This window comes from Peromyscus eremicus, chromosome 1 (genome assembly GCF_949786415.1).
Source record: "Peromyscus eremicus chromosome 1, PerEre_H2_v1, whole genome shotgun sequence".
Lineage (NCBI taxonomy): Eukaryota > Metazoa > Chordata > Mammalia > Rodentia > Cricetidae > Peromyscus > Peromyscus eremicus.
Genome location: NC_081416.1, coordinates 52617412 through 52689500, shown reverse-complemented (window position 1 = coordinate 52689500; position 72089 = coordinate 52617412). Strand labels below are relative to the sequence as shown.

The following is a 72089-nucleotide window of genomic DNA, read 5'->3' as shown; positions in this document are numbered from 1 at the left end:
GAGTTTTCCATTTCCTCTTTAAGGGAATTTTTATTTCCTCTTTAAGGGAATTTTTTATTTCTTCTTTAAGGGCCTCTATCATCTTCTTAAAGTCATTTTTAGGATTGATTTCTTCTGTTTCTTCTGTCTTGGTATGTTCAGGTCTTGCAGGTATAGAATCACTAGGTTCTGATGTTGCCATATAGGTTATATAGGTTTTTATGTTGTTGCCTGTATTTTTGCACTGGCATCTACTCATCTCTTCCTCTGCTCATTGCAGGTGGTGTCTGTGTCTGAAAGTGCCTCTCTTGTTCTAATTTTTAGTCTTGGTTCACTAGGAGTTCTTGGTTAAATTGGTGCTGTTGGGCTGTTTCTTTGGGAGCGGCTGATCTCAGTCAGTGAAGTATAGACTTATGATTCTGGTGATCTGGTTCGGTGGCTGGGCGGCACCTTCTTCTGTGTTCTCAGGTCACGATTTGCTCATTCATCAACTCCTCAGCTGATCTTGTTTCCTCAGACTTCAAACTGTAGGGATCTGAATCCTCTCCCGGATGGATTTCAGCTGAGCAGGGTAGTCTCACCAACACCTCCAAGTTGTTGGGTTTCGCAGGATCAGCAGCTGGGCCCTGGGTTGGCCTGAGACAGAGTGTTCAGATCTGTTCTGGTTCCATCCCACGGAGATAGCTTCTTCCCCGGGTGTTGGGATTAAAGGCGTCCCTGTTCCAAGCTCTTGATTAAGAGCTTGTTTTCACTAACTCTTCAGCGGGTAATAGCTCAGTTTCTGGTCTTTATTGTAACTGTGTTTTGGCCGCCGCCCGCCTGGCCTGTGCCACCGGGCTGACCTGCCTCTGCCTGCCGCTGCTGAACCTGCCTGCCTCTGCTGGCCACCGCAGCTGATGCACCTGTCTCAAGAATATACCTTTTTCTCAGCACCTCATGGAACCTTCTCTAAAATTGGGCCACATACTCAGTCATAAAGCAAATATCAATAGATACAAGAAAATTGGGATAACCCCTTATATCTCATCAGACCACCATGAGCTAAAGTTAGAGTTCAACAACAACACAAACTACAAAAAGCCTACAAACTCATGGAAACTGAACAACTCTCAAATGAACCACCTCTGGGTCAAGGAAGAAATAAAGAAATTAAAGATTTCATAGAATTCAATGAAAATGAATCCACAATATACCCAAACTTATGGGACACTATAAAAGTAGTACTAAGAGGAAAGTTCACAGCACTAAATGCCTACATAAAGAATTTGGAGAAAGACTTAACAGCACACCTGAAAGCTCTAAATAAAAACAAGCAAACCCACCCAGGAGGAGTAGATGGCAGGAAATAATCAAACAGAGGGCTGAAATCAATAAAATAGAAATGAAGAGAACAATACAAAGAATCAATAAAATAAAGAGTTGTTTCTTTGAGAAAATCAACAAGATAGACAAACCCTTATCCAAACTAACTAAAAGGCAGAGAGAGAATATCCAAATTAACAAAATCAGAAATGGGGACACAACAACAGACACTGAGGAAATACAGAGAATCATTAGGTCATATTTTAAAAACCTGTACTCCACAAAATTGGAAAATCTAAAAGAAATGGACAACTTTCTTGATAGGTACTTTATACCAAAATTAAATCAAGACCAGACAAACAATTTAAACAGATCTATAAACCCTAAGGAAATAGAAACAGTCATTAAAAGACTCTCCGAGCCCCCAAAAAACCCCCAAACTCAAGGCCAGATGGTTTCAGTGCAGAATTCTACCAGAATTTCAAAGAAGAGCTAATACCAATACTCTTCAAATTGTTCTGCACGTTAGAAACAAGGAATATTGCCAAATTCTTTTTATGAAGCTACAGTTACCCTGATACCCAAACCACACAAAGATGCAACAAAGAAAGAATTACAAACCAATCTCCCTCATGAACATTGATGCAAAAATACTCAATAAAATACTGGCAAACTTACTTAAAGAACACATAAAAAAATAATCCACCATGATCATGTAGGCTTCATCCTAGAGAAGCAGGGATGGTTCAACATATGAAAATCTGTCAATGTAGTACACCTTATAAACAAACTGAAAGAAAAAAAAAACCCACATGATCATCTCATTAGATACTGAAAAAGCCTTTAAGCAAATCCAACACTCTTTCATAATAAATGTTCTGTAGAGATCAGGGATACAAGGAGCATACTGAAACACAGTAAAGGCAATATACAGCAAGCCAACAGCTAACATCAAATTAAATGGAGAGAAACTCAAAGTGATTCTACTAAAGTCAGAAACAAGACAAGGCTGTCCACTCTCTCCATGTCTCTTCAAAACAGTACTTGAGGTTCTAGCTAGAGCTAGAATGCTCCTTAATGGAAAAATGGGTAAAGAAAATGTGGTACATTTACACAATGGATTATTACTCAGTGGAAAAAAAATGACATCATCAAATTTGCAGGCAAATGGATGGAACTAGAAAAAAATTATATGTCTTTCTGACTGAGACCCAGAAAGACAAAGATGGTATGTACTAACTCATAAGTGAACACTAGATGTAAAGCAAAGGATAACCAGACTACAATCCTCAGCCCCAGAGAAGCTAGGTAACAAAGAGGATCCTAAGAGTGATGCATGGATCTCTCTGGGAAGAGGAAATAGATGAGATGTCCTGGGTAAACTGGGAGTGGGGGAAGTAGAGGGGAGGGGATGGGGGATGGGAACATGAGTGATCAGGATGGTCGAGTTGGGGGTGAGACAGAGGTGGAGAGTAATAAAAGAAATATCTTGATAGAGGGGGCCATTAAGGGGTTAGGGAGCAACCCGGTGCCAGTGAAACTCCCAGGAAATTATAAGGATGACCCCAGATAAGACTCCTAGCAATAGTGGAGAGGTTGCCTGAATTGGCTTTCCCCTGTAATTAGATTGGTGACTACTCTAATTGTCATCATAAATTGTTCATCTAGTAATTGATGAAAGCAGATGCAAAAATTCACAGCTAAGCACTGGGACAAGCTCTGGGAGTACAGTTGAAGAGAGGGTGGAGAGATTATATGAGCAAGGGGGCATCAAGATCACAATGAGAAAACCCACAGAGACAGCTGACCTGGGCTTGTGTAAGCTCAGTGACTCTGGCCAGACAGCTAGGGAGTCTTCATGGGACCAACCTAGGCCCTCTGCATCTGGGTGACAGTCATGTAGCTTGGTCTTTTGTGGGACCCCTAGCAGTGGGACTAGGACCTGTCCCTGATGCATGAGCTGGCTCTCTGGAACCTATTTCTTATGGTGGGATGCCTTGTTCAGTCTTAATACAGGGGGAAGGAGCTTGGTCCTGCTGCAACTTTATATGCCATGCTTTGTGGATTCCCAAGGGAGACCTTATCCCATCTGAATGGAGAGGGAGGAGGAGTGGATGGGGGTGGGTAGAAGGAGGTGGTGGTAGAAAGCTGGAGGAGAAGAGGGAGGGTAAACTGTGATTGGTATGTAAAATAAGGAAAAAATAAAAAAGAAGATTTAAAGGCAAAAAAAGAACTTGTTATTAAAACATCTTAAATGCCATATTCTGTAGATCTCTGAACTGTTTGAAGACTATCTGTCTACTTAAAATATATCTGTTTGACCTTGAAAACATACCTAATAGGACTACAAGTTTAATTGTAATAGGTGACTAACTACTAACCTGCATTTCTTTATTATCCTAAATAGTTTATAATAATAGCTTTCAATGACTAGCAGTTTGAATTACATTGGTAAATGAAATGTATAGGTACAATACCTTGAACAAGATTAGAAGTGTATGTACAGTATGTTCTAACAAAAATAATCATAAATTTGTATCATTATACAAAGATCCATATCAATGTAAAAAATTTAAAACAAATAGTTGACTTTTAAAAATAGATTCAATAATCTACCCTTTTATCCTATTCTATCGATATCCTCCTTTTCCCTTTTCAGAGTAGATTCAATAATCTACTCTTTATCCTATCATTTCTATATCCCCCTTTGTAGATGTAACCAACTGTCTTATTAAATAAGAAACACAGAGCCGATTCAGAGAAGAAAGCCAAGAGGTCAGAACTAAGAGCCTTACCCTTCCTGCTTCAGCAATCCTGCTTCAGCCAAGAGAGCTCTTCGAAAAAAGGGGCCTACTTCCTGTGTGTATGCCTTTTTATAGTCTAGCTGTTCTGCCTTCTCATTGGTTGTAAACCTAAACATGTTACTGCCTTGTCATTGCCTGTATGTACCGCCCTCCAGGTCCTTAAAGGCGTGCGCCACCACCACCATGCACTTGCTATGGCTCTAAAAACTCTGACCCCCAGGCAACTTTATTTATTAACATACAATTAAAATCACATTTCAGTACAAGTAAAATACCACCACATTTCCCCTTTTCTATTTTAATAAAAAGGAAAAAAAAGAAAAAGGTTATAACTAACAAAAGAAAAACTATATACAAAAGTACAATAACTATATACAATATATACAAATAATAAATGTCTAAACAATGTCTAGTCCATTTGTATTTGACAAATTCAGAGATAATAATTTCATTATCCTATTTTGTTAAGTCCAAAATGTATCTAATTCACTTTCTATCCTAATTAATCTTCAACTATAACTAACTAACCTTCAACTATAACTAACTAATCTTCAACTCCCTCAAAGACCCAAGAAGGAAATAATATTAGCTAACAAAAATAAAAACAGAAAGTGCATGCAAGCAACTTCCAAAAAATTTGTGAGTTGACAGAAACAGCCAGCTGCCTGGACAGTCACCTGAGGTTTCTCCGCAATGCTGGGGCATCATCTTCAGCCTATAGGCTTAGCATATCTGACAGACTCATTTGTGAAGTAGGATGTACACAAGGTCAACAGTTCAACCTCACATTGGGTGAGAGCAGTCCATGCACCAGAAACACCTGAATTCCACTAGTGTCATGTCATGATTCAGGATTTTAAATTCTGGAAAATGTTGATGGTTTTTTAATTCAGCTCTCCATTCTTCTTGACTGTGTACATATGGCTTCATCTCAGCATCCCGTTCTTCTCCACATCTCTCTATCAAATGCCAGTCTACTATTGAGAGGCATGAGCTTAGTTACTCTTCAAGAATAACTGTTTCAGCTGCTGTTCCATAGCACATCAGAAGCCATCGGCCCACTGCCTGTTCAGCTGCCTTCGAAGAAAAGGGCACTGTACCTTTTCCGAGTTGCAAAGGCCACGTCAGGGATGGTGCCATATTGTCCTGGCCTCAGAAGATGCCTTTTGATAAAGCCATAACCACGCTTGTTTAGGCAAGAATCAGTAGTCCTTTGTTTCATGTTCTGTCTGTCCATTTTGTCATCAGTTGATTCGAGGATACTTTGTTGTCCAGTGGCTAACTTTTGCCACAATGAAAGCTAACTCCATATGCAGTTTCTTCAATGCCCATATTTTCTCTGAAGTAGATTGGTACTGCCAGGAGCCGACATGTCTCATAGTCATAACAAAAAAGAAAAATTTTCTAAGTTATTAAAACATTTTAAATGCCATATTCTGTAGATCTCTGAAGGGTTTGAAGATGACCTATCTAAAATATATCTGCTCAATTTTTAAAACATATCTAATATGACTACAAGTTCTATTGTAATGTCTAACTACTAACTATCATTTCTTTATATCCTAATAGTTGGTAATAATAACATTCAAGGATCAGAAAATTGCATTGTTAAATGAACGATGTAAGTACAATTAGAAATATACATATAGCATTTTCTAACAATATCAATTTCAATATATATAATTTGTATACAATATAAAACAATCCAATCCAATGTAAAGTGTTTAAAACTAGTAATTGTCTTTTTCTTCTTCTTTCTTTCTCTCTTTTTTTTAAATAAGAACCTTAAATCTAATCTGCTTAGTCTTTTTCCTAACCCTTGACAACAACTTGTAACCAACCCCCCTAAACAATGAAAATTATCCCAGACCCAAAACCCATAAAAAGACCAAAAAACCACCCACCCCACACCACCTCTTTGGGAATGTGGGCGTCATATTCTTAAAATTGCTTCCTGCTGGATATGGGCGAAGTTATCTTTATCCTGAAAGAAAAATTTTAGGTTAATTGTCAAATTCTAGGAAAGGTAACTATATCCTTCATTATCCATTCTGTGTATAATGCCAAAGTTCAGGGTTTATCTCAAGTCCTTATTCAAGTAGTCTTTGAGACTGGATCATCTCAGCTAGTCATCTCAAAATTGCTCTGAGCACCTTGTAGTTCAAAGCTGATCTGTAGATGATGTTTGTCAGCTTAGTGATGTTATTATTGTCCACGTGGAATTGTTGTTGTTGTGAGGCCCCAACTTCTTCCTGGAGACTCAGTTGATGTTAGGCCTGGCCGTGAATTCCTGCAGAAAACTGATAAGAGACTCGAACACAAAGACATATATATGCAGCTAATTGAAGCCTTTTTTCTAGAATTAATTAGTACTCTATATGACCATTCATATCTTAACAAAGTTTAAAATGTATATATATATATTAATCTTGTAAGTTTTGATATAAAATTTATACTTTAAGAAAAGTTTAAAGAATCAGAATAGAATCAAAGAGTTGAGATTAGTAATAGAATAGTCCGTTAATTAATTTGGCTTTTCTCCTGTCTCATAGCAGAAGATGGCTCTTTTATTCTGGCATGATACAGGGAGTTTGCATTTTCCTTTTAACAACATGCTTGAGTTTAAAGAAGGAGAGAGCCATTCTCCAACTCCAAAGTCAGCTTTAAATTTTAATTGGACTGGGACTATTAGAAGACCAATAGTGTTAAATCTTTAGAGAAAAGCAGAAACAAACATTTAGGAAGACATAAAATTTTTTAGATAATATATACCCATACGCCATTTCACTCTGCTTCCTGGGATAGATGATTTGTCCCTTTTCTTCAGTTGTCTTATTTGTCCAGTGTCCTTCAGATTCCTTAACCTTCATTCTCCTAAAAGACAAAAACAAAAACCTTTCCCCAAGACTAATTTTGGGGATGTTCCTTTTTGGCAAGTTATTATCTGATTAAATGAAAAGACATGTGTTACTGGTATAAGTTAGTTTAAATTGGATGTTCATGTTGGTTGATGAGCTATCACCTCCTCTAATTAAGAGGTTTCTCTTGTTCAAATCGAACCTTTATCAATTTTGATGGTACCCACAACTTATCTTCTCCTGTAGAAACAAAAGCAAAACCTCGTCCCCAATGTAACACATACCCTGGTTTCCATTCTGAGGTCAGCACATCCTTAAAGTATATAAGCTGATTTAATTCTGTAGTTTTTTCTATTATCCAATGTCTCTCTGCAGCTGTTGTTCCTTTCTCATTGGCATTAAGAAAATTCAAAGTTAATAGAGCATTATGCAGTCTATTTCTGGGGGTTTTTGTTACCCCTTTCTGTTTATTTAGCATATCCTTTAGAGTTCTGTTTGATCTTTCTATAACTGCTTGACCTGTAGGATTATGTGGTATGCCTGTAATATGCTTTATATTGTAATAAGCAAAAAACTGTTTCATTTTAACAGAGACATATGACGGAGCATTGTCAGTTTTGATTTGTGCAGGTATACCCATGATGGCCATAACTTCTAGCAAATGAGTGATTACAGAATCAGCTTTTTCAGAACTCAAAGCAGTTGCCCATTGAAATCCTGAATAAGTATCGATAGTGTGGTGTACATATTTCAGTTTTCCAAATTCTGCAAAGTGAAACACGTCCATCTGCCAGATTTCATACCTTTGAGTACCCTTTGGGTTATATCCTGCTGGTAATGGCGTTTGATTGTAGAAGGAACAAGTAGGACATTTCTTTACTATTTCTTTGGCTTGTTGCCAGGTTATGGAAAAATCCTTTTTTAAACCTTTACTATTGACATGATGTTTTTTATGACATTCTGAGGCCTCCAGCACATTTCCTATTAATAACTTATCAATCTCATCATTGCCTTGTGCTAGAGGGCCTGGCAGACCAGTATGGGATCGAATGTGAGTTATATATAAAGGATGACTCCTTTTCCTGATTGTATCTTGTAATTGAATAAATAGTGAAGTTAATTCTGAAGCATCAGGGATAAATTCTGCAGTCTCAATATGTAATACTACTCTTTCAGCATACTGAGAGTCAGTTACTATGTTGAGAGGTTCTGAAAAATCCATTAATACCAACAGAATAGCATATAATTCTGATTTTTGAACTGAATTATAAGGACTTTGAACCACTTTACTTAAATTTTCTGATTTGTAACCTGCCTTTCCTTGTTTGTTGGCATCTGTATAAAATGTATGAACTCCAGATATGGGCTTTTCCCGTACAATTCGAGGCAAGATCCAATCAGCTCTCTTTATAAGATCAATTCTGTCACTTTTGGGATATTTGCTGTTAATTTCTCCCAAAAAATTACTGCAAGCTCTTTGCCAAGGTTCACTTTCTGTCCATAATTTTTCAATGTCCTCCTTAGTTAAAGGTATGACAATTTCTGCTGGGTCTATTCCTGCTAATTGACGAAGTCTCAATTTTCCTTTCCAAATCAAGTCAGAGATTTTTTTCCACATAAGTTTTTAATTTTTTATTTGGTTTATTTGGTAAAAATATCCATTATAATATAATATCTTCCCTCTGCATTAATATTCCTGTAGGAGAATGCCTAGAAGGTAAAATAACCAAAATGCAATCCAGCTTTGGATCAATACGATCCATGTGCTCTTCATGTACTTTCTTTTCTACCAAGGCCAATTCTTTCTCAGCTTCAGATGATAAATCTCTTGGACTATTTAAGTCCTTGTCACCTTCTAAGGTTTTGAACAAATTATGCAGTTCATCATTTTTTACCCCAACAATAGTTCATAGATGAGAAATATTTCCAAATAATCTTTGAAAGTCATTAAGAGTCTATAGTCTATCTCTCCTAATTTGCACCTTTTGGGGTCTAATTTTTTGTAGCTCTATTTTATATCCTAAATAATTAATAGAATCTCCTCTTTGTATCTTTTCAGGAGCAATTTGTAATCCCCAGCAAGGCAAAATTTTCTTTACGTCTTCAAACATTCTTTCTAAAGTATCTGCATTTGAGTCAGCTAGTAAAATATCATCCACATAATGATAAATTATAGATTTAGGAAATTTTTTACGTATCACTTCCAATGGCTGTTGTACAAAATATTGGCACAGAGTTGGGCTATTCAACATTCCCTGTGGGAGGACCCTCCATTGAAATCTTTTATACTGGTTGCGAATTATTATAAGTAGGCACTGTGAAAGCAAATCTTTCTCTGTCTTTTTCTTGTAACGGTATTGAAAAGAAACAGTCTTTTAAATCAATAACTATGAGAGGCCATCCTTTTGGTAACAGAGTAGGCAGAGGAATTCCAGATTGTAGAGAGCCCATTGGCTGAATTACTTTGTTAATTGCTCTAAGGTCTGTTACCATTCTCCATTTACCAGATTTCTTTTTAATAACAAATACAGGAGAATTCCAAGGGCTGGTTGATTCCTCAATATGCTGAGCATTTAACTGTTCTTCTACCAGCTCTTCTAAAGCCTGGAGTTTCTCTGTTGTTAAAGGCCATTGCTGGACCCATACAGGCTTGTTTGTTAACCATTTTAAAGGTAGAGCTGTTGGTGTCTTTGGAAGATCATCAGTTGTTGTGCCCTGTTCTTGTATAATATGGATGGCTGGTGACCACTCAGAATAATGCCTTCTAATATTTCTCTCAGAAACATGTGCTAATTTATGATTTGTTTCTGAGATTGGAGGGATGTTAATCTGAGTATTCCATTTTTGCAACAAGTCTTGACCCCACAAGTTCATAGCTATGTTAGCTACATATGGTTTCAATTTTCCTCTCTGTCCTTTTGGACCTATACACTCGAGCCATCTTGCACTCTGTTTCACCTGAGATAATGTCCCAATTCCTAACAGTTGAATGTTTACCTCCTGAAGAGGCCAAGTTGGATGCCAAAATTCTGGTGCAATTATGGTAATGTCCACACCTGTGTCTACCAGACCAGACAACAAAACACCATTTATTTTTATCGATAATTTTGGTCTTTGTTCATTAATAGAAGTTTGCCAAAAAATTTTCTTTATATTTGCTCCTGAATTTTCTATTCTCTCTGTTTCATCATCCTGACCAGCATGACTTATTCCAATAGGCATTTGGTTATTTAATTGCTCTGGGTAGGGGTTTCCTCTACGACTGCAGGAAAGGTTTGAACTGGATTTGCTATTGGGGCCTGCATGAGGCCCCTCTGGGAGTTTCCCGAAGACTGAGGCAAAGGATTACCCTGTCTGTCCCTTGTTGATCTACATTGGTTGGTCCAGTGTTTTCCCTTACCACACCTTCTGCATACTCCAGAAGGAAGGGGCATTCTGTTGCCATTGTTCCTTGAAGAAACATTGTTTCTAGGAATGACCTGTTTACAGTCCCTTTTCAAATGTCCTTGTTTTCCACATCCAAAACATCTAACATTCCTCAACCTTTTGAAATTGCTTCTCCTACCCACATATCATCTTGGTCATGAGCCTCAATATTAACAGTATCTCTAATCCAATCTTCCAAGGGTGCAGATCTTGCCTTTAATGGCCTGATCATTCTTTTGCATGCTGCATTCGCATTCTCAAAGGCCAAAGATTCAATTATTATCTTACTAGCTTCTGAATCCGGGACCATTCTCTTTACTGCTGAAGCCAGTCTTCGTAAAAAATCTGTGAAAGATTCTTTTGGGCCTTGTACAACCTTGGTAAATGACTCAGTTTTTTTTCCTGGTTCCTCAACTCTGTCCCATGCATTCAAGGCTGCTGTTCGACATAAAATTAGGGTTTGGACATCATATAAACATTGTGTTTGTGCTGAAGCATATTGACCTTCTCCAATAAGCTGATCCTGGCAGACTTGTATTCCTTTATCCCTCCACTGTTTTTCTATGTTTTTAGCTTCATCCTTGAACCAAGTTAGCCACTGAAGCCTTTGACTGGGTTCAAGAACAGCTTGTGCCAGCTCCCGCCAGTCCTGTGGTACAATCCTATTATATGTTGACCAAGAGTTTAACATTTGCTTTACATATGGGGAATGCATGCCATAAGATACTATTGCCTCCTTAAACATTCATAAATCTAACATTTCAATTGGAGCCCAAATATTTTGTGTAGTCATTTGATCAGGCAACTGCTGTACGGTTACTGGACAAACTAAGGGTGACTGTGTGAAAACAGGCTTTCTTTCTGTAACCCTATGATCCAATCTTGAAGCAACTTCACTGTTAGTTTCTTCTGTCTGAGTTTTTACAGGTTTAACAGGTTTTTCTAAAGCTGTCACCCTGGCACTTAAATTGACTATCTCTTTAAATAGTAAAATGAGGATAAACATAGTAATAAAATGCATAATTCGATCAACATTAATCTTCTCATATAGCTGTTCCATTGTCAGACTGTCTAAAATTGCAAACAAAGCCCAATTTTCTTCCAATGTACACAGAAAACCCATTTTTTTTTAATGTGGAAAAAAAATTTTCTTTTAAATAGTTTCCTTTAAAATATCTGATATGTTAAGTGACTTACCAAGTCCTGGTAGAACAGTACCAATCCGAGGGAATTTCAAAACAGCCACCTAGTGTCCGAGGTGTGAGTCCAGAGAGAGAGAGAGAGAGAGCACACAAGAACCATAGACATAAGTTCTGCCTAAGAGCTTGAATCCAGCCACGTGTTCCTGCTTGAGCTTAGTCAAGCCTTGGCTCTGACTACCTTAAGCTCCAACCACGTGTGTGCGTTGGCTTTACAGGCAGGGGCCCTGTTCGGCAGGGCAGGCCTGAGTTGTTTGTAGCACTGGCTTTAAGCAAGTAGCTCAAGGTTGGTCCGGCCTGAGGCCAAGCCAACCTGGGCCCGGGCTAGGGAGCCGGCTGCCCTGGCGGGAACCCGGACCTGCCGCCAAGCCAAGTTAAATGGTTTTTAATGGATTCTTGTCACGTTGGGCGCCAAATATAGATGTAACCAACTGTCTTATTAAATAAGAAACACAGAGCCGATTCAGAGAAGAAAGCCAAGAGGTCAGAACTAAGAGCCTTACCCTTCCTGCTTCAGCAATCCTGCTTCAGCCAAGAGAGCTCTTCGAAAAAAGGGGCCTACTTCCTGTGTGTATGCCTTTTTATAGTCTAGCTGTTCTGCCTTCTCATTGGTTGTAAACCTAAACACGTTACTGCCTTGTCATTGCCTGTATGTACTGCCCTCCAAGTCCTTAAAGGCATGCGCCACCACCACCATGCACTTGCTATGGCTCTAAAAACTCTGACCCCCAGGCAACTTTATTTATTAACATACAATTAAAATCACATTTCAGTACAAGTAAAATACCACCACACCCCTTTTTCTCTTTTTCTTTTTTTTCAAAACAAGAACCCTGAATTTAATCTCATTTGTTCAGCTTTTTATTTTAACCATTACCAATAACAACTTGTAACCAACTATTCTAAACAATGACAAATATCCATAACCCATTGAATGATCAAAAACTACCCACTCCACCTCTTGGGAATGTGGGCATTGTATTCTTAAAAATTACTTGTTGCTGTCTGGGGGCAACAGCATCTTTAGGGGATCCTGAAAAGAAAAATTTGGGTTAATTGTCATGTCCTGGGAGAGGTAGCTGTATCATTTGTTGTCCAGTCTATTCATAATGGGAAAGTGCAGGGCTTGTCTCAAGTGCTGGCTAGAGTAATCTATAAGGCTGTATCGTCTCAGCTAGCCACCTCAAAATTGTCCTTAGCAGTTTGTAGTCTGAAGCCAATCTTAGATGTTGTTTGTCAGCTTAGTGGTGTTATCATAGTCCATGTGGAATCATCATTGTGGGACCCAATCATCCTTTTGGAAACTTCAAAGATTGCTGTTAGGCATAGTCATGACTCACTGCAGAAAATGGGTAGAAGACTCAAACCCAAAATCATGTACAGGAAGCTAGATGAAGCTTTTTTTTTTTATAGAATAAGTTAGTGCTCTATACGACCATTAATACCGTGACAAAAAGTTTATATATATATATATATATATATATATAAAACTTATAAATTTTGAGATAATATTATATTAATACCTTAAGAAAAGCTTTAAAGAGTCAAAGTAAAATCAAAGGATCATGAGATTAGTAACAAAAGAATAGTCTCTTAATTTTGATTTTTCTTCTGTCCCATATCAGGTGGCTGTTCTGACATGAGACAGAGATTTTGGATTTTACTTTAACAAGGATGCCTGGGTTTAGAGAAGGAGAGAGCCATACTCCAACTCCAAAGCCAGCTTTAATTTTCAATTGAACTGGGACTACAAAAAGATTATTTGCTTTATGCATCTGTAGAAAACAGCAGAAACAAACATTTAGGAAGATTTATGAAATTTATTCTGTTGGAGATGTGATATATCAATAGGCCAATTTACTCTTTTTCTTGGGACTTTAAAAAAATTCTGGATGATTTGTTATTTTTCTTCACATCTCATTTGTCCAGTGGTCTTCAGATTCCTTAACTGGTTGCCTTCATTCTCCAGAAAAGACAAAAACAAAACCCTGCCCCAACCCTAACTTTGGGGAGGTTCCCTTTTAGCAAGTTATATCTGATCAAATGAAAAGCATTTATTAGTGGTATAAGTTAGTTTAAATTGAATGGCCATGGTGTTTGATGAACTATCATCTCTTTTAAGAGGTCTCTCTTGTTTAAATTGAACCTTTATCAATTTTGTTGGTATCCATAGCTTTTCTTCTTCTGTGGAAACAAAAACAAAACCTTTTCTCCAATGTAACATGTATTCTGGTTTCCATTCTGAGGTCAACATATCTTTAAAGTATACAGGCTGATTTAATTCCATAATTTTTTCTATTATCCAATGTCTCTCCACAGCTGTTGTTGCTTTCTCATTAGCATTTAGAAAATTCAAAGTTAATAAAGCATTATGCAATCTATTTCTGGGGGTCTTTATTATCCCTTTCTTTTTTTTAGCATATCTTTTAGAGCTCAATTTGATCTTTCTATAACTGCTTGTCCTATTGGATTATGTGATATACCTGTAATGTGCTTTATATTGTAATAAGCAAAAAACTTTCATTTTACTAGAGACATATTCTGGAGCATTGTCAGTCTTAATTTGTACATGATGGCCATAACTTCTAGCAAATGTGTGATTATAGAATCAGCCTTTTCAGAACTCAAAGCAGTTCCCAATTGAAATCCTAAATAGGTATCAATGGTGTGGTGTACATATTTTAATTTTTCAAATTCTACAAAATGAAACACATTGATTTGCCAGATTTCATTCCTTTGAGCTCCCTTTGTGTTACTTCCTGCAGGTAGTGGAGTTTGGTTTTATAAAGAACAAGTAGGACATTCCCTTATAATTTCCATGGCTTGTGATGGATAAATCCCTTTCAAACCCTTGCTACTGGCATGATTTTTTTTAATGAAACTCTGAGGCTTCTAGCACATTTTCTATCAATAGTTGATCAATTTCTTCATTATCTTGTGCTAGAGGGCCTGTCAGACCTGTATGGGATTGGATGTGTGTTATATATAAGGGATGACTCCTATTCCCGATTATTTCTTGTAACTGAATAAATAACGAAGTTAATTCTGACTCATCAGGAATAAATTAAGCAGTTTCAATGTATAAAACAACTCTTTCTGCATACTAAGAGTCAGTAATTATGTTAAAAGGTTCTGTAAAAATCCATTAATACCATCAGAATAGCATATAATTCTGACTTTTGTACAGAATCATAAGGACTTTGAGTCACTTTACTTAAATTTCCTGATTTATAATCTGCCTTTCCTGATTTGTTTGCATCAGTATAGAAGTAGGGGCTCTAGAAATTGGTGTTCCCTGTACAATATGAGGAAGAATCCAATTAGTTCTCTATAAATTTAATTCTCTTGCTTTTGAGATATTTGTTATTAATCTCTCCTAAAAAATTACTGCAAGCTCTTTGCCAAGGGTTACTTCCTGCCCATAATTTGTCAATTTCATCATTAGTAAAAGGTACTATAATTTCTGCTGGGTCTATTTCTGCTAATTGACAAAGTCTCAATTTTCCTTTTAGAATCAACTCAGAGGGCTGGAGAGATGGCTCAGCCGTTAAAGGCTAGGCTCACAACCAAAAATATAAGAATCAACTCAGAGACCTTTTCTACATAAGTTTTAATTTTTCACTCTGTTTATGTCATGAAAAGACACATTCTAAGATAATATCTTCCCTCTGCACTAAAATTCCTGTAGGAGAACACATAGAGAATAACCAGAATGCAATCAGGCTCTGGATCCAAATGATCCACATGTGCATCCTGTAATTTTTTTCCCACCAAAGTTAATTTTTTCTCAGCTTTAGCTGATAATTCTCTTGGACTGCTTAAGTCCTTGTCACTATTTAAGGTTTTGAACAAATTACTCAGTTCATCACTTTTTTTTTTAACCCCAATAGTGGGCTGTAGATTGGAAATGTCTCCTAGCAATCTTTGAAAGTCAGTTAGAGTCTTCAAACAATCTCTCCTAATTTGTACCTTTGGTTTCTAATTTTTTTGTAGACCTATTTTATATCCTAAATAATTAATAGAATTTCCTCTTTGTATTTTTTCAGAAGCATTTTGTAATCCCCAGCAAGGCAAAACTTTCTTTACTTCTTCAGACATGTTTTCTAAGGTATCTAACTTTGGATCAGCTAATAAGATATCATCCATATAACGGTAGATTATAGATTGTGGAAATTTTGCACAAATTATCTCCAATGGTTTTTACACAAAATATTGGCACAGGGTAGGGCTATTTAACATTCCTTGTGGGAGGACCTTCCATTGATATCTCTTGACTGGCTGGGAATTGTTATAAATAGGTACTGTGAAGTCAAATTTTTCTCTATCTTTTTCTTGTAGAGGTATGGTAAAGAAACAGTCTGTTAAGTCAATAACTAAAATGGGCCATTCTTTGGGTAACAGAGAGGGCAAGGGCATCCCATTCTGTAGGGAGCCCATAGGCTGAATTACTTTATTTATGGCTCTCAGATCAGTCAGCATTCTCTAATTACCAGACTTCTTTCTAATAATAAGTACAGGGGAATTCCAAGGGCTGGTAGATTCTTCAATGTTTTGAGCATTTAACTGCTCTTTAACCAGCTATTCTAATGCTTGTAGTTCTTCTTTTGTCAAAGGCCATTGTCCAACCCAGACAGGTGTATCAGTTAGTCATTTTAAAGGTAGGGCTGTTGGTATTTCTGAGAGTTTGACAGCAGTTGTGTTCTGTTTATGTACAGCCTGAATGGTTGGTGGCTACTTTTTATAGTATCTTATAATTTTATTTCTAGAAACATGAACTGGTCTGTAGTCCATTTCTGAGATTGTAGGAATTTTAATCTGGGTATTCCACTGCTGTAACAGATCTTGGCCCCAAAGATTCACTGCTACATTTCCACATATGGCTTCAACCTTCCTCTCTGTCCTTCTGGCCCTATGCATTCAACCCATCTCTAACTTTGTTTTTACCTGAGATAGGGTTCCAATCCCTAGAAATTGGATATTTACCCTTTGAAGAGTCCAATTCAGATGCCATGATTTTGATGTAATTATAGTCACATCTGCACCTGTGTCTATCAGGCCCTCCAGAACAACACCATTAATTTGTACTCTAAGCTTTAGTCTTTGTTCATTTATGGAAGTCTGCCAAAATATCCATTTTATGGTGTTTTTTGGCATTTTGATCCATCTATCAGAGCTGTTTTATCATCCACTGCAGTATAATTTTTTACATTATATATTGGGTTATTTAATTGTCCTGGAGAAGAATTTCCTCCACAGTGGCTGGAGATGTTTGGACCATGTTAGATTTGGGGGCCTGTGAGAGGCCCCCCAAGGTATTTTTCACTGGTAAAGGGTTGTCATGTATATCTATTGTTGATATAAATTCATTGGTCCAATATCAGCCTTTGCTGCATCTTCTGCATAATCCAGAAGGTCAGGGTCTCCCATTTGGGTTATTTCTAGGAGTATTACTTCTAGGAACACCCTGTGTACAGTTTTTTCTCATATGACCTGGTGTACCACAGTTAAAAATTTGATACCACGAGGCCTCCTTCCTCCTCTGGAAATTGCCTCTCCTATCCAAGCCTTATTACCATAGTTAAGAGACTCAACACCATTTGTATATTGAATCCATTCCTCTAAAGGTGCTGACCTGACCTTTAAAGGTGTAAGTATTCTTTTCCATTCTGTATCAGCATTATCAAAAGCCAAAGATTGAGTTAATACTTGTCTTAATTGTGGGTCTGACACTGCTTTGTTTACAGCTGTGGTCAGCCTTTGTATAAAATCAGTAAAAGGCTCTTATGGTCCTTGGAAAATTTTTGTATATAGCTCAGTTTCTTTTCCTGGTTCTGGAATTTTTCCCCAAGCATTTAAAGCTGATGTATGACATAGGGATATTGTATGCTCATCAAAAGTAGCTTGTACATTTCTATCAGCAAAACATCCATACCTATAATTTGATCTTGGGAGATCTCAAAACCTCTGACCTTACCCTGCTGTTCCAGGCTTCTAGCTTTCTCTCTCAACCAGCTTTTCCATTGTAACTGCTGGCTATATTCTAGAACAGCTGAGATTAACTGATTCTGGTCATCTGATATGATTTTATTTGTGGAAGACCACATATTTAACATCTGTTTTACATATGTTGAGTGTATACCATAGGTGACCACTGCTTCCTTAATGGTTTTTAAATCTCTCATATGAATAGGTTGTAAAATATTTTCCACATGTGGCTCAGGATATGTATCATGTGCTGGCCTCTCATGGATGGTGACAGGATAAGCTATTGTATAAGAGCCACCTGGTGAAGTTATGACTTGTATAGCCTTGTCCTTCTGGTTATTAGTTTCTTTGACATACTTACTGAGAGATTCTTCCAGAGCTTGTAATTGAGCAACTACAGTTTGTTGCAGCATTTGAACCTCCTCTGTTGTAAAGGTCTAGAGATTTCATGGACTCATGCAACTTTTTATATTCTTCTGAAACATATGATCCATAGATCTTATTTTATCAATTATTAATAATATTTCCTCCTTATAAATTATCTCAATAATGTTAACAGTTCTCTGGAAACTTACTGTTTTATCTATTAAGTATTCATATTTATTTTCAATATGTAGCATGAATCTTAAAAGGTCTTATTAATAGAAACAAACCTGGAGCCAGGTATTGGGGTGAATGCTGAAAGATCAGAGAAGCAGAATAAGCCACAGCTACCTCACCTTGCCAATTCCTTAGCTGATCCTGTTTCCTCAGACTGGAAGCCTCTGAGTCCTCATCCAGAATGAATCTCAGCTGAACTATTGCTCAAAATCCTAAAAGCTTAACCAGCCTAGTTCCTGGTTTTCACGCCTTATATACCTTTCTGCTTTCTGCCACTACTTCCTGGGATTAAAAGCGTGAGTCACCATGCCTGGTTATTTCCAGTGTGGCTTTGAACTCACAGAGATCCGGATAGATCTCTGCCTCCAGAAGGCTAGGATTAAAGATGTTAGTGCCACCATTTTCTGGCCTCTATGTCTGTCTAGTGGCTGTTCTGTTCTCTGACCCCAGATAAATTTATTAGGGTGCATGATATATTAGGGAACACAATATCACCACATTCCCCCTTTTTTGTCTAAAATTAAAAAAGCTTATTAATTAATATAAGAAAAACTATAACCAATAAGTATATATAATATATACAGTTAAGAATTACATTAACAATGTCTAGTCCATTAACATTTGACAGATTCAGACCAAAAAACTCCATTATATATATTAACATTGTCCAGTCCAGTAACATTTGATAAATTCAGACAAAAATTTTTATTACTTATCCTATTTAAAGCAAGTAGTTCCTTTTTAAAAGTAGATTCAATAATTGACCTTTTTATCTTATACAATAATCTACCTTTTGTCATTTTTATATCTTCTCCTTTTTCTTTTTAGAGTAGATTCAATGATCTACCCATTTATCCTATTATTTTTTCATCTTTTTTCTGAATAGATTTAATGATCTATATATCATATCTATATTTTCTTTTTTCTCAAACAAAAACTCTGAGTCTTATCTCCTTGGTCAGCTTTTTTCCTGACCATTAACAATTAACAACTTGTAACCAACCATCATAAATAATGACAATATCCTTAACTCATTAAACAACCAAAACCCACCACCCCACCTCTTGGGAATGTAGGCATTGTTTTCTTAAAATTACTTCCTGCTTTCTAGGGGCAAAGACATCTTTAGGGAATCCTGAAAAGAAAATTTTTGGGTTAATTGTCAAGTTCTGGGAGAGGTAGCTGTATCATTTGTTGTCTAGTCTCTGCATAATGGGAAAATGTAGAGCTTGTCTCAAGTCCTTGCTGTGGGATGTTCTGTATGGCAAATGTGTTGCTGATTGGTCAATAAAACACTGATTGGCTGTTGGCTAGGCAGGAAGTATAGGTGGGACAAGGAGGAGAATAAAGCTGGGAAGTGGAAGGCTGAGTCAGAGAGACACTGCCAGCTGCCAAGATGACAAACAGCATGTGAAGATGCCGGTAAGCCACAAGCCATGTGGCAAGGTGTAGATTAATGGAAATAGATTAATTTAAGCTGTAAGAACAGTTAACAAGAAGCCTGCCATGGCCATACAATTTGTAATCAATATAAGTCTCTGTGTTTACTTGATCGGGTCTGAGCACCTGTGGGACTGGCAGGTGAGAGAGATTTGTCCTGACTGTGGGCCAGGCAGGAAAACTTTAGCTACAAGTCCTTGCTTGAGTTATCTGTGAATCTGGGTCATCTCAGCTAGCCATCTCGAAACTGTCCTGAGCAGTTTGTAGTCCAAAGTCGATCTTTCTGTGGTGTTAATGGCTTTACCATAGTCCACATGGAATCATCATTGTGGGATCCCATCACCTTGTGAAGATTTCAAAGTCACTATTAGGTGTGGTCATGGTTCCCTAAAGACTTTTTTTTGTGCCTCCTGTGTGGTTTGGAGCAATCACAGTCTGATAACAGTGAATATTATGTACATCCCAGTAAGGTCATATATGTCCTATAGAAATTCATTAATCATACAAGCAAAAAAATTTAAATTCCTGGATGTAATATTTTTGCCATTTTTTGAGAAGTATTCAAAATTTGTAAATTTTGAATTGTAATTCAAAAATTTAATTTAATTACAATTCAATAAATTGTAAATATTATTACTTTTCTATTTTATTAATCAGCTTAAAGTGTAAAATTATCAAGTAATTTACCTCAGGTAAAATCCTCAAAAGATTATCCTTTTATTCTTTTGTGTCCAGATGTAATTGACCAGGTTGAGTGAATGGCTGGTTTGTTCAATGATTTTTGGATGCAGTATTCTTGCTTGGCCAGTGGATGTCCCAGGTGTAGCACCAAAACAGGTCTAGTGTGAGCTGACTCAGCTCTCTGAATGTGCTCTGAATGAAACACTGACCCAGTGAGTGCTGGGCAGAGCTACCAGGATCACAACAGATGAGGCAATACACCGAACAATTAGAAGCACTGCCTGGGACACCTGTAGACACTCTGGGGGACAGGCTGTGCGCATGTGCTCCACTGAGGCTGTGCACAAAATGGCAGCAGTGGCACACAAAATGGTGGTGGCAGCGGGAGTTTCAAAAGATGGAGTTAGCAGCAGCTACACAGAGCAGTTTTAAAAGCAAAGGAATAGACTGCTGGTAGTCTCTAACCAGGTGTGTGTGTGTGGGTCTGTCCTGATCTGGCCACTACAAGCATGGAACTAGAAAGGTACCTAGTGTGGGCACCTTTCTCTGGTGCTCTATCTGCCCAAGAATGCACATGCTCCTGGTAGTGGTTACAAGAACCACTGCCTTGTGAATTGCCTGGCCAGAAAGTGACTGACTCACAGGCCACTTGAGCTGCCTGGTCTACAGGCTCCCTGTAGGGCTGCTATATGCAGCTGGTCACTTGAGCAGGAGTCATTCCTGGGGAGTTTGGTCTGTACACGCTCTGCTGGGCAGAGAAACGCCAGTAGCTACCCATGTTTGTTAGTGTTTGGTCACACAGGTAGCTCCAGTAGGGATGGGTGGGGCTCAGATCCACATGTTTGGGACTGGGTGGCTCAGCGGTGCTAGTGAGGCTGACCTGCAGCGAGCACACAAGCCTCTGAGCTAACCTGCCACTGCTGCCTCAGAGGCTTCGGGCAGGAGCTACAGAGAGTATGGGGTCTTTTTGTCATGTGGGTGTCACGATTTATGACCAATCCATGTGAGTCCATTAAGCAGGTAATAGAATTTATTAAGAGATAAACTGAGGAAATACACTCATGATTAAGGAATGGAGTAGACAGATGAAGTTGTCCTCTGATCTGCTGGGGGGGGGGCGAATCCACCTTGCAAGCAGGAGCAGGGAGAAGAGGCATGTGACCCTTCTCCAACTCCTTATAAAAAGTCACATACAAAGGCAGGAAACACTGCCTCTTTGGGCCGTATAGCCCAAGGTCATGGGCAGAGCAAATACCACTACACTGGCCCTTACCTGAGGGGTGGTCCCAGCATCCCAGACTAAAAAGCTCAGCTACCACCCAGGCCCACTCCTGGGCCTTGAATTGGGACACCCTAGCATCTACCCCATCTATGACCTGCTGGAGCATGTGAAGGGACTGGTCCTGCAGAACCATAGTCACAGGATTTCAATGACTTGGGGCAACAGAAGGATATCCAAGATGAGTTTTGGTGAGGGTTCAGTGATGATGGTATGCCAGAGGCCAGAGGCCTTGAACTAGACCAATGACTCATTGCAATGAACATTTGTGGATAGGGCTGATTGGACAAAAGGGTATACTGTGTGTCTCAGTTAGGGTTTCTATTGCTGTGAGATACCACGACCAAAGCAATTCTTATAAAGGATTACATTTAATTTGGGGAGAGCTTACATTTTCAGAGGTTTAGTCCATTATCATCATGGTGTGACATGGTGGCATGCAGGCAGACATGATGCTGGAGTAGCTGCTCCATCCTGATATGCAGGCAACAGGAAGTGGACTGAGACACTGGGAAGTATCTTGAGCATATATGAGACCTCAAAGCCTGCCTCCACAGTGACATAGTTCCTCCCATCAAGACCACACCTACTCCAACAAGGCCATACCTCCTAATAGTGCCACTCCCTTTGGGGGCCATTTTTCTTTCAAACCACCACACTGCGTGACACACCATAGCTCCCAATGCTACCAGGATGAATGAAGAGGTGTTGGAGAGGTGGGAAGATGGAGGAGTGAGGTATTTTTTGTTTATTTTTAATTAACTTTTTTTGGGTTTCCTTTATGCAGGGATGCTGCAAGGTGAGTGGCAGATATGGAGGGACTGTGAGGTGAGCAGGATTGGGGTGCATAATGTGAAATTCCCAAAGAATCAATAAATAATTATGTTATTAAAATTTTTCTCCCAAGGGTTTAGGCAAGACGATGGGGGTTTGCTCTCAAAGGAAAAACTGTACACTTTTTGTGAGATTGACTGGCTCTCCTTAAACATGATGGCCATTTACCAGATCTTTAGACCCAGCTATTTCAAAGTCAGTCTGGGTAAAGGTCTCAGGGAACACAGTGCACACTGATCAGTTCCCTTATATTGATCAATTGTTGAAACTTGTTCAAATCTCATCACCTAGGCTTAAGATTTGTACTATTAGGGATTATTCTACTGTTTGGGTTTCTAAAGAACTCCCTGTCACTCATCTCTTGCCATCTTTCCTGCCACCTTCAGAAGCCTAGGACCATCTGACAAGTTCTCTTACCCTTCCCTAAAACCATGTTCACATCTCTCATCCTCATGCCAACCTCCTTTTCCTCCTCTCTCTCCAATCCCAGACTCCTCCATCCTTTCCCACCCTACTCTATCTACTTCTGTCCTTTACCTCTATCCCTACTCTCCCCACTTCCTGTCCTGGATCTATACCACTTATTTTCTCCTCCTCTCCCACTGTAACCATGACAATCCCATCTGTTGGAGACATCTCATTTCCTTACCCCATCCACACTTCCTTGGCTGCTCTTGGTCTTGTTTGAATGCCTACAATGTTCTGGACTCAGAGTCAGTCCTGGACCCTGTCTTTCTGCTGTCTCCTGGAAGAGGGGCAGGCATAGACTTAGGGGAAGGATGCTACCATTTTCAAGTCTGTATCACATTTTCTACTTTAGAGCTATATGACTGGAAATCATTCCCCCCTTTTTCTGACAAATTCAAAGCCATAACTGTTCTCCTGGCATCTGTCCTCTGCATCCATGGCCTGACCTGAGATGATTGCCAGTAACTCCTTCTGCCTCTGTTTAGTTAAAGAGAAAAGAAACATATTGGGGAAGAGACAATGAAGGCCTTTATTGCTTTAGCCACTGATACAGATGCTGTTGGTGTTTGAAAGAAAATGGTCCCAAAAGGGAGTAGCACTATTAGGAAGTGTGGCCTTTGTTGGAGGAAGTGTGTCACTGTGGAGGTGGGCTTAGAGATCTTTTTTTCCAAGCTTTACTCAGTGTGACAGTCAGTCGACCTCCTATTGCCTGTAATATGTAGCACTCTCAGCTCTAGCACCAGGTCTGCCTGCATACTGTCATGCTTCCCATCATGATGATAATGATTTGAACCCCTGAATCTGTAAGCAAGCCATCCCAATTAAATATTTTCTTTATAAGAGTTGCTGAGGTCATGGTGTCTCTTCACAGCAGTAAAAACCCTAACCAAGACAGAGGTTGGTACCAGGAACTGGGGTATTGCTGTAATAGACCTGGCCATTCTTTTGTTTGGAGTAATATGGGCTTTGGTACATTGGGTTGGGAAAGCAGTGGAATGCTTTAAGCACTGCTTAATGGGCCATACTAGTAGGAGCATGGAAGAGGATGGTGCTGATAATGATTTGAAATGTTGGGAGCTGACTCAAGAGGTTTCATAGAAGGATTTTAGTATGTTTTCTGGAAATCATTCTTGTAACAGTTTGGTGAAGAATGTGATTGCTTTTTGCCTTTGTCTGAAGAGTCTGCCTGAGGCTAAAGTGAGTTTTGGATTAATTCCATTGGCAGAAGAAATCTCAAAACAGCCTAGTATAGACTCTGTCCTGTGGATATTAGCGGCAACTCTAATGAAGATATATAATGAAAAGGAGCAAGAAAAAAATACTTGAGAAAAAGGGCACCAGAAAGTTGAATGGAGCTAAATCTTGTGTTCAAGAAGATAAATTGATTAAGACATGGGATAAAGGGAGTGGTGACCTCAGGGCATGACCCCACCAAACTAAATTTCCAACTGGTGAAAAGGAACTGAAGAAAAACTTAGAGATGTGTGTGGTGGGGCACACCTTTAATACCAGATCTGCGAAAGGCAGAGGCTGGCAGATCTCTGAGTTTGAGGCCAGCCTGGTGTACAGAACAAGTTTCAGGATAGCCGAGCTTCAACAGTGAAAGACAGGAAGCTGGTGAAGACTTAATTGAATGCAGGGGTCATGGTCCAGCCTGAGTAAGCAGCAGAACTTGGCAGCTTCAACTACATGGTTCTGGCTTTAGAGTTAAGGATAGAAGAAAAGAGTTATGGAATAAAGCCATTAAGTCCAGGCCTGTGTCAAGTGTGTCCCTGACTGGAGGCCTAGTAGAGAGGCCATTGTGTGAAGCTGTGAAGTTGAAGCCTGGATTACCTTGGAGAACCCAAGAAGTTAGAGCTGCCAGAGTCCTGAGATGCCTTCCCAGCAGAGCTGCCAACAGGGAGTGAAAGCAGCCCAAGAGAAAGAAGTGTGTTGCAGTCAACAAAGCTGAATGGAATTGGAGATGTGGAGAGTATTTTGACATCAGACATAGACATGTAGATTTTGGCGTTTGCCTAGCTGATTTTCAGTCTTGCTTTGGTCTAGCATTTCCATTGTGCTCCCTTCCCTGTGTTTTTGACCAGTAATGTATATCCTGTGCCATTGTATGTTGGAAGCATGTAATCTGCTTTTTGATTTTGAATTTTACAGATGATTACAGTTAAGAGATTGCCATGAGTCTCATTTGGACTTTGAAATGAGTTTGAGACTGTTATAGACTGTAGGGACTTTTGAAGTTGGACTGAATGCATTTTTGCATTATGATATGGATATAAGCCTTTGGGGTCCAGGGAGTGGATTGTATGGTTTGAAAGAAAATGACCCCCAAAGGGATTGGCACTATTAGGAAGTGTGGCCTTGTTGGAGGAAGTGTGTCACTGTGGAGGTGGGCTTTGAGGTCTTTTTCTCAAGCTTCATTCAATGTGACAGTCAGTCAACCTCCTGTTGCCTGCAAGATGTAGCACTCTCAGCTCCAGCACTGTGTCTGCCTGTACATGACTATGCTCCGCATCATGATGATAATGAACTGAACCTCTGAAACCCTAAGCAAGCATCCTAAATAAATGTTTTCTTTATACATTTGCCATGGTCATGACATCTCTTCATAGCAATAAAAACATGAACTAAGACAGAGGCTGAAAAGCCACTCAATTTTGAGACAGTTTTGCTAACCAAGTATTCTTATCAGGACCCCAGTACATATGCTTGTTTTCAGGCCCTGGATACTTTTCACTGGTACCATAGGACTGGAATTCAGGGTGCAGCTCAAAACCCACTAATTTGTTTAAGACCACAGAGATTCTCTAGGGTTCAGAGGACTCTCCTGGGCAATCTCTTAAGCCATTCCAAGAAGCTTCCTGAATGTATAGCTCTTTCAACCTACTGGCTCCAGAAAAAGCTAGGGTATTAAATTTGATTTTTATCACTCAATTACCTTTGGACATTCACACAAATCTCTAATGGGGCTAGTTACAAATAAAAAGTAGCCAGTATTCCCACCAAGATCCAGCTATACCACTCTTGGGCATATACCCAAGGAATGCTCAACCACACCACAAGAGCACTTGTTCAGCTATGTTCATATCAGCATTGTTTGTAATAGCCAGAACATGGAAACAACCTAGATGCCCTTCAACTGAAGAATGGATAAACAAAATGTGGTACATATACACAATGGAATACTACTCAGCAGAGAAAAACAATGACATCATGAGGTTTGCAGACAAATGGATGGATCTAGAAAAAATCATCCTGAGTGAGGTATCCCAGACTCAGAAAGACAAACATGGTATGTACTCACTCATAACAGGATACTAGATGTGGAACAAGGATGACTGGACTGCTACTCACATCACCAGGCAGGCTACCTGGAAAACAGGACCCCAAGAAAGACACAGGGATCGCCCAATGACAGAGAAATGGAATGAGATCTACATGAACAGCCTGGACATGAGTGGGGGTAGTGAAGGGCGAGGGTCGAGGGAAAGAGAGCTTGGGTGAGTGGGAGATCCCAGCTGGATCAACAACAGAGAGGGAGAACAAGGAATAGGAGGCCATGGTAAATGAAGACCACATGAGAATAGGAAGAAATAAAGTGCTAGAGAGGCCCACAGAAATCCACAAAGATACCCCCACAACAGACTGCTGGCAATGGTCGAGAGACAGTCCGAACTGACCTACTCTGGTGATGGGATGGCCAAACACCCTAATTGTCATGCTAGAAACCTCATCCAACTACTGAGGGATCTGGATGCAGCGATCCATGACTAGGCCCCAGGTGGATCTCTGGGAGTCCAATTAATGAGAATGAGGAGGGTTTATATGAGCGAGAATTGTTGAGACCAAGGTCGGATAAAGCACAGAGACAAATAGCCAAACAAACGGAAACACATGAAATATGAACCAATGGCTGAGGGGTCACCAACTGGATCAGGCCCTCTGAATGGGTGAGACAGTTGATTGGCTTGATCTGTTTGGGAGGCATCCAGGCAGTGGCACCGGGCCCTGTGCTCACTGCATGAGTCGGCTGTTTGAAACCTGGGGCCTATGCAGGGTCCCTTGGCTCGGCCTGGGAGGAGGGGACTGGACCTACCTGGACTGAGTCCACCAGGTTGATCTCAGTCTGTGGGGAAGGCTTTGCCCTGGAGGAGATTGGAATGGGGGGCGGGCTGGGGGGAAGGTGAGGGGGGAAGGGGGGAGAACAAGGGAATCTGTGGCTGATATGTAGAACTGAATTGTATTGCAAAATAAAAATTAAAAAAAAAATAAAGTAGCCAGTAGAGGGAGTCATGAGTACCATTAAACATACCTGGAACAGAAACAGGAGACTTACTCCTTTGTGGTGGTCTCAAATTGCCTTTCCCCCCTTCTGGGCAGAAGTCTTCTACAAAAATTAGGCACCACCATCACCTTTACTCCTCAGAAAGCTAAATTTTCTTTGCATCTGCTTACCAGCTTAGGTTAACTGCATCTCTGTCTGTACAATATGTCTTAGTTCTTCCAAATTCCATAGCAGAAACAAATCCAGACCCAGGGGCCCTGATTCAGGACTTGCAACAATTTCTTAGTGTATTGGCTAAGGAAAATCTTCTGGGCTTGGTAACACACCACCCCATAGCTGAGGTAAGTTTCTTGGCTACAGATAAACAGGTAAGGGTCTAACAATATCCTATGAACCAAAAGGCTAGACTTGGAATTGCTTCCCATATTGAGAGGCTGCTTAGAAGCTAACATCTTTACCCTAAGCCAGTTGGCTTGGAATACACCTTTCTTGCCTGTCCATAAACTAGAGACCTCAGATTACCTTCTAGTCCCAGATCGCTGGGAGATAAATAAGTGGGTGATATAATTTACCCCCTATTCCAAACCTGTACACTTTTCTCAGTCTCCTCCCACCAGATCTATATGGTCCTAGACTTTAAGCACCCTTTCTTTCTTACTCCCTTGCTTCCAGTAAGCTAGCCTATATTTGTCATTGAATGGACTGATCCAATGTCCAATGATACTAATCATCTACCTTGGACACACTCTCCCAAGGGTTCCTAAATTCCCCCATGCTCTTTGGGGAAGCACCACAAAAAGATTTAAGAGGATTCAGGATTTCCCATCCTGACTCAACTCTGCCCTGGTAAAAGTATGAACTTTTACTGGCAGCAATCGACACAGCCACCTGCTCGAAAGATACTAAGGACTTACTCCAGTTGCTGCAGATATTGGGATATGGTGTCTCCATGAAAAGACTCATTTCTGTTAGACAGAGTCTCCTATCTGGGATACAAGCTAGGTCAAGATAGGAGAACTGGCAGGAGAACTCTCAGTGCTGCTCAGAAGGAAACCATTTTTTGGATTCCCACTCTCCAATACAAGAAGCAGGTATGTGAATTTCTGGATCAGAGAGGCTTCAGGATATTGCGCACTCTGCACTCCTGGGCTTGTTGAAATAGCTACTTTATTCTGCCTCTACATGAGACCAGCCTTTGAAATGGATTGAAAGCGAGGAACAAGCTTTTCAAGAACTAAAGTAGTCTCTATCCTCAGCCCCAACTTTGGCCCCACCAGATGTCATTAAATCATTGTACATTTTTATTCTCAGTGACTGCAAAGGGTGTTTTAACTCAGACCCTGGGACTTTGACAGAGACCCATAACATATCTGTCTACGTGTCTGGATCCAGTGGCCTCCAGTTGATCATCCTGTTTGCATGTCATAGATTCAACTACTCTACTAGTAAGGGAAGCTGAAATGTTCACCTTAGACTAGAATCTCACTCTAATGGGTCCCCATGCTGTGGGATGTTCTGTATGGCAAATGTGTTGCTAATTAGTCAATAAATAAAACACTGATTGGCCATTGGCTAGGCAGGAAGTGTAGGCGGGACAAGGAGGAGAATAAAGCTGGGAAGTGGAAGGCTGAGTCAGAGAGACACTGCCAGTCGCCACGATGAGAAACAGCATGTGAAGATGCTGTAAGCCACGAGCCATGTGGCAAGGTATAGATTAATGGAAATGAATTAATTTAAGCTGTAAGAACAGTTAGCAAGAAGCCTGCCACAGCCATACAGTTTGTAACCAGTATAAGTCTCTGTGTTTACTTGGTCGGGTCTGAGTGGCTGTGGGACTGGCAGGTGAGAGAGATTTGTCCTGACTGTGGGCCAGGCAGGAAAACTTAAGCTACAAATGGCGTCCAACGTGGTGGCAAGAGTTTCCACCTAAAAACTGAGAAAAAAGATTCTAAAACGGAGCTAAAAACAGCTTCCTAATTGTCTCTCTCAAATGAGCAGCAGCTGCCGGTTTGAGCTACTTATGGGTTCCTAGTGTACACGCTCGACCTGCCGTATGGCGGGAATGAGGCCTCTGCAAGTGGCACATTAAACTGCATGGTGGATTTAGACTTTGCTAGCATAGAACAAAAAAGTTTCTGGACTACACGCTGCTTGAATAAAAGCATAGACCCATGATAGCTCCCAGAGCTGGCTGTAAACGTACCACGCCATGTTGGGAAGCTGAGGTGGGTGGAGCCAGCAGCTACAGCTGCTGCAGTTTAAAGCAATAAGTTCACAATAAGAAAGATTCAGATGTAATAGTTTAAAATGTGTGTAAAATATACGTAGGCTTGAAAGAGATAAAAAGGTGATATATACAGTTACAGAAACAAATACATAGTTTTAAAAAATAAAGCCTTTAAAGAGACAGTAAAATTAATATAAAAAATAATCCACATGAAGATGAGTATTACACAGAGAATCTGGATTGTGTTGTCTTTGGGATTTTTAACTGCAGAAAAACATTTGATTGTAAAAGCTGTTGAGTTATGCCAAAATGTATATTTTAAAGATACCTTGACTTCAAAATTTGGATATAAGGATATGTTGCTTTGGAAAGGAGACTCTGCTTTTGTTCCCACAGAAAGCCAAAGGCTATGGATTTGTTCCAGATTAAGATACATCAGGTTTGACCAGCCAAGACCCCCTGAAAGGTCTCCGATGACACCATGGCCCAGATGATCCAACATCCGGAATGGTTTCAAGGCAACTGGCTCAGACGATACAGCCTCACGGACTATTCCATAATCCTAAAATTTTCATTGTGTCCCCATAAGATACAGCGCCCCCCTCCAGCAGGAAGTAGTAAGAGAAGCTACGCCCAAATTCCCAAATTATATGTAATTTTACTTTGTTAAGGTTAAAACCTTCCTTTTTGAAAAAAAAGGGGGGGAAGTGCTGTGGGATTTTCTGTATGGCAAATGTGTTGCTAATTAGTCAATAAATAAAACTCTGATTGGCCATTGGCTAGGCAGGAAGTGTAGGCAGGACAAGGAGGAGAATAAAGCTGGGAAGTGGAAGGCTGAGTCAGAGAGACACTGCCAGCCGCCACGATGAGAAACAGCATGTGAAGATGCTGGTAAGCCACAAGCCATGTGGCAACGTATAGATTAATGGAAATGAATTAATTTAAGCTGTAAGAACAGTTAGCAAGAAGCCTGCCACGGCCATACAGTTTGTAAGCAATATAAGTCTTTGTGTTTACTTGGTCGGGTCTGAGTGGTTGTGGGACTGGCAGGTGAGAGAGATTTGTCCTGACTATGGGCCAGGCAGGAAAACTCCAGCTACATCCCCATACTGTTGAAACTCTCTTATGAGGGGCCAATGACTGGAATGTCCACATCACTGAATATTAGAGTCTTTTACTTGAGCAGCCTGATTCTAATTTTACTGCTGTACAGAATCTCAACCCTCTGACGTTGATGCCTGATGACAACTCTGATGTCCCTCTCTATGACTGTGAGGACTTGCTGGACATTTCTCAGGCCAGTTGCCTGGATCTCTGGAACACTTCCTTGTGTGAGTTAGAGACTGATCATTTTATCCATGGAATCAGTCTGGTCATCAATAGATTCAGGAGAGCAGGGTCAGCAGTAACTACCTAATGGATCACCAAATGGGCACTAGCCTTGCCACAGGGCACTCAGCCCTAAAGGCTGCACTGATTGCTCTCTCTCAAGCTCTACACTGGGGAAAGGACAAATGAATAAACACACAGACAGCATGTATGTCTTTGCTACTCTTTATGTCCACATCATGATTTATAAGGAAAGAGGCTCATTAATTGTTGAACGATATCCACAGCACTTCCCCTTTTCTTTTCTTTTCTTTTCTTTTCTTTTCTTTTTTTTTTAAAAGGAAGGTTTTAACTTTTACACCTCTCCAAAGCCAGCTTGGTATATTTGGGAATTTGGGCATAGCTTCTCTGACTACTTCCTGCTGAAGGGGGGTGCTGTATCTTATGGGGACACAGAGAAAATTTTAGGATTATGGAGTAGTCCATGAGGGTGTATTGTCTGAGCCAGTTGTCTTGAAATGGTTCTGGATGTTGGATCATCTGGGCCTTGGTGTCATTGGAGACCTTTCAGGGAGTCTTGGCTGGTTAAACCTGATGTATCTTAATCTAGAACAAATCCATAGCCTCTGGCTTTCTGTGGAAACAAAAGCAGAGACTCTTTTCCAAAGCAATATATCCTTATATCCAAATTTTGAAGTCAAGGTATCTTTAAAATATACATATTGGTTTAACTCAACATCTTTTACGATCAAATGTTTTTCTGCAGTTAAAAATCCCAAAGACAACACAATCCAGATTCTCTGTGTAATACTCATCTTTATGTGGCTTATTTTTTATATTAATTTTACTGTCTCTTTAAAGACTTTTTTAAAACTATGTATTTTTTTATATAACTGTATATATCACCTTTTTTGTCTCTTTCAAGCCTATGTATCTTTTATACACATTGTAAACTATTACATCTGAATCTGTCTTATTGTGAATCTATTGCTTTAAACTGCAGCATTTGTAAGCTGGCTCCGCCCACCTTAGCTTCCTAACATGGCAGTAGTATGTTTTCTACCAGCTCTGGGAGCTATCGTGGGTCTATGCTTTTATCCAAGCAGCATGTAGCCCAGAAACCTCTTTTTTTGTTTTGTACTAGCAAAGGCTAAATCCACCATGCAGCTTAATGTGCCACTTGCAGAGGCCTCGTTCCCACCATTCAGCAGGTCGAGCACGCACGCTAGGAACTCACCAGTAGCTCAAACCGGCAGCTGCCGCTCATTTGAGAGAGACAATTAGGAAGCTGTTTTTAGCTTCATTTTAGAATCTTTTCTCAGGTTTTAAGTGGAAACTCTTGCCAACTCGTTGGGCGCCATTTGTAGCTCGAGTTTTCATGCCTTGCCCACAGTCAGGACAAATCTTTGTCACCCGCCAGTCCCACAGCCGCTCAGACCCAACCAAGTAAACACAGAGACTTATATTGCTTACAAACTGTATGGCCGTGGCAGACTTCTTGCTAACAGTTCTTATAGCTTAAATTAATCCATTTCTATAAATCTATACCTTGCCATGTGGCTCGTGGCTTACCAGCATCTTCACATGCTGTTTGTCATGGTGGCGGCTGGCAGTGACTCCTTCACTCTGCCTTCCACTTCCCAGAATTCTCCTCTCCTTGTCCCGCCTACTTCCTCCCTGGCCACTGGCCAATCAGTGTTTTATTTATACAGAACGATATCCACAGCAAGGCAACATAACCATGGCAACTCTAACAAGGAAAACATTTAATTGTGGTGTCTCAATTTCAGTTTCAGAGGATCAGTCTATTAGCATCATGGCAGGAAGCATGGCGGCATGCAGGCAATCCTGGTCCTGGAGGCATAGCTGATAGTCCTACATCTTGCAGACAACCAGAAGTTGACTGTGACACTGGCAGTATCCTGAACATAGGAAACCTCAAATCCCACCCCACTGTGGCACACTTCCTCCCTAGGGCCATCCCCACTCCAACAAAGTCATACCTCCTAAAAGTGCCACAGCCTACGAGATGATGGTGGCCAATTCCATTCAAACTACCACAGTTCCCACAGTCTATAACAGTCTCAAACTGATTCAGAAGTATAAAGTTCAAAGTCTATTCTGAGATTGCTACAATTTCTTAACTGTAATCCCATGTAAAATCAAAATAAAAAAAAATGATCACATACTTTTAACTTATAATGGAAAAGGATATACATTACCATTCCAAAATGGAGGGAAGACAGTATAGTGAGGAAATACTTGAACAAAGCAAGACAGAAAACCAGTTGGGCAACCTCTATGTTCTGTATCTCTATGTCTGATTTCAAAATGTTCTTCAGTTCTCCAACTCCTTTCATCTTGTGGACTGCAACATACTTCTTTCTCTTGGACTGGCTCCAGTTCCCATTAGCAGCTCTCCTCAGCAGGTATCCCACAACTCTGGCATCTCTAACATCTTGAGTTCTCCAAGGCAACCCAGGATTCAACTCTACAGCTTCATGTAATGGCCTCTCTAGTCCTCCAATCAGAGACACCCCTTACACATGCCTGGCCTCACCAGTTTTCCTTAATCTGAGGGGCAAATTCTATAACCTGTTTCTTTTATCCTTAACTCTAAAGCCTAAACCATGTGGCCAAAGCTGCCAAGTTCTGCTTCTTACTGTGGCTGGAACATGCCCCTCTTGTTCAATTACATCTTTACTAGCATTCTGTCCTTCACTGCCTAAGAGTGGCAGTCCTGAACCTGGATCTCTAGACCAGGCTGGCCTCAAACTCGGAGACCTACTGGCCTCTGCCTTCCCAGTGCTGGTATTAAAGACATGCACAACCTCACCTGGCTCTAAGCTTTTCTTTAATTCCTTTTCATAAGTTGGAAATCTGCTGGGTGGGATCTTGGCCTGAGGTCACCATTTCCTTTATTTTACTTCTTAATCCATTTATCTCCTTGAACACAGGATTTAGCTCTATTCCAGTTCCTGAGCCTCTTTTCTTAACATGTAAATTTTATTTTTTCATTTGCTCAGCTTGCTACTTTTCATTATATGTCTTTGTTAGAGTTACCACTAATAATCCCACAACAAAGTCTATGCTAGGCTGTTTTGAGATTTCTTCTGCCAACAGAATTAATAAAAAAAATCTTCACTTTAGCTTCAGGCAGACTCTTCAGACTAAGGGCAAAAAGCAGCCACATTCTTCACCAAACTATTATAAGAATGATTTCTAGGGAACATAGTCAAATTTCTATCCTCTGAAACATTTTGAGCCAGACCCCTGACAGTTTAAATCATTCTCAGTAGTACTGTCTTCCACACTCCTAGTAGTATGGGCCATTGTGCAGTCCTTAAAGCGTTTCACTGCTTTCCTAACCCAAAGTACCAGAGTCTAAATTCCTCCAAACTAAAGAATGGCCAGGCCGGTTGTTTGGCTCAAACTGTTTGGAGGGGGGCACCAAGACAGGGATCTGTCCCTGGTCTACGGGCAGGCTTCTGGAATCCGGTGCCTGTGGTGTGACACCTTGCACAGTCTTGGTGCAGTGGGAAGGGGCTTGGACCTGCTAGGCTCAATGTGCTGGGCTCTGATGACTCCCCATGGGAGAGCTCGATTTGGGGGATGTGGGGTTGCAGATGGCTTGAGAAAGAGGGCTGGAGGGTGGGAGGAGGGAGGAGGGGGGATCTGTGGATAGTATGTGGAGTGAGTAGAAAATTTCTTAATAAAGAAAAATGGAAAAAAAAAGAATGGTCAGGCCTATCAGAGCAATACCCCAGTCCTTGGTATCAACTTCCGTCATAATTAGGGTTTTTATTGCTGTGAATAGACACCATGACCATGACAATTCTTATAAAGGAAAACATTTAATTGGGTGACTCACTTAAAATTCAGAGATTTAGTACATTATCATCATGGTGGGACTTGGTGCTGGAGAAGGAGCTGAGAGTCCTACATGTTTCAGGCATCAGGAAGTGGTCTGTGACACTGGGAGGAGCTAGAGCATATTGAAGACCTCAAAATATGCCTCTACAGTGACCCACTTCTTCCAACAATATATCATGTACTCCAACAAAGCCACACCTCCTGACAGTGCCACTCCTTTTGGGGCCATTTTTTTTCAAACTACCACAGGGGTGTATTTGGAGGCAGAAGCTTACTGGGCCACACCTTTGAAAGAAGTGTTTGGTTCTTGGCTTCATTCCACTTTTATATTCTTGTCATTTTCCTCTTTCTCTTCTTTTCTTCTTCTTTATTATCCTGCTATCCCTCCTCATGCTCCTTTCCTCACATACCTTACTGGCCACTGGAAATAAGCAGGTTTCCTCCAGAAATCCTTCTGTTGTTGTGCACTACTTCACACAGGCCCTTAAATACTGCAGCCAAATGGCCAGGACTAGAAACCAATGAAAGTGTCAGTCATGACAAATCTGTCTGAGGTAGTACATCAGAGCTAAGGGAAGATGGCCAGCCCTATACTATCCAGAAACTTGGCAATTATCTCTGGCTATAAAAATACTCTGTCAGAATTTTGTTTATATATTGTTACTTTCTTCACAATTCTTTCTTTTCAATTTTTTATTGATTCTTTATGAATTTCACATCTTGCACCCCAATCCCACTCAACTCCCCATCCCTCCGTATCTGCCTTCCACTCTTGCATCTCCCAAAAAACAGACAGACAGACAAACAAAGAAAAACCTCTCTGGAGGCTGCAGTGTGTCTCAGTGTGTCACATAATACACCATTTGCCCAAGTTGTTTTACTTGCAAATGTTCATTGCAATGAGTCATTGGACTGGTTTGAGGCCTCTGGCTTCTACTACACTATCAATATTGTATTCTTATGAGGATTCCTCTCAGATATCCTGTTGTTGCCCTGTGTCATGGAGATCCTGGGCTGGTCCCTTCGCGTGCTCCAGCAGTTCTTAGATGGGGGAAATACTGGATTGGGCCAGCTTAATGCCCTGAATCTGGGCCTGGGTGGTCACTGAGTTGGTCAGTCCATCTGTACTCCTGCACCCATGCACCAGGGCCAGTTCTCCCACTTTGCCCAGGTGAGGAGTGTGATCACTCATGCCTGTGGTTGCTGTCAAGAGGTGGGCCCAGCTCTCCCATGCTATTAGTGCTCTCTCTCTCTCACCTACATAATCAGAGCCAGATCTCCAGCATTGCCCAGTGAGGGGCAGGACCAGCTCACCTGAATGCCACAGCCAGCAAGAGGAAGGGCAATATCTTCCACTCTTACACCATCAGGCTGGTTCTCCCATGCCCATGCCACCATGGCCAGCTGTACTGTGCTGCCCAGGTAAGGTGTGGGGCTTGTTGTATGGTATTTTGTTTGTGTTATGACAAAGCTTGCCTGGAGATCAGAGGTTTGAGCTAGCCACTAGTTAACCATAGAACCAGGTAGTGGTCATACATGCCTTTAATCCCAGCACATGAGGCTCAGTCCTTTAATCCCAGCACATTGGGAGGTGGAGACAGGAACATAAGGTGGGTGAAGACAGGATCTCGGCCCCATTTGGTCAGAGGATCTGAGGAGGTGAGAAGTTTCTGGTGGCTGCTCCTTTGCTTCTCTGATCTTTCAGGTTATTACCCTGATTTTTGACTCATGGTTTTTATTGATAAGACAAAATATATTCATGCTTCAGGGGCTTGCTCTCTGGCATGCTACAGCTAGCAAATGAAGTGGCCAGCTCACTGGCCCTCATGTCTTCAAGGTCAGCTTTCCCACACTGCCCAGGCGAGGGCTGAGACCAGCTCTCTGAAGTTCACACCCTCAGAGCTGGCTCACTGGTACCTATGCCACCAAGTCCAGTTCTACAGTGCTGCCCAGGTGAGGAGTGGGGTCTGATCTCCTGAGTGCTGCATCTGGCAAGGGGTGGGGGCAGCTCCCCCACTCTAAGGATCAGTTCTCCCACCTGTCATTGGTGGCATCTCTTCCAAGCTCCAGTCACCACAGGGCCTACAAGGGCTGGGGCTAGCTCTCCCAAGTTCATGCCATCAGGATCAGCTCTTCCAAACAGCCCAGGCAAGGCGTGAGGCCAGCTTTCCTGAGTACTGCAGCTGGTGAGCGGTTGAACCAGATCTCCCGTATCCAGTGAAGGGTGGAGTCTGATAAGCATGGCTTCAGGTGGCAGCAGAGACCATGGACTAGTGCATGTCCATTCAGCCTTTGGTGGTAACACATTCCATGGACGTCAACACGGACTCCAGCTGAAGTAGAACTATGGACCCATGGCCCTCAGTTGCACCCCAGGCCCAGATATCCTCATGGCAGCCCAGACCACAGTCATCCAAATGACCCTTGGTTGCAACCCAGGCCTCAGTTATCAACATAGACTCCAGCAACTGTAGAGCTACAGACCCAAACATGGCCCTCGGTAGCTGCTGGTTCTGGATGTAACTATGGCTTCAGGTGGCAGCACAGACCATGGAGTACTGTGTGACCTTTGGTGGTAACTCAGGCCATGGACATCAACACAGACTCAGGCTACAGTAAGTTCTTGGAACCAGACATGTCCCTCAGCAGTAGCCTGGACCAGGACATCACCATGACCACAGGAGGTAGCACAGGTCAATTGGCCCCCGGTGACAGTAGGGCTCCCAGACATCTGAATGGCATCAAGCAACAGTCCAGACCACAGATATCTGAGTGGTTCTCAGTGGCAACATGGGCCATGGACATCCACACAGACCCCAGCTGTGACAGGGCCATGGACCCAGACATGGTCTTTGTTGACAGCCCTGGCCCAGACATCCCCATGGCCTCAGGTGGCAGCACAGGCCACTCAGTCATTATGGTCCCAGTAACAGCAGGGCCCCAGGACATCAACATGGCTTCAAGAGGCAGCAAAGGCTCCTCATATCTGTCTGTTCCTCACAATCTTTGAACCTCCACCTCTATCCACAGCACATGAACTGCTGTACTTCTCTTTCTCTCCCATCTCTACCACATACTCTGTCTTTCCCATGTCTCCATCACACATTTGTTCATTGTAGTGGCATCTGCTGCCCCAATCTGTGGGACGAGGGCAGGCACTTGTGTGTGTGTCATCTCCACATTTCTTCCTGTGAATAATTATAGGTGTTTTATGTATAATAATTTAGTAAAATGGTATAAAATACAATCTGTATTTGCATCAGCATTTATTGAAACATTTGCTAATAGCTAGCAATGTTCCTGGAACAGCACATTCTGAGTGACTTTTTTCTTTATCCTGCTATTTGACCAGAGGTCAATTCTCAGACTTCCTTAAAACGGTGTCACTTTGATGATGGCACATTCCTCATTTGTATGCCTTGAACCTTTCCACCTAGAACACACACAACAAATACCATCAACGTGTAAACGAACCTGAAAGGACACAGAGAATAAAGGCATATCCTGAATTCATAAGAACAACCTTATCCTTTACCCATCACCTTTTGTAAAGTCTAAGATTCCTACCAAAGGATTTAAGTAAATCTAGGGAAATAAAAACCAACTCCTCCCTAGTAACCCTAACAGTCAGCTTTGATACTTACTACCTTGGTGGTCATAGCATTCTCCAAGGAGGTTTGAAGGAAAAATAGCACAGGAAATACACCCACATTTAAAAATCCTGCACATTCTTTTTGTTTGATCTCATTATTGACCTTGTCATTCTTTCTGTTGTGAACTTTTCATACTTAATGAAACCAAGATGATCTGAATCTCACAGCAAAAATTCACTGTCACCTGTGTCTGGTTCTATTTCCTCTAAGTTATTCAGTGATCATGGCAGACCCCTAAGCCTCCAGAAACTGTCAGTTTCAAACAGCTTGACAGCACTCACTGGGCTGACAGATGATTCTGATTCTTAAGGATGGAATGCCATTTGTGTTTGTGCATACTTGTGAAATAAAGGCAAGAACATGTTTCATGGTTTAATGGGTAAACTCAGTGCATTGAGTATTTTGTGCAAAAGAAGCAGGTCCTGAGTTCAAATCCTAGGAACTTGTGTAAAAAGCTGGGCATGGACACAAATGCTTCTAATTGTAGTATTGTGGTACATTTGGTCTCCCTCCCAGCTCCTGGTTCATTGATGGAATCCTCAGAATGGGCAAAGTATGAGTTGAACATCTAATGCCCTTCTCTGGCCTCTGTATACATATATACTTTACACATGCAACACATTAACACATATACTTTATGTGTTTTACATAAAGGCATAGTGGGCAGAAGACATCAATTTGCCTATTTATCAATAAATCTCCAGGTACATCCTAATAGATCTGGTCTTTGTGTCTATAGAAATCCAAGCCCATTTGCATCTACCTTATGAAGAGATACAGGATAGACTCCTATGCTAAGATCAATGACTACATGGGAAAAAGCTAAATGTCTGATTCATTGGAAGAGAGATGGTCTGAATGCTATTTTGCTTTCCATATCATAGACCATTGACATACAAGTCTCCTTAAGTGGGAGGTAGAGGTGTTACTCACTCATTTTCCACATCTTGAATGGAGTCAGGCAGAGGCTTATTCTTGGTCTCAGGAAGGAGAAGAGGAACAAAGCCAGCAAGGACAGAAGTGACTCCATAGATGATCCAGGGTAATGAGGCAGAGTACATCGCGAGGGTCATTAAAACAGGAGCCACGACTGCTCCCGCATTACTAACAGTACCAATGACTCCTAATGCTCTTGCCCTTGGAACATAAAACATAATTCAGAAAAAAAATCTAGCACACTGGAATTCAATGTATTTGTGATTGCATTAACTATGATTCATAGTGCAGCATATTTTAACTTAAGATGTTGGTTACTTGCTTTGCTTTGGAAATTTCTGTTTTATTTGATAGTAGTTTTTGTCAAGGTGAGAGTATAAAGTCAATTATAACACGTTCAGAAAGATAAATACCACATGTCTTCTCTTATATGCCAATCTTACATTTTAGCTTTTATGGAAGTGTGTGTGTGTGTGTGTGTGTGTGTGTGTGTGTGTGTGTGTGTGTGTGTGTATGTATGTGATATGGGTATAGGGTGTGAAACTAGGAATGTCAACAGGAAGGAGGCAGAAAAAAAACACTAAAGAAGAGAACATGTGTTTCTGTAGGACCAGAGAGGAGCAGGTGTCCAGGCTTCCAGTTTCTCAGGAAGTCTGAGCTCTGCGTAATTAGCCTTAAGTTTCTGAGAGATCATAGATCACCAGGTGATCAGGCCTCTAGCTACAACAGGAACAGAGAGCTCAGGGCACTCAGGCTTCCCGTTATTGCAGGATCACAGACGACCCTGCAACCTGGTCTGCAGCCCAGTGCTCTCAGAGTTCAGTACAGAGCTTTGTCTCCAGTGTTCCCAGCATCCCTTGAGAAACTGGAGCTTTGGTTTTAGTCATCTCTGAGGTCATTATTGGTGCAGAGTTCTGAAGTTTCCAGTGTTAAAGGTCACTCCAGGACCAAGAGTCTATATTTCTGTAGTCCTATAGTTTACTTTGGCCTGTGGTGCCAACCACATCCCTCTGATAGCAGACAGATTTCACTTCTTAAGTTTGGTATCTTGCCTTCAGCAGGTTCATAGAATCTAAAAGGCCAAGATTTGATTCTAGCTGGTCACTTTGGTGCTTAGTGTCTAGCCCCACCCTTTGTCCTCGGGCACACAACCATGACAACTTCATCAACTCATTCAATATCATCATGTTTCATCAGTCCTCATAGGTGAATGCCATGTAGACATCCTTCCTAGAAAAAGCACTAGAACAGCATATCCCAATAGGATCTGGGACATGTCCAACAGGCCAAGCCCAAGAATTCATGGTATAGAAGAAGAAAAAGAAAAATGAAATGGAATAGACAGACCATTAAGAGAATTATAGCAGAAAACTCCCCAATGTACAGAAGGCAGACATCCAAATTCAAGACGTGTATAGAACTCCAAACAGACAAACTAAGAGAAAAAATGCTCCATGATATATTACAGTCAGAATGTCAAAATACAAGTAAAGAAGGAATCCTGAAAGTAGCCAGAGAAAGGCCTCCACTCACACACAAAGGCCCCAGTGCTGAATTATCCCAGACTTGTTGCCAGCAAACATACAAGTCAGAAGAGCATCAAATGAAATATTCCAAGCTTTGAAAATAAGCAAGTGTGAGCCAAAAACACCACAGCCAGTAAATTTATCTTTCAAAACTAATGGAGAAATGAGGGCATTTCAAGACAAATACAAATTAAAGTGATTCCTGACAACCAGGTGAGCAATTCAGAAAGTTCTTAGTTAATGATTTGCCAGGAGGAATATGAGAAGCAGCTTTCCTCATGTGAATACATGCATACATGCACTTAATCTAAAGCACAGATAAATAAAGTACATTTGGGAAAGAAACAACCATGTCCAACATGGCAACCCAGAAAACCCTCAAAATCAATATTGGAGGAAGAAAATAAATATTAACTGTTGGGAACCAGGCTTGTCCAAGCCTTTCTTAACTGCCTTGATGAAAGAACAAAGGGAATGCTAGTTCTGTGTCCTTATCTAGGGGCAGACTTGGCAGGGTCCTGTTGGGTCTTATTAGTCCCAAGGCTTCTTTGTAGTTGGTCTGTGACATATCTTGTGATCTCTTTTCACAACATTGCTTGATTAGGTTCTTGTTAACTTTATCCCATCATGTGTTAGCTTTCTGATGACTCTGTCCCATTTCCCCCTGCAAACAGTATTTTGGATGTTGTACCTTTTCATTCAACTTGCTGTCATGAGTCATCAGCTAATGTAGACCTCCTGTTCCCAGCTGTCTTCATTATACTCTCACCCATTGTCCTCCCCTCTTGACACCTCTCCATCTGGGACCCTTATTCCTTCAGGTTCCAGTCAATCAATAATCCAGAAAACCAGACTATCACCTAACAAATTGTTAGGAAATATCAACCATTTCTATAATAAACTTAAGTGTAATTAGCTTGAACTCACCACTCAAAAGACACAGACTAATTGAGAGAATTAAAAAACAAGAACCAATTGCATGTTGTGGCCAAGAGACATCTCATCCAGCAAATACTAAAACACTCACTGTCAAATGATGGAAAACAAACTGCCGAACAAATCTAAACAAGCAGGTGTAGCTATCAAACTTCAAATCAAAGCTACATAGAGGAGATAGAAATGGACACTATGTATTGATAAGACAAACAAGTAAACAAAATAATATACAATTGTAAACTTTTATGCACCAAATATTGGAGCCTCTAATTTCATAAAATGAACATTAAAAAGACGTAAAATATCATAGTGGTTCTGAAGCAGTAATAGTGAGTGATTTTAATACTCTATTTTCACATTTAGTTTGGTCTTCCAAAGTATAAATAGAGACTTTAGAGCTAATGTATACTATGAACTTAACACACACACACACACACACACACACACACACACACACACATACACACACACACACAGAATATTCTATCCAACATGTAGGAAATATGTATTTTTTCAGCAGTAAATGGAACCTTCTCCAAAGCTGTTCACATCATAGGACACAAGTCAAATTTAAGAAGTAAAAAACTGAGTCAATTCCTTGTCTCCTATCAGACCACAATTCAAAAAAAAAACCCCAGTAATCAACCATAAGAGAAACTACAGAAACCACAAAAATACTTGGACACTAAACAACATGTTTTTGACTGAACAGTTGGCTGTCCAAGAAGTCAGAGAGGAAATTAAAAAGTTATTAGAGACAAGTGAAAATGATAACACATCCTATCAGAACATCTGGAAAGCTGCCAAGCAGTTCTAAGAGGAAAGTTTACAGCAACAAACTTTCATATGAAAGTCTGAGACATATCAACTAAATAACCCAATGATGTACCTCATGGCTCTTAAAAACAACAAGCAGACAATTCTAAACACAGTAGATGGCAAGACATAATAAAGAGTAAGGAATAAATTAATGCAATTGAGATTAAAAGAACAATTTACAAAGTCAAACAAAGAGTTTGTTCTTTCAAAAAGTTAATAAGATTGATAAACACTTAGGTAATCTGATGAAAACAAAGAGGGAGAAGACAAAATTAATAAAATCAGAGCTCAGAAGGGTGTCATTGCAACTGACTCCAGTGAAATACAGAACATCATTAGAACTGATTGCAAAAACTTACACTATGGAAAACTGGACAATCCATAAGAGATGAAGGAACTTCTAAATAAATATCATCTATCAAAATTAAGCCCCTGAGATATGAAAACTTAAACAGTTTGATCATAGGCAATGATATTGGAGCTGTTATTAAAAGTCTTCCCTCTAAGAAAAGCCTAGGACCAGATGGATTCACTGCTGAATTCCATTAAACTTTCAAGGAAGACATCAGACCCACCCTTCTTAATTTGTTCCATAAAATGGAAAATAAAGGAATATTACCAAATCCATTCAATACATCCGATAATATCCTGATACCACAATCACATAAAAAACCACAAAAAAAGAAGAGATAAGAAAACTAGAGACCAATTTCTTTGATTAACATATGAAAAAAACTTAACAAAATACTTGCAAACTGAATTCAGGAATACATGAAGAATACTGTATATTGTGACCAAGTGGATTTCATCTCAGGAAGGCAAGGTTGATTCAAAATATGTAAATAAAAAACATAATACACCATATAAATCAACTGAAGGACAGAAATGACATTGTTACTTCAGTTGATGCTAGAAAGACACTTGACAAGTTCACTATGCTTAAATCATAAAAGTTCTGAAAACTTTAGGATTACATGGACTATATCTCAAAATAATAAGGGTTACATACAATAATTACATGGAGAAAAACTGAGAGCAATACTTCTAAAATCAAGAATGATACAAGAATGCACATACTGTTCTCATTTTATATAGTGCTTGAAGTTTTAGCTATAGCAATTAGGACAAGAGAAACACACAAAACAGATAACATCAGTAAAGGAAGAAATCAAATTGTCCTTATTTGCATATGATATGATTCTTTACTTAAAAGATTGTGGAGGCTCACAGAAGCTTCCTAGTAAGACCTTACTCAATGTCAGAGAATCTGAGCTTGCTTTACCCAGCAGGGATGGATAATGAAATGATCTGGCCACAGGTGTGGTTTACCAGATGTTCTGAAGGGTCTACACTTGGCTGTACATTGTACTTTGATCTTGAAAGCGGGAGGTCTTTTACCTTGCTTCTTGACACTGTATAAAAAGCCTTTTGGAATAAATCTCAAGGTGACATGGTATTGACCCCAGCCCTTCCCGAAGCTATCCTGTGTCTCTGTCTTTCTATGTAATACTCCCTCATTCCCCTCTTCCCACCTCAAGAATACTTTGACAGGTCAGAACTGGACTCTGACAGACCCTGACAAAAGATCTTATTAACTATACCAGAAAACTCTTTAACCTACTAAATGCTTACAGTGATGTTGCAGAACAGAAATCATCATAAAAACTCAGTAGCCTTCATTTATACCATCAGTCTACTCTCAGTGAAAGAAACTAGGAAAAATATCCTATTCAAAATAATTCCCCAAAACAGGATTTAGGAATATATCTAACCAAAGAGGTGAAAGATCTCTACAATGAAAATTAAATGTATGAAGGAAATAAAAGAAGAAGTTAGATGATTGGAAGACATCCCACAATACTGAATTAACAGAATTAATGTTGTGGAAATGGCTGTACTACTAAAATTAATTTACAGAATAAATATAATACCTATCAAAATTTGTGTTATATTTCACATGTTTAGAAAAAAACTATACAAAACTCATACAGATCCACAGAGGCTGTACTCAATCTCATATTACACTATAGAGCTATAGTGAAAAAGATTGCCTGGGACTCACATAAAAGCAGGCAGAGAAGACCAGTGGAAAAGAATAGAGGACATGGAAATAAAATGTCAAAATTTTGCTGAAACAAAGTGATTTTTTTACAAGGGAGGAAGAAATAAACACTGAAAAAAGGATAGCCTATTCAACCAATGGATTCTGGCCAACTATTAGCAGAAGAATAAAACTTGATTCTTTCACTTTGTGCAAAAATCATTTCAAAATTGAATGAACACCTCTGACTTTAAACCTAAAATTTGAAATATCTAGAACAAACATAAGGGAGACCATTTAAGATACTGAGGCAAACCAACTTTCCAAACACCAATAGAACACCAATGGCACAGAATCGAATCCTGTTACCAACAGATGAGACTAAGTGAAAATAAAATTTCTGCACAGCAAAAGAAATGATTAGCAGAGTAAAGAGACAGCCTGCAGCTTTGAAGAAAAGCTTTATCAGCTACACTTCAGAAAACAATGGAATATCCAGAATTTACAAATTGCAGAAATTAAACACTAAATAAGTAAAACTGTTGATTAACAAATGGGCAATTATACTGAATAGATAGCTTTTAAAAGGAAAGAAACACAAATGGCCAATAGTATTTTAAAAGATATTCAATATCCCTAGCAGTATAGGAAAGACAACTTTAAACTACTTTGAGATATCACCTCACCTTGATCAGAATAACTGTCATCAAGAAATCTGACAACAAATACTTGAGAAAATGTGCTGAGAAAGGATCATGAATTCACTGTTGGTATGGTGCAAATTAATACAACCATTGAGAAAATCAGTTTGGAGATTTCTCAAAAAGTCAAGACTATAACTACCAAAGGATGTAGCTATTGGTGAAATTACTAAGGCCTCTCCACGTAGTTAAAAGGAAGATTTTAGTGGGTAACTTACAAATGAAGGGATAGATAGGTGGCAGGTTCTGGAAAAGACGCAGCGCTCTACCTCTAGCGTCCAGGTCCAAGAAACAAGAGAGTTCGGCATGTCCCGATCTCGGGTCTTCAGGGCCCTCCCTTGGCCCGCCTTGTAGGTGTGATAGTTACCGAAGCCTCAATGAGGGTTGGAACTTCCAGACCAAAGCTGGAATGGCTACCCACTACACCTAGCAATTGCACTTTTGGACATAAACCCTTAGACCTCCACATTCTGTTACAGAAATATCTGCACCCTCATGTATATTGCTGACATATTTATGATAGGAAAGAATTGGAATGAAAGTAGTTGTTGTGGAACAGTTGAATGGTTAATGAAAATGTACTGTATAAATATATATAAAAATCGAACACTACTCTGCTCTCCAGAAAAATGAAATTACAGCATTTGTAGGAAAATGGATGGACTTAGAATGTATGATGTCACTCAGCTCTGAAAGAAAAATGTTATCCCTCATTTGCAGATTATTGTCTATACACACACACACACACACACAAGTATATATGGTTGTACAGTATAACAAGTAAAAAAGAGAACAAGACAGATGGAATATTAGGGAATGAGGAAGGAAGGAATTCTTGTAATGGACAGGAGATATAAAAGAGGATATAAAGGTATTATACTGTTTTGTCAGTTCCGACTGTGCCATAGAGTTTTTTCATTTTTGGTGGTGGATGAGTACAGAAAATTTTGTTTAATAGTGAAAGTGTAAATTTGAATGTGAAGCTTCACAGCTCCAGAATTGTTATTCTAACTGGATAGAAGCTCATTGAAATGCATATATTTTGAATCTGACTAAATTTTGTGTGTGATGTTCATTTTATTTGCAATGATTTTCTATAATAAAATTCATAATGCTAAAAATGATAAAAGTGGGGAGAGATTGGTAGCACACATTGAAATGAAATGATGAGGACAAGGGGGTTCTACTGGTAGGAAGAAGGGCTTGTAAAACAGGGAACAAAGGGATGAAAAAATACTTTTGAAAATGTGATGACCAGACCCTCTGAGACTGAAACTGCTCCCTGAGATAGCCTGCCAGTGCCAATTGGACTAAGAGGTGAATCTTTGTCCTCATAGCTGAATACCCCAACCTCTAGGCTTTTGGCCCGGGGGCACAACCCTGCACCCCCACACCACCACCAATTGCAGTTCCAGATTCAGGCCAGCAGACAGGTCTCCTGCAGACAGGTTGGACTACCACCATCGCCCAACAGACCCTGTAACCCACAAGCTCACCTCTCCCTAACCTACCCACCCACTGAATCTGCAGTTGCTCACTGAGACAGAGCCTGTCAGCACCAATTGGGCTTAGAGCTGCTCTCTGAGACACAGCAATGATTGGACAAAGTGCTCCAATTAGACCAAGTGCTCCCATTGGACCAAGAGTATCAATCAGACCAAGAGAGTCTCCCTCAGACACAGACACTGCTTGCACTGAGTGGAGAAAGAGATGGGTAGATGCCAGCACAAAAACACAGTCAACAACATAAAGACCAAATGGCACCATCAGAACCTAGTGGCTCTACATCAGCAAGACCTGAACATCCCAACACAGAAGAAGCAGAAGAAATCGACTTTAAAAATGACTTTAAGAAGATGATAGAGGTCTTTAAAGAGGAAATGAAAAATTCCCTTAAAGAAATAGAAGAAAAAAACAAACAAAAATGGGAAGAAATCAATAAATCCCTGAAAGAAAGCCAAGCAAAAGCAAGTAAACAGGTGAAGGAAACAGTTCAAGATTTAAAAACTGAAATAGAGACAATAAAGAAGACACAAATTGAGGGAATGCTGAAAATGGAAAATCTGAGTAAACAAACAAGAACTACAGATGCATATCCAACAGAATGCAAGAGATAGAAGAGAGAATCTCTGGCATTGAAGTTATGATAGAGGAAATAGATTTGTCAGTTAAAGAAAACACTAGAGCCAACAAAATCATAATACAAAGTGTCCAGGATATTTGGGACATCATGAGAAGACCAAACCTAAGAATAATAGGGATAGAAGCAGGAGAAGAATACCAACTCAAAGGCCCAGAAAATATATTCAACAAAATCAGAGAAGAAAACTTTCCAACCTAAAGAAGGAAATGCCCATAAAGATACAAGCATCTTACAGAACACCAAATAGACTAGATCAAAAAAAGGTTCCCTTGCCACATAATAATCAAACCACTAAACATACAGAATAAAGAAAAAATATTAAGAGCTGTAAAGGAAAAAGGCCAAGTAACATATAAAGGCAGACCAATCAGAATAATACCTGACTTCTCAGTGGAGACTATGAAAGCCAGGAGGTCCTGGACAAATGTTATGCAGACACTAAGAAACTATGGATGTCAACCCAGATTATTATACCCAGCAAAACTCCCAATTTCAATAGACAGAGTAAACAAAATATTCCATGATAAAACCAGATTTAAACAAAACCTATCCACAAATCCAGCCCTACAGAAAGCACTAGAAGAAAAAAAAATCCAACCTAAGGAAGTTAGATACACCTATGAAAAAATAGGCATTAGATAATGCCACACCAACAAATACTAAAGAAGGGAAACACACAACTACCACCAAAAAATAACAGGAATTAACAATCACTGGTCATTAATATCTTAATATCAATTGTCTCAATTTGACTATAAAAAGACACAGGCTAACACAATGGATATGAAAACAGGATACATCCTTCTGCTGCATATAAGAAACACACATCAACTTCAAAGACAGACACTACCTCAGAGTAAAAGGCTGGGAGAAGACTTTCCAATCAAATGGACTTAAGAAGCAGGCTGGTGTAGCTACCCTAATATCTAATAAAATATATTTCAAATTAAAATCAATCAAAAGAGATTGGGAAGGACATTAAATATTTGTCACAGGGAAAATCCAACAAGATGAAGTCTCAATTCTGAACATTTATGCCCCAAATACAAGGGCATTCACATTTGTAAAAGAGAGATTACTAAAGCTCAAATAGCACATCAAACCCCATACACTAGTAGTGGGAGACTTCAACATCCCACTATCACCAACTGAGAGGTCTTCCAGACAGAAACTTAACTGAGAAATAAGGGAATTAATAGACATTATGACCCAAATAGACTTAATAGATATCTACAGAACATTCCACCTTAACACTAAAGAATATACCTTCTCCTCAGCACCCCATGGAAACTTCTCTAAAATTGATGTGCTCAGTCACAAAGCAAATTTCAACAGATACAAAAAATTGGAATAACCTCCTGTATCTCATCAGATGACCATAGCTCAAAGTTAGATTGCAACAACAACAAAAATTACAGAAAGCATACAAATTCATGGAAACTGAATAATGCCCAACGAATCACCAAAGGGTCAAGGAAGAAATAAAGGAAGAAATTAAAGATTTCCTAGAATTCAATGAGAATGAATGTACAACATACCCAAACTTATGGGACACTATGAAAGCAGTACTAAGAGGAAAATTCATAGTACAAAATGTACACATAAAGAAGATGGAGAAATCTCACACTACCAACTTAAGAGCACACCTGAAAGCTCTAGAACAAAAAGAAGCAAACTCACCCAGGGGGAATAGACACTAGAAAGTAACCAAATTGAGAGCTGAAATCAATAAAATAGAAGCAAAGGGGATACAAGGAAACAATGAAAAAAAAGAGTTGATTCCTTGGGAAAATCAACAAGATAGACAAGCCCTTATCCAAATTAACCAAAAGTCAGAAAGAGAGAGAGACAGATACAGACAGAGAGACAGAGAGAGACAGAGAGAATCCAAATTAACAAAATCAGAAATGAAAAGGGAGACATAACAACAGACAATGAGGAAATCCAGAGAATCATCAGTTCATACTTCAAAAACTTCTACTCCACAAATGTGGAAAATGTGAAAGAAATGGACAATTTTCTGGATTGGTACTATATACCAAAGTTAAGTCAAGACCAGATAAACTATTTAAATAGACCAATAACCCCTAAGGAAATAGAAACAGTTATTAAAAGTATCCTAACCCAAAAAAGCCCAGGACCAGATGGTTTCAGCACAGAAATCTACCAGAGTTTCAAAGAAGAGCTAATACCAATACTCTTCAAATTGTTCCACACAATAGAAACAGAAGGAACATTACCAAACTCTTTTTATGAGACTACAGTTACCCTGGTACCCAAATTTCACAAAGATGCAACAAAGAAAGAGAATTATAGACCAATCTCCCTCATGAACATTGATGTAAAAATACCCAATAAAATACTGGCTAACCAAATCCAAGAAAACATCCAAAAAATTATCCACCATGACCAAGTAGGCTTCATGTCAGAGATGCAAGGATGGTTCAACACATGAAAATCTGTCAATGTAATACACCATATAAACAAACTGAAAGAAAAAAACCCACATGATCATCTGGAAAGTATCCTAACCCAAAAAAGCCTGTGACAAAATCCAACACCCCTTCATGATAAAGGTTCTAGAGATATCAGGAATACAAGGACCATACCTAAACATAATAAAGGCAATTTACAGAAATCCAACAGCCAACATCAAATTAAATGGAGAGAAACTCAAAGTGATTCCACTAAAATCAAGAATAAGACAAGGCTGTCCACTCTGTCCATACTTATTTAATATAGTACTTAAAGTTCTAGCTAGAGCAATAAGGTAACAAGAGAAGATTGAGGGGATAGAAATTGGAAAGAAAGAATTCAAACTATAGTTGGAATGTTTCTCTGATCCCAGCAGGCTCCTGCAGTCCTGTGGCCTGCTTATAAAATAATCACTCAAAAGCTAATATTTTATAACTGCTCGACCATTATCTCAGGCTTATTACTGACTAGGTCTTAATTCACATATAATTCTTATCTATGTTTATTCATGTGGCTTTGTACCTCTTCTCAGTTCTAGCTTTTCATCTTGTTTCCTCTGTGTCTGGCTGGCAACACCTGACTCAGCTCCTCCTCTTCCCAGAATTCTCCTCATCTGCTTGCCCCACTTATACTTCCTGTCTGGCTACTGGCCAATCAGCATTTTATTTATCAACCAATCAGAGCAACACATATTCACAGCATAGAGAAAGATATCCCACAGTATCACAATTTCACTATTTGCAGACGATATGATAATATACATAAGTGATCCCAAAAATTCTACCAAGGAACTTCTACAACTGATAAACTCCTTCAGTAATGTGGCAGGATACAAGATCATTCAAAAAAAAATCAGCCCACCTATATACAAATGAAAAAGGGGCCGAGAAAGAAATCAGAGAAACATCACTCTTTACAATAGCCACAAATAATATAAAATACCTTGGGGTAACTCTAACTAAGCAAGTCAAAGACCTGTATGATAAGACCTTATTTTTTCCATTTTTCTTTATTAAGAAATTTTCTACTTACTCTACATATCACCCACAGATCTCGCCTTCTCCCTCCTCCCATCTACCAGCCCTCCCTCCCGAGCCACCCAACATCCCCACATCTCCCAAATCAAGATCTCCCATGGGGAGTCAGCAGAGCCCGGCACACTGAGCCTAGGCAGGTCCAAGCCTCTTCCCACTGTACCAAGGCTGCTCAGGTGCCACACCACAGGCACCGGATTCCCAAAAGTCTGCCCATGCACCAGGGATGGATCCTGATCCCCCTGCCTGGGTGCTCCCCAAACAGTTCAAGCCAAACAACTGTCTTCTGTAGTATGATAAGAACTTTAAGTTTCTGAAGAAAAAATTGAAGAAGATATCAGAAATGGAAAGATCTCCCATGCTCATGGATAGGTAGGATTAACATAGTAAAAATGGCAATCTTACCAAGTGCAATCTACAGATTCAGTGCAATCCCCATTAAAATCTCAACACAATTCTTCATAGACTTGGAAAGAAAAATACTCAACTTTGTGTGGAAAAACAAAAAAACCCAGGATAGCTAAAAGAATCCTGTACAATAGACTAAACTCTGGAGACATCATGATTCCTGACCTCAAGCTATACTATAGAGCTATAGTAATAAAAATAGCTTAGTACTGGCATAAAAAGTGACTTGTGGACCAACGGAATTGAATTGAAGACCTTGACATTAGTCCGCACACCTATGAACACCTGATTTTTGACAAAGAAGCCAAAACTGTACCATGGAAAAAAGAAAGCATCTTCAACAAATGGTGCTGGCATAACTGGGTATATGTATAACATGTAGAAGATTGCAAATAGATCCATATCTGTCACCATGTACAAAACTCAAGTCCAAGTGGATCAAAGACCTCAACATAAATCCAGTTACACTGAACTTGATAGAAGAGAAAGTAAGAAGTAGTCTTGAACGCATTGGCACAGGAGACCACTTCCTAAATATAACACCAGTAGCACAGACACTGAGAGCAACAATTAATAAATGGGACCTCCTGAAAATTAGAAGCTTTTGTAGTGCAAAGGACATGGTCAATAAGATACAATGATAGCCTACAGAATGGGAAAAGATCTTCACCAAACCTACATCTGACATAGGGCTGATCTTCAAAGTATATGAAGAACTCAAGAAACTAGACATCAAAATACTGAACAATCCAATTAAAAAATGGACTACAGAGCTTAACAGAGAATTCTCAACAGAAGAATCTCAAGTGGCTCAAAGACATTTAAGAAATTGTTCAAAATCCTTAGTCATGAGGGAAATGAAAATCAAAATGACTCTGAGATACCATCTTCCACCTGTCAGAATGGCTATGATCAAAATCACTGAAGACAGCTTATGTTGGAGAGGATGTGGAGCAAGGGGAACACTCCTCTATGTTTGGTGGAATGCAAACTTGTACAGCTACTTTGGAAACCAGTATGGCAGTTTCTCAGAAAACTGGGAATCAATCTACCTCAAGACCTAGCTATACCACTCTTGGGCATATAGCCAAGGAATGCTCAATCTTACCACACAGACACATGCTAAACTTTGTTCATAGCAGCATTATTTGTAATAGCCAGAACCTGGAAACAACCTAGATACCCCTCAATTGAAGAGTGGATAAAGAAAATGTGGCACATATACACAATGGAGTACTACACAGCAGTAAGAAACAATGATGTCGTGAAATTTGTAGGCAAATGGATGAAACTAGAAAATACCATCCTGAGTGAGGTAACCCAGACTCAGTAGGAGAAACATGGTATGTACTCACTCATAAGTGACTACCAGATGTAAAGCAAAGGATAACCAGACTACAACCCATAGCTCCAGAGAAGCTAGCTAACAAGGAGGACCCTAATGGGGACACATAGATAGCTCAGTGAAGGAGAAATAGATGAGATCTGCATGAGCAAACTGGGGGTGAGGGGGGTAATGGAGGGCAAGGAATGGGGGATGAGAACATAAGGGAATGGGAGGTTCAAGCTGGAACAGGGACAGAGTGGGAGAGCAATGAAAGAGATACCATGATAAATGGAAAAATCATAAGAATAGGGAGAAACAAGGTACTAGGGAAGTTCCCAGGAATCCAAAAGGATGACCCTACCTTAGACTACTAGCAATAGTCAAGAGGGTGTCTGAACTCGCCTACTCCAGTAATCAGATTAGTGAATACCCTAACTGTCATCATAGAGACTTCATCCAGTGACTGATAGAAGCAGATGCAGAGATCCATGGCCAGGCCCCAGGCCAAGCTCCAGGACTCCAATTGATGAAAGAGAGAGGAGGGATCATATGAGCAAGTGACATTGAGATCATGATGGGAAAATGTACAGAGATAGACAGCTAAACTAGTGGAAATCCATGAACTGTGGACCAATAGCTGTGGAGCCCCCATAGGACTGGACTAAAGAGCGAGACAATTGTTCACCTTGAACTGTTTAGGGGGCCCCCAGGCAGTGGTATTGGGATCCATCCCTGGTGCATGAGCAGGCTTTTTGGAGCCCAGTGCCTATGGTGGGACACCTTGCACAGCCTTGGTACAGGGGGGAGTGGCTTAGATCTGCCTCTACTGAATGTACCAGGCTATGCTGACTGCCCATGGGAGACCTTGCCTTGGAGGATATGGGAATTGGGGGTGAGTTGGGGGCAGGAGGAGAGAGGAGAGGGGGAATCTGTGGTTGGTATATAAAATGAATAGAAAGTTTCTTTCTTTCTTTCTTTCTTTCTTTCTTTCTTTCTTTCTTTCTTTCTTTCTTTCTTTCTTTCTTTCTTTCTTTTTGGTTTTTCGAAACAGGGTTTCTCTGTGTAGCTTTGTGCCTTTCCTGGATCTCGCTCTGTAGATCAGGCTGGCCTCAAACTCACAAAGATCCATCACCTGCCTCTGCCTCCCAAGTGCTGAGATTAAAGGCATGCACCACCACCACCCGGCAAATAGAAAACTTCTTTTTTTTTTTAAATGTCAAGATATATTTTTATTCATTAGACTTTTTATGATTATCTTTCAAGAAACACTCCTTAGATCTTTTTGCATTATGCACAACACTTTATGCAAGGTATAAGAATTATTATTGGACTTGTTTCAAACATATTTCATTCTTATTTCCAAGTGAGTTTGGTCATATTAAAGATATACATAAGAAAACTGTCAAATCAATCATAGATTATTAAAAACCATGAAACTTTAAGAATGATTGACGATTCCTGGACCACTCATGTAAAAGTTGCAGACCTCAGTCAGTTTTCACCCAATATTAAAATGTCAAGATATTTCAAACATCAGATGCCTAGTGTTCAGGATGGAATTATATCAACCTCGGAAAAAAGCCAGTACAAGCATTTGCTGAAGAAAAGGGAATCCCCATTGTAAAGACAGAGAGGATATTTTGTTTACAGTCACTGCCATTGATCACATGCTCTAAATGACTTCATGAGGTGGTTACCCCACACTCGCCAGGGTTAAAAGAGTCCTGCATTCCTACTTTTATGAATTCTCCTGCTTGGACCTTTCACTTATCAACTTGTGACCCTTTGGTTCACACTTAATAGAAAGGTTGACAGGGCTAACTCTGTCAAATAGAGAATAACTTACACCCCTCAAGTCAATAGTGAGAATTCAATCTGAAACTTGGGAGAATAAATTGAAAGGTTCTTGGAAAAAGAAAGAAACAGCATTCTTCTAACATTGAAAAATTAAAAAAAAATTATAAACAAAAGCAAAAACAGAAATAAATGTGGTGTTGAATCCATAATTCTATTCAGAGCTGAGAATGACATGAGGCAGAAAGGAAGCTCACACTTATGACTGTTAGCATGTTATTGTTTGCCAAGCTGCCCTATAGAGCCTGTCATATTGTGACAAATTTTTATTATAGAATGAACAATAATTCTGTCAATAAGAGGAGAGAAGAAAAAGAGCAGAACCAAGGAAAGTTGGCTGTTTCTGCATGCTAATATCTTTCGCTTGAACAGCAGTTTGTTTACAAAGTGCTTTGACATAAAACTTTTACAGCTGTCTACCCTGCTAGGAGCTTTCTGTAGTGTCTCCTGTGCCAAAACGCCAATGTGAGCATGCTCTAATAGCCACAGCTCTAAGGATCTGCTTATGCCAGCTACTGTGTTAAGATAATTTTTTCAATTTCTACATTCTATTCTTTTTTTTTTTAAACTTAACAACTGAACTTTCATTTATACCCTCTTGGAGAGGGAAAATCAGTTTTCTTCAATGAAGAAAACTTCTTAACAGTAACAATTTATAAAAAATGATGACCAAACACATTACTTACACCCATTTTAAGGCATGTACATGAGCGTATGCAGGGGTGCTCGAGTGCATGTGTACAAATGAATGCAAAGATGTGATGGTAGATGTGGTACCAGCTGAGAAGAAGGAATTCAGCAGGAGTGGTACATAGGTAAGAGTGACAGAGGGTGAACACAACCACAATCAATATCTACATGAAACTGCTAAAACAAAATAAATGTGATAAAAACATAATTATAAGTGAAATATACAGAAGTCTTATTTCTCACAGCACTTATGTTTTGGGTGGCTCCAAATATTTACATGAGATCTTTATTAGTTAATACAACCAGTTCACAGTTGGACTTAATCTATCTTGCAAAAAGAAAACTTCAGATAAACTTTGGTCACTCTTGTAATCACTACTATTGATTGCTGTTGATAACTACCCAGGTGTTTACACCAAGTCATGTACCTGATCACGGTGGGGAGTAGCTCATTCGAGTGTATGATATTACTGCTAGTAATCACAACAGAGTTTGCTCCTGCCAGTGTTATCAAAACCGCACGCAGGGTCTGCATTTCTGTGGAAGGGAAAATCAGGGACAGTGGTCATTCTGAGGTGAAGGAATTCACTTTCCACTTGTAAGTGGTGAATACAGAGTGGAGAAACTGCAGAGAGGAAAAGTCCTCAGTTGCTGTGGAATGTTGTTCTGTATGCTGTGGATGTGTGTTGCTCTGATTGGTTGAGAAATAAGATCCTGATTGGTCAGTAGCCAGGCAGGAAGTATAGGCAGGATAAGCAGACAAAGAGAATTCTGGGAAGAGGAAGGCTGATTCAGGAGTTCCCAGCCAGACACAGAGGAAGCAAGATGACAAGGCAGAACCGAGAAAAGGTACTAAGCCACATGGCTAAATATAAATAAGAATTATGGGTGAATTTAAGTATAAGAGCTGGTCAGCAATGAGCCTAAGCTAATGGCCAAGCAGTTATAATTAATATAAGCCTCTACGTGTTTACTTTGGGGATGAGTGGGAAAGACTTGCCCTGACCACTAGCTAGGAGGGACCCAAGAAATTGCCAGCTACAAATGGAGCCCAATGTGGGGCACCACTTGTATCTGAAGTTTTCCTGGTCCCACCTGGGTCCTGTGGCCCTGTGGTCCTGCAGCCACTCAGACCCAAATAAACACACACAGGCTTATATTATTTTTAAACTATGGCCATGGCAGACTTCTTGCCAACTAGCTCTTATATCTTAAATTAACCCATTTCTATAAGTCTATACTTTGCCACATGGCTCATGGCTTACCAGTATCTTTACATCTTGCTTCTCTTGGCGGCAGCTAGCAGCGTCTCCTCTGCTCTCCTCTTCTAAATGAGCCTGAGCTAATGGCTGAGCAGTTATAGTTATATAAGCCTCTGTGTGTTTACTTGGGGGATCGTGAGCAGGAAAGACTTGTCCCAACCGCCAGCCAGGCAGGACCTGAGAAATTTTTGGCTACTTTTGTTGCTCACCATCAGGCATTGAGCCATATAGACCTAAGAAAGTTTAAAGACTATAAATGCACAAAAGCAGAGACACACAGGGCTTCCTAGTCTCACACTCCCATGCCAGCAGCAGCACAAACTCGCCTCCTGACAGCTGCCTGTGAGGAGCTGGCTGCCAGCCTCTGTGAGCTAAGCAGCACGGCTGTGGATTCCTGCTGCAGTACATAGAGGTGTCTCCAAGTCACACAGTGTGATGTGTGGTGGATTTAACCTTTGCTAGTACAAACAGAAAAAAAAGGAAAGAAAAGGTTTTTGGGCTACATGCTGTAGGATGGAAGCATAGGCACACTGTTTCCTGGTTTTGGCAGTAGGCATACTTCTGCCATGTTGGGAAGCTGAGGTGGGTGAAGTCAGCAGCCAAGGCTGTTGTGTTGGTCCTAGCCAAGCAGTTTAACAATTTAAAAAATCTCTCCTGGTCAGAGAAAGATTATAGATTCACAATAAGACAGATTCATATGAAATAAAGCTCTAAACTCTTTACAATGTGTGCAAAAATGTATGTAGGTTTGGAAGAAAGAGGAAAAGGAGGATAGACAGTTATATAAAGAAAATAAATTGTTTTAAAAAAATAAAGTCTTTAAAGAGACAGTAAAAGTAATATAAAAAATAATCCACATAAAAATGGGAAATCACACAGAGAGTCTGGATTATATTGTCTTTGGGATTTTTAACTGCAGAGAGACATTTGTTCGTAAAAACTGCTGAGTTTAATCAATATGTATATTTTAAAGGTATCTTGATTTCAAAATTTATTTCTCAGGATATGTTGCTTTGGAAAAGAGGTTCTGCTTTTGTTTCCACAGAAGATGAGAACCTGTGGATTGCTTCCAGGCTCATATGGTTTGATCAAGGAAGACCCCCTGAAAGGCCCAGATGATCCAACATCCAAAAACAGCTTTTTGGAACCTAGCGCCTATGCTGAGACACTTTGCTCAGCCTTGGTGTAGGGAGGAGGGGACTGGACTGCCTCAAGAATCTACGAGGCTGGGCTGACTCCCCAGGGGAGACCTTGCCTTGGAAGAGGTGGGAGTGGGGGATGGATTGGTGAGCCATTAGCTCAGGCCCATTTAGAAGAGGAGAGCAGAGGAGACATTGCTAGCTGCTGCCATGAGAAGCAAGATGTAAAGTACCGGTAAGCTACAAGCCATGTGACAACTTATAGATTAATAGAAATGGGTTAATTTAAGATGTAAGACCTAGATAGCAAGAAGCCTGCCACGGCCATACAGTTTATAAGTAATATAAGTCTCTGTGTGTTTACTTAGCTATGGGACTGGCAGGTGAGATTTGTCCTGACTGTGGGCCAGGCAGGACCAGGAAAACTTCAGCTACAAATGACGCCCAACATGGGGCAAGACTTTCCACCTAAAACCCGAGAAAGCTTAAAAAAAAGATTCTAAAATGGAGCTGAAATAGCTTCCTAGTTGTCTCTCTCAAGTTAGCCACAGCCTGCATTCTTGAGCTACTATATGGTAGTGGCTGGCAGCATCTCCCTCTTCAGCCTTCCACCTCCCAGAATTCTCCTCTCTCTTTGTCTTGCCTATACTTCCTGCCTGGCTACTGGACAATCAGCATTTTATTTATCAATCAATCAGAGCAACACATTTATAGCATCCCCAGCACTTCCCCTTTACTTTTTTTTAAAGGGAAGGTTTTAACTTTAACATAGTAAAATTACATATAACAAAACAATTATCAAGCAAGAATTACAGTTACACTATCTAGTCTATTTATAATATCTATAAGGATGGGCATTGAAGACACTCTATATGGAGTTTATTTTCTTCTTGGCAAAAATAGCCATTTGGGTAAGAAACTGTTCTTGTCTGGACTGCTTCACAAAATGTTACATTTACTGGACATGCAGGACCCATAGGAAGGTGACCACTGAACTTTGCTTGGCAAAATGGTCCTTCAGGTTACTGCCTTGCAGAGGAAACTGCCAGGCATTCTACAGGACACAGAGAGGAGTGACTGAGAGACTCTAGGCCTGTGGGCTGAAGACAGATGCCCCAACTTTACAAAGGAATATTAGGTGACTGTCCAGGCTGCCAGCTGTCTCTGTCTACTCTTGCAAGACTCCCAAAAGTTGCTTACATCCTTCTCCCATTTCTCAGGTAATATATCCTTCTGAGGTCTTTGATGTAGTTGAAGACTAGATAGTTATAATTTCCTTAGTTATGATAAAAGATAAGTTACATATAAAACCTTAGACTCACAAATATAGGATAGATAGGATACAAATAGACTAGATATTATAAATAGACTAGATATTATAACTATAATTCTTGCTTGATAATTGTTTTGTTATATGTAATTTTACTATGTTAAAGTTAAAACCTTCCCTTTTGAAAAAAAGAAAAGGGGAAGTGCTGGGGATGCTGTGAATGTGTTACTTTTATTGATTGATAAATAAAATTCTGATTGGCCAGTAGCCAGGCAGGAAGTATAGTGTAGGTGGGACAAGCAGAGAGGAGAATTCTGGGAGGTGGAAGGCTGAGTCAGGAGACGCTGTCAGCTGCTGCCATGAGGAGCAGAATGTAAAGTACCAGTAAGCCATGAGCCACGTGGCAAGGTATAGATTTATAGAAATAGGTTAATTTAAGATATAAGAAGTAGAAAACAAGAAGCCTGAGCCACACGGCCATGTAATTTATAAATAATATAAGAATCTGTGTGTTTATTTGGGTCTGAGCAGCTGTGGGATTGGCAGGTTAGAGAGATTTGTCCTGACTGTGGGCCAGGCAGGACCAGGAGATAACCCCACCTATATACATGACTGCTATGAAAATGTCATTGAGAACGAATGAGGGAAGGGCAGATACTTCAGAGGGATTGGAGAAAGGACAATCAAATAGAAAATGATGTAATTACATTTTAACTAAAAATGTAATTGAACAATGAGTAAATGATCTATTACTGACCTGTAGAAACTTGGGAATAAATGGCTCCAATGTTCCAGATACTTCTTGAATGCACTAGACTTTCACATATTTAAACCAAACTTACTGATTTTGGCTTTTCTCTCAATGTCTGAATGTCCAAAAGTTTCCTAAATGTCTGCTTACAGAAAAATCTCTGGATGTATTTTTTTTTTCTGATAAGTAGGACCTGAAAAACACTGATGAAAGGGACTGGATATTTTTTCCCCTCTCACCATCAAGTCTTTATTCACCTTCAGGAACAAACACTGTAGCCAGGATGGTGATTCCAAACAGGAAACAGAGGAATAGTTGACTTATTCTACGGCCAAAGTGGTTCAGTAAAAACACTGTAGCAATACAGGCTGGGATGGACACTGCACTATAGAGACATTGCATTAGGAAGACATTGCTTTTCAGGTGTTGGAGATGGATGCTGAAGCCAAGTACAGGAATAGCTGTTGTAAATCTGTAAGAAACAAAGAGAGAGTCACATCATACTACTTAGAGTTGACGTCCAAAGCCAAGTATATGATTATCCCAAGAAGATGGTTTTAGCTGTTAAAGTATGATGGCCTATCTGTATTTTGACCTATTTGTATTTGCTTGAGTGAAAATGTAATAATCATCATGAAATCATTGTATCCTGACAGGTTATTACTGTTGGAATTTTAAGGAGAGGCGGAGTATTTGTGGAATGCATGATAGATCCAATCAGCTTTTTAGAGTTTTTTTCTTTAACTTGATCTTAGTGAAGGTTATAACATTTTTTTTTAATTTAAATAATATTTTCTTAATTCTTTGACAAATACATACAACATATGTTGATGACATTCTTACCTAATTCTTCCTCACAATTTCTCCCTAGCCCACTTACACATCCTGACCACTCCCAGCTTCATGGCTTCCTTTCATTAAAAATAGGTATATTTTAACATAACATATTCTGATTAAATTAAAATTCTCCCCAAACTCCTCCCAGTTCTTCTTCACTTTCCCTTCCATGTGGGTCCACACCCGTTCTGTCTCTTTTTAGAAAGCACACAGGCATCTAAGGAATCATAATAAACTAAGGTGAGATGAAACAAAAACAGTTCTGAATAGGACAAAGGAACAGATAGAACAAAAGAGCAAAAGAGTAAAGCACAAGAAACACATATAGATACAGAGACACACATGTTCACACACACAGGATCCTATACAAACACGGGAAGCCATAATGTATACACAAATGATCTGTAAGATTAGAAAAATGCCTTGACACACAATATGAAACAAAAAACCCTCCAAAGGTTTGTGTTTTTTTTGTGCTGGCCATGTACTGTTGGGAATAGGGCCTACCCTTAAGAATGGTTTGTTTCCCTAGTGAGACTCATTGAAGAAAACTAATTTTTCATTTGCAAGTGGACTGGGTCCTTAACTGGGATTTCCCCAAGTGAGGATATTATCACTTTACATTTGTATATATTATGGAAAAGTATATACTTGTGTAATTTACATTAGAAAATTTATTTCCATTGAAATGGAGAATGACAAATGGCAAATGCAGAGAAGTCTGGAACTTGAATGAAGATTCATCATGAGTCTGCATTGACAACACTGCCAGGGTGCCGTAAAAACATACAGTTGATTGACTTGATCTGTTTGGGAGGCATCCAGGCAGTGAGACCAGGTCCTGTGCTCATTGCATGAGTTGGCTGTTTGAAACCTGGGGCTTATGCAAGATCGCTTGGCTCGGCCTGGGAGGAGGGGACTGGACCTACCTGGACTGAGTCTACCAGGTTGATCTCAGTCTGTGGGGGAGGCTTTGCCCTGGAGGAGGTGAGAATGGGGGGTGGGCTGGGGGGAAGGTGAAGGGGGCCGGAGGGGGGAGAACAAGGGAATCTGTGGCTGATATGTAGAACTGGATTGTATTGCAAAATAAAAATAAAAAAAGAAATACAGGCTTTCAGTACAAAAAACAAACAAACAAACAAAAAAACCAAAAAAACATACCTCACTCTATAATTAGTTCTGTGCTTCTCTATTCCAAATCTCTAGAATACCACCACATACAGAAATCCCTCATTTTTATCTTCAACTCTGTTATTGGGAAAATTCATCTCTCTACTGTTTTAAGAGTCACTGTATGAAGCCTACCTCAAAAGGCACAGGAGAAACACACGCTTTCGCAAGTTGGGAGTGCGGAATAAGTCACGTAGAGTAGGTTTTGTTTGTGTGGCCTCCAGCTCTTCCCTCATGGTGGTTCTCACAACCTTCAGCAAGAACATCAAGAACTGTTTAGTTTTCACAACATGATGAGCATTTTGGAGCATACTGGGCACTCACAGAATACCAGGTCAGAATCTACTAGATATTGTTGTTTTTACTCTTTTCTTGGGAGGCCCGCCACCCAGCTCCCAAATAAATCCCACACAGAGGCTTATTCTTAATTATCAATGCCTGGCCTTAGCTTTCTTAGTTTCTAGCTTGCTTTCTTTAACTTAAAATATCCCGAGTACATTTTACCTCTGGGCTTTTCTTTTTCTCTAAATTCCATAAATGTTACTCTTACTCCATTGCTTGCTCTGTAGCTGGGTGGCTGGACCCTGGAGTCCTCCTCTCTGGCTGCTCAATCCCCATCTCTTCTTCCAGTTTTCTCCTTCTATATATAATCTCTGCTTGCCAGCCCCACCTATCCTTTCTCCTGCTTTGCTATTGGCCAGTTTTTTTTTTTATTAAACCATCAGGTGTTTTACACAGGCAAGTTAACACAGCTCCACAGAGTTAAACAAATGCAATATAAACAGAAGTAACACACCTTAAACTATTCTACTACAACTACTTCTGTCTATTGAAAAACACAGACATCAAGAGACTTATGGCAAATATAATAAAAATGTTAAGAAGTGAGAGCCAAGGAGTTAAAGGAAATGTTTGTTATTTCTAGAGAGGACCTTTTAAACAGTAGGTGGCTACAGAATGTTGACAGCAAGTGAAGAGTTATTTATATTCTGGTCCAAATCTCCAGTCACATCATAATGAATTTGAATGATATAGCCACTTAGTATGGTTCTCTGATTTGTGCATTCACATGTGTATGCATATCTGCCTGTTTTCTTTGATTTATTTCTTTTTGTCTCATTCTTTTTAATGAGCACCCCATGTTTAGTCATTCTACCATTGATGGAAAAATAGACTCAGAAAAATGGAATTCCTCTCAAGGTCTATATGTCCATTTTGGAATCCTGATATTTGAAAGAATGCATTGAAAGAATATTGAGATGCTGGGTCTCTGGCTGGTTGTATGTTCAGAGGATGAGAAGCTCTTAGGAGTTAAAGCTTACTTCATGGGGGGGCCTTTGAAGGTGGTAGCTGCCTTTGGTTAGGGCTATGCTTCATGACCCACCATGATGTAATGAGCATTTGCCACAAAGTCCTGTCTCAGTATTGCCATGCCTGTTCACTACGAATAACTGAATGTTGTGAATCCGTGAGCCCAAGTCCTTTTTATTCCATTTTGTTGTTTCTGTCTTGAGTCACGGTCACATCAATCTTGGTCACAGCAAAGCAAATGTAGCCAACAAAATAATTTGGTGCCATATGTGCAGTAGTTATTCTTAAAAATCTGACCATGGTGTAGACCATGTGTTGTGGTTTGGTGGTGGATTTTGGGAGAGTTTTCAGAGGCAGGGTAGAGAGAATGTTTCTTTGGAAGTTCACTATACTGAAATGCTTATACAAATCTTAACAGTGAAGGCCTTCTCCATGAGATTTCAGATGGGAAAGGGCACATCATTGAGAATTTGGGAGTAGAACATTCATCTTTCCCTTTTGAGGAACAACAAAAACGACAACACATTCTGGCAGTATTCTGACCATGTTCTGAAAGTGTGAGTGAGGCCGAAGTCAAAGCAGTGCACTAATTTATTTACAGAGGAAATTCAAGACTGCACAGCATTTGGTTGTGACATGGTGAAGAAGAGGGGGTCATGAGTGCCAATGCTGAGCTAGGTTTCTGTTCATATACTCAGAGAAGCAAGTTCAGGGCTGGTCTTCTGTCCTTTAGAGTGGATGTTCCCTCCTCAGTTAACATAATCAGGATAATCCCACAGAGGCGTGGCCAGAGGTGAACTAAACTAAGTCATCCCTCACAGATGTGCCTGGAGGTTTTCTCCTAGATGATCTTGTTGAGCTGACAATCACAATTAACCACCACAGCTCTACTTTTTGTCAACTTCACATCAGAACACATCACCTTTGAGCCATAACTTTCTAACTCTTATCTCCATGTTCTGATAGGAATTAGTCTATGGAGAAATAAAATCATTTAAAAGTCCAAAGTCCAAGGTTCATCTGAGACTCAAGGGAGTCTCTTTTTTTCTCAGTGCCCTGTGAAATACTTCTTTATTTTGAAAATCAATAAAATATGTCAACAATGCTTTCCCTTCATAATTCAAACTTTTACATAATAAACTAGATGATTTACTTCTAGTATTCAAGGGAACAGAATAAATGTTCCTATTTCAAAAGAGAAGTTTGGGGGTATAAGAACAAATGACTGTACCTATGCAGGACTGAACCTCAGAAATGAAAACATTTAATACTAAAGGTCCATGTCTGGCATCTGGGGCTCATAATGGAATCTTCTAAGCACTAAAAAAATTAAATAGTCTTTAAATATCTTTGTTCATGGCCATAGGTTAGTGCTCCTGTCAGCCTTAATAAAGATTTTATAGTTATTGAGTAGTAGTATTTGAAGACTCATAATTGTCACAGTAAGTGACTATTCAGTATTTATCTCTAAGGAAATGTCTCCATCACTCTTTTCCAGGTTACAGAAACATCATGTAAAAGGGTGAGGAAAGGTCTAGAAGAAGTGGTGGGAATTGTGTGTCCAACTTACAGACATGCATTGGATTCTTGAACTTTCATCAACTGTGGTTACCTGCATAAGACTTGTCAAAGTTATGCTAGTCAATATACCATCTCTGGGGGTAGATGGTATATTTGGTAAAATGGCAGGAGAGAGTCCTTGGTGGGTTTGAGCCAAGGTGCCCCATGGCAGGTGAGGAAGCCATATCATGCAAACATGACCAGCAGTGGCCAAGGGGGCATGGCGGAAAGTCATTCAAACCATGCAGACATAGTGCCCACATGGAATGTTTTATTGGGGGAAAGGGAGAAGGGAACAGATGGAAAGAGAGGAAAAGAGAGATATTGAAAGAGAGGGAAAGAGAGAGAAAGAGAAAGAAAGCGAGGGAGAGGGAGGGAGAGAGAGAGAGAGAGAGAGAGAGAGAGAGAGAGAGAGAGAGAGAGAGAGAGAGAGAGAGAGATGTTTTCTCTTAAAGAGGACTTTACATAAGATGATATTGTCAGGATACTAGGTGAGTCCCCAAGAGGCAGGTCTGAATGCTAACATTATTGAGAGAATAGCTCATGAGCCCCATCTCCATTTCACAACCTGTATGTAGTTAGTCATTGTTAGTGCATAGGGGCTCATAAAGCCATACTCCCTCCTGAAGATATATTGGCAGCTAATGGTTGCTGAGGGATAGATAGACATGTCTTCATTGTGTACCCACATTTAAGTTGCCCATGTTCCTGTAGGTAAATCCTCAACATGTTTCTGTAAGTGACCTAAACTAAACAAAATAGATCACAAAAAAGAAGACACAAAAAGAGAGACTAGGATACTAGAAGGTAGAAATAGGACTAGTTAAGAAGTTTATGAGAATCATCAGGTTTGGTAATAATGAGGGGGTATAAATAAATAAATACATTATATGCATGTATAAAATTTCAGACTTAATGCACTATGTATAACTTATATATCCTAATAAAAAGTTTAAAATGAAAGAAATCATCAATGAAGGATTTTGTTTTGCAAAGTCCTCTAGGAATGAAAGAACTGAATTCAATGATTTAATGATGGCACATTGTTTCCTGGGCTCATACACATGTCAAGCTTGTGTTTCCTTTATGTCATATCAATCTTGCATTATGCTCACCTCCATGGTTAGGGCATCTCCAGAATTCTTCACTCTATTCTTGCATGCAACTTTTCTAAGTTCCTGTAAGCCCTTCTGGGGTTTGTTCATCACAATCAGCCACCTAGCTGACTCTGATATCCACCTACTCAAGAAGACATTGCTCATAAATTCTCAGGAAGTCATTTTCCATATTAAATTTATCCTTGAATAGTTGTGTTAAAATTGAATACCTATTGCTGGGTGGTGGTGGCGGCAGCGGTGGTGCGTGCCTTTAATCTCAGCACTTGGGAAGCAGAGGCAGGTGGATCTCTGTGAGTTCGAGACCAGCCTGATCTACAAAGTGAGTTCCAAGAAAGGCACAAGCTACACAGAGAAACCTTGTTTCGAAAAACAAAAAACAAAATAAAAACATTGAATAACTATCAGTTATTCAGTTATAACAAAAATGTATAATCTTATATCATGAGGTACATTGCTTAGGAAAACAGGAAATGATTCAGCCATGCAGTGCATCTGCACTCCTAGAATGAAGATTTGGAGTCACATTGTTCTGTCCCTGTTACTTGGATACAGGTTTTAATGGAGGTCATAGAACTACAATGTGAAGGATGTTTCTCCAGATAATTTCCAAATTTTTGTTAGGCTGTAGGGAATATTTATTCATCATATGTCAGTTCCCTAAATTAAAAACCCATGAATAATTTCCCCTAATTATATCACCTAGAGGAGCAAGGATACAATGAAACATTGTCTTTCAGACACAACAGGACTGACACATATATGAGCTCACACAGACAGTGACAAATGCATTTCTTATGTCCCAATTTAATGGACATGGTCATCTCAGGAGTGCAAAACATAGAGGAGGGAAGAAAGCTCATACCTTGTGGGTATAAGGAAGAAAAATATTGGCACAGACATTACCAGCTGGAGGTGGTGCCAGTTTCAAAATGCAAATGCCAGGCCTGTCATTACTATGCTTCCAAAACTGGAAGCACACAGTGTCAATGTTGTCACCAAGGCTTTGAATTTAGGGCTTGTCCATTCTATCACTGAAAGGAAAGAAAAATGAATCTTGATTTCTACTAATGGTGGGAAGGATATCCACATCAAACAAAAGCTTGAACAATGTCCATCCAAAGCTTTGACTTACTGAGCAAAACACTATTCATGTGTATGGGTACGAAACAAACCCCTGTCCGGAAGTGAAGTAAGCAGTAGATGAAGAAGGTGGGAGCCAAAGCTGCACAGGTCCCAATGATGGCCACTTTCAGTAAAGCACATGTGAAGACTAATCTCCTCCCAAACCTGAGGAAAAGACAAAGACTCCTTCAGCGAAATAATGCAGTTGTTAAAAAGAAGAGACAGGAAGCATTTTGTGTAATCCTTGTGGTTAACTTTTCTCTAAACCATGTTTTTCTTTGTCTCTTAATCTTTTTTGATCTCTTCCATGTTTAATAGACTGTTACTTCTGTGTCAACACAACACACAGGCTTTTAAATATCAACTCAAATGTCTGTTTGTGTTTCGTGATCTCTAGTGTCAAAGGTACACCCAGAGGAACATAATCTGCAATGACTGTTTTCTAGAGTGAATGAGTTGTAGATGATGAAAATACTCACATGTAGAGAGAACTGCAAAGCACAGACACTCACCTGTCTGATAAATGGCCACCTAGGAAACCTCCTACCAAAATTCCAATCATGAATACGAATTTAGCCACTGAACTCAGTACCTGAGATCCACACACCAGGTCCCACTGGAAGAGAAGGAAATCAGCATGACAGCCTCTCAGTGTAATTTGCTCAAAATTATTCAACATGAGCTTCCCATTCCACTGAATCCATCTTTCTCTCCAGCTTTCATTTTCATTATTACATGATTCCTACCATCCAGTTATAGCTTTAATAAATCTGTCCCCAGTAGGCTTTCTGTAATTATATAGGTTATAGTAGTAACTTTTAACCTATGCTGAGAAGTTCTCAAATGTGGCAATGATTCATGAGCCCATTTTTTTTTCTAACCATGTCCTATTCATCAGTGCACAGCCTCTTCTATGACTCCTCTCAGAGTACCACACAGCTAGAGCCTGATGATTGTTTTTGGTTTACTTATTTACTTGTCAACTTTTGGCAATACAGCAGATGGAGCTCAGGGCAGTTACATGGGTGCAGTGTACTAGCAATTACCCACATTCTGGTCTATAAAGAATGTGAACTACTGGGATTTTTTTTATTGTTCATTGCTGAATCTTGGCCCTCACAAGTGCTGTAGATGCATTCTGTCATGGAGCTACATATTTAGCCATCACTATGGCTTTGTATAACTTTCCAGATGTTTTACATTTGAAATCAAAGCTGAATAGTGCTGACTTGTCACAACACTTGGGCACTTAAACTAATCAGACACACAAGAATGATGTTTTTTACATATATTTTCTGATTATTATTTAATTTATTCTTTGAAATTTCATGCATGTATACAAAACACTATGATAATATCTAACCTTTATATCCCCCACAACTACCTCTGAAATTCCTGAACACATCCCTTTCCAAACCTCATGTCCTTTTTCTTTTTTTCTATAGTCTACTATTTGCTTAATGTTGCCTGTATGTGCACTGGAGCACAGGTAACCTAGTACTGGCCATCCCCCTAAAGCAGGGTAATAGTCCCTCCCCTAGCAACCATCAACTCCTAGTAGATCTTCAGCGAGGAGTGAGGCCTTCTGAGTTCTGCTCTGATCTATGCTGGAATTTTGATTGGCTTGATCTTGTGCTGTTCTTGTGCAATTATTCAATGTTTCTGTGAGTCATGTATAAGGATGTTTCTTCCTCTTTCCAATTCTTTTTATTGCTTGTAAAATTTTTAAACTAAAATATAATCATATCAGTTCCATTCTTCCCATTCTTTCCTCCAACACCCTCTCCAGCAGCTCTCTGAAGGATGTCTATTATGGAAATTCAGTGTTGAGTAAGCTAATTTCAAAATATAATTTAAAATAAGGAATTTGAAAGGAAGTACAATACTTGGTTGGACAATGATGCTCCAAAAAGACCTGTGATGTTAAGCAGTAATCCCAGTGCCAGGCATACAGAATAATGTTATATGAGTTACTGGTCAGAGAGGTCCCACAGGTCTCCAAAACTACATAGGTTGTTACTATTGCTCATGGTTACCTACGGTAACTAAATGTTAAGACCCTATTCCTCAAGACAGCACACACATTTTTGTTTTTTGCATAACATAGAGAAAGAACACTGTCAAACCAAACTGGACACTTTCTCCTTGTTGGCTACCTTTCATAGTTGCAGATGTTGCTATGTAGACTGTAGGTAGAAAAGGGATATCAATGACCTTACCTAGTACTTTACCCTACACACTGCAATACCAACCTACATGACAGCGTGGTCATTGGTGAAATAGTGACTTAACTTATATGAAAACAACCATTTCTGATTGGATTTGACCTTCTACAGAGGAAGAAAGTCATGCCTGAAAATGTAAAGTCACTTAGAATACCATGATTTAGAAGGAGATTGGTCCTGAGAAAGAAGCTACTGTTGTTATTTTGCTAAATGATCCTGTTGTCTAATTTCCTTCCAAGTATTACTTCTTAATATGAGCTCATTACTAGAACAAAAGGATCAGAAACATACATCTTTATTTATGTTTGAGTCATTAAAATTATTGAGTAAGACTCTTGCATTTAACCAGGCAGTAAGTAAGCTCCAATAACATACACTATTTGTGCTATTGCTGAACTGTAGTAATGAATTCACTGAGGGGTGATATTATTGAAGACACTTACTTCAGTCACAGTGGTGGAGAGGAAGGTGCTTTGGTCATATACCCAGCCATCCACACAGGGCTCTGTGTCTGGCTCTGTCACATTGGAGAAGGTGCCATTCAGATGAAGCAGATGCCACTGTGGTTGGACAAAGCGACGGCACTTGTCTGGCCTCAGGTTGGTGTCCAGTGGGATGGAGATCCTCAGGAGGTCATCTTGGCTCAGGATTTCAATGTCACTGTCAGAGACAGTGTCATTGTCAAGGATGTGGACCCAGCAGCGATGACCAGGAATGGCTGCAGTAAAGTTCTCCAAAACAGTATGAGGAGCCACCATGACATTGCAAATCAGAAGGAAAGCCATCTGAAGGATCTGGTATCTCCCCATGCTTCCGACTTGATTCAAGAGATCCTGAAAGGCCATTGAGGCTGAATGACTGTCTCCAATGGGAAGCAGAAATGCTTACACCCAGGGCAGTATAAATATTGAAATAAAGTTCTGTTTCACAGAAACACACTACATAGGGCTGTTTTTGAGTTCTTAATGTGCCCATCTTCACTTCACACCAGTCATAGAACTGTGATTTGTTGTTTGTTGGTATCAGGGAGAGACCTATTTTCTACCAAGTAACTAAAAAATCCTACTAATATTTTTTCCTGTAATCCAGTCTGTTAAACATTTACTTTATTAGAAACTTTGAGCACCACCCCCATGGTGAACTCTGGAAAATAACCTGTAACTCCTTGAAAGTAAACCAGAGTTAATCTGTTCCATAGCATGCAGCCATTGGTAGATCATACAAATTTCCAGGAACTACAGTGGAGCATTTTTCATTTTCTGTTCCTTGGGAGTAATTTGCTTCATCTTGAATTTGTTTAACAGAATGAAAGTAAAGAAAGTAATCTGGAACTTAATGCAAAAGAATAATGGTGCAGTTCTCCACCTTTGGGGTCTGACATGATTTAGATCAATTCATTCCCACTGTATACATATTCATAGTTGTGAGAGGCTGGACAAAGACAGGGCCTTAAAGTGCTCCAGTGCAAAGCTCACATAGAAGTTTGATGATTCAGATAGTAAATGTGAGGATCACTTGTGTTCTAATACCAGAAATGCAGTAAGTGAAAGATAAGTGTTGGAGATCTTACAGTTCAGTGAGTAATAGAGAGGCACACAATGATGTATATTCTGCTATTTTAAATTAATCTCTGTGTGTATAATATACACACTTACCTACTTACAGGCATACATATATACACATGTGAATGAAATTTCCTGGAAAGAAGCTGTTACTACAATGGCTATTCAGCTGATTAGAACTTTAATGATGTGGAGATGAGCAAATGTTGCAGGTGCAGAGCTGAATCACTCTGGGCCATCTTTCACCCTCCTAATAACCATTTACTGCCCTCACTATTTGTGAGCAAATGACTTTGTGACCATTTTAAAGTCTTTGGAATCTATAAACTGACCCTCATTTTCTAACAACCAAAAGGCAGATACTGCCATCTGATAGCACCCAAGGCCCATAGTTGAGGTTTTCCCACATTTCTCTGACCAGCTTATCTGATGTAAAATGTCCTGATTCATGATTTTCTTCTTTCTGTGAGTATAAACTGCAGGAAACTGTTACCAGATAGGAACATGGGATTTGGCATAAGCACACTCTGCAGTCCTGAGCTCTGGTCATTCGTATTTGGGTCCAGTGTGTTTCTTTGTCTGCTTTCATTAGTGTTGTGTTTTTGCATTGACGCATACTTGAGCTTTAACACACAGTATATACATTGACCTAACATTCTTTTCTCTTGATGTCACTTCTTGGGCATTCTTTATCCCCTTTTCACTCTGATATCTTCTATGAGCCTGTTTTCTTTTTAATTTTTTCATATAATATATTTTGATTATTCTATTTCTTCATCCCCTTAAAACCTCCAAGGTCTCACTCACCTCCCAACCCACCCAACTTCATGATTTTTCTCTGTCAGAAACAAAACAAATCAACTATACAAAAATCAAAGGTGAAAAAAATCCCTGAATGGGGGCTGGAGAGATGCTAAAGTTGTTAAGATCACTGGTTGCTCTTCCAAGGCCCTGATTTGATTCCCTGCACCTACATGGTGGCTTACATCTGTCTAACAGCTGTTCCAGGGGAGCCTGATGCTGTTTTCTGTCCTTCATGGGAACCAGATGTACAAGTCGTACACAGTAATGATGCAGACAAAATGTACACATAAAATAAAAATCTTTCAAAAAACCATTTGATAATCAAAACAAAGAAAAAATGCAATAGAACCGAAACAATAAGAACAACATCAACAAAACACAAAGCCAAAACAAAAGAAAATGAGACAAACCCTCTCCCTCAGCTTGATATGCCATGCTTTGCTAATGCCCATGGGAGACCTGCCCCTTTCTGAGTGAATATGGAAGAGAGATGGATTGAGCAGAGAGGGAGGGAGTGGGAGGAGGGGAGGAGAGGAGGCTGCAGTCGGGATGTAAAATAAATAAATATATTATAGAAAAGCAAACCCTGCCCCCACTGCGAACCCCTCCAGTTTGTCTTGTGTTGGTTCCACTTACTGAAAATAAATATTTAGTATCAGGAGCATGTGACTTATTTCCTTTCTTTGCTGCTTAATCAGTTAGTAGTGCTCAGGTTCGTGAACCCCAATAGATTCTGTAATCCCAAGGGTTCAGTCCTAAATGAATGGACTATGAGTAACACTAAATGGACTCAATAGGTTTCACATATGTGCATGTGTGTGTGTGCAACAACAATAAATAAAGGAGAGA

General features: G+C 39.8%; 1 protein-coding gene across 1 annotated transcript; it reads right to left on the bottom strand.

The window, feature by feature from the left end:
* Positions 1-37938: 37938 nt before the first annotated feature.
* Positions 37939-69719, bottom strand: LOC131897667 (solute carrier family 22 member 19-like). The gene is given in 10 exon segments (XM_059248642.1): positions 37939-37999; positions 39153-39356; positions 55538-55646; positions 59789-60003; positions 61674-61789; positions 65525-65648; positions 66390-66558; positions 66660-66814; positions 67162-67265; positions 69318-69719. Coding segments are annotated over 10 exon segments (1659 nt in total).
* Between the last annotated feature and the right edge of the window lie 2370 nt (positions 69720-72089).